Consider the following 72,089-nt stretch of genomic DNA (forward strand, 5'->3'; position numbering starts at 1 on the left):
CCTATACAGTTCCTGATCCTGCAGAGCTGGATGCTGATGTGTCTTCTACATCATCCTGAAATATATTGGAGAGGCGGGGGGGGGGGGGGGGGGGTTAAGTCTTTAAACACTGGTTTATAACTCTATCACTCATCATATGACACCTCCTACCTGTAGTGTAGTGCGTTTTGTTTTCGCCGCCTTTAACTATCTTTTAATGAGTGAATGACATACATTATATACATTCAATATGAAAATATATTCAGGTCAGTCTGGCTACAGTGAAACAAGTGATTTTAAGGATGCGAACGAAAAGTTTTGATAATGTTCAAGACTTACGGCACGGGAATGTTCTGCAGGAGAACTAGGCACCACCGTCGCCTAATTTGCTGCATGTTTTCCTTTGAAAAAGAAAATCACACAATCGGATGGGGATCCCAAAAAACATCCACTAGTGATGAGAATTTCATAATTTATACATACCTCAGTGAAATCACACTTTGCTTTGTTTGCAATGTACAGAGCGTACTGTACGTAAATAAAGAGTAGGTTGTTAAGTTTGATAGTTATAACAATAGTAAATAATAATAATACCCCCAGGAATATATTTCAGGATGTAGAAGACCCCCACTGTTTCTGTGAACACAGTGTATGTGAAAGTAAAGAAAAAGTACATTTCAACAGCTTTTAATACTCCAGCATGCATAACAGTTTTGAACACATTTGGAACTGAATTAGCCCAAGTATTTTTCACAACATGTATGGTTTTTGCTGGACCAGAACATTTATTTTCAACTGCAAACACACCATTTCTCACATCAATGCACTCACATGCCAAAAATCTTTCCTTGGACACTGTTTCTGTCACGATCGTCATATGGAATGGACCAAGGCGCAGCGTGGTATGCGTACATTCTCTTTTAATGAATGAACACTGAACAAAAACACCTAAATCAACAACCGAAACGTGAAGCTATACAAAATGGTGCAGACAGGCAACTAAACATAGTCAAGAGCCCACAAACACAAATGAGGAAATGGCTACCTAAATATGATCCCCAATCAGAGACAACGATAAACAGCTGCCTCTGATTGGGACCCATATCAGGCCACCATAGAAATACAAAACACCTAGATGACCCACCCAAGTCACTATCACGCCCCAACCAACACAGAGAATAAACAGCTTACTATGGTCAGGGCGTGACAGTTTCAAAGCAATGTGTATGCTCTCTTTGTAAATGTGTTTTGAAGTTGTTCTTATTTAACTTCAGTTTGCAGTGTGGACAAGTTACAACGACTTTTCTTGACTTGGGACCAGGTGATTTCATTATTGTATATACTGTGTAGACTTGCTATGTGTAACTAAGGGAATGGCATCAACAATACACATTTAGAGCCAGTCAAACACAACAAGGCATACATTGAAGAAATACAGAAAATCAACAATCAAATCGATTACATAACTGTAATGTACATGTAAACCTAGGCTTACTGCTCAAATAGGCAAATTTGTCCAAATAAGATTCCCTCATTGTGAGCAATTAGCTAGCTCACGTGCAAATGGGTGCTAATTAACGCTATGCTAACATCGGTGCGGTAGTTGGTCAAATAAGAATATACCACTGCACTGGTATAACATGAATATTACAAAGTACATTATGCATAATGACAGTCTCACTTACTTCCATGGTTTATATTTGTATCCATGTAGGTTAGGTTCGATGAAGATTCACTTTCGTTGACGTTGATACCTTCGATGTTTACCTCAACTTGGCTGACCTTGAAGGAGACGGGAAGGGTTCGGGTTAAACGCGTTTGACCCCGCCACACATTGAGCCCGGGCCCCGAACTGCACACTGCAGTCAGGGGCTTCTCCAGCGCCGAGCCACGCTTGTGCACATTTGTTGATGTTTGTGTATAAACGTGTAGGCTGCATTTCAAGCTGTCTTTGAAACGCCAGACAGGTAAAAAGTTTACGTCTTAATTGTTGTATTTTGAGACAGACTTGAATATGCACATAATCCATTGTCTAATTCTCTGTATGGTAATAATCTTTTTTATTTTGTTAAGTGGGTTCTTGCATCATAGAACAGTGCAATTTACCTATTTGGCCCGTGGCGTTACAGACCAAGTAAAAAACAATTAATGAATATCAAGCCCTTCATGCAATGTAGGCCTGCATATAGGCTACTTCATAGAAATCAAAAGCTATTTCCATGTGAAAATGTTATGGGATTTGCTCCAATGGTTTTGTTGGTAGGCCTACATTATGCTCAAATAGCCACATTAGCCTTTTGGCTACAGCGTCAGGGTACAGCCTCAGCGTTCACTGTAAACCCGTGCTGGAAGTTGCACAGGTTCAAGTTTACGCTCACAAGACCTCAAATTTTCTCAGTGCCCCCAGAAGTTTGATGGAACATTGGTCATAAGCCTGTGCAACTTGTTGATGGATCAGTCTGAGCCTTTGAATGAGGTTGAGAATGTACACAGATCCTTTAGGGTTATGGCTAAGGGGTTTTCCAACACATTCCTATAACACATTCCCACCTGGCTTTGATGAGTAATGGCATATTCTCTGGATAGGAGTAGTAGGGTTAGACTGCAGTTGAATATACGTACAGTAATCAACATTTTTTATTTTAGTTAATGGATGTATTTTTATGCAGTCTATATAGTTTAGCAATTGGACTATATACAATCAGAATGGCATTGGTTGGCTACCATCCAAATGGTCCAAATAAAAATGTAAATATACAAAACCCTTCAAAAAGTTGAAAGAAAATGTAAGCAATTGCAATTTACTGTAGGCCTACTTACCTATACCAAAATAGAATAGTGGGTACAGGATACTCACTAGACTAGGGCAAAGAAGTTTAGCTACTGCTGCCCTCTAGTGACTGATCATTACAAGCCTGATCACAAATCTGATAATAGAAACCCTGTTATTTGTCATTTCCTGCCAATGCTAATGTTGATAATAACATATTCACCAGAAAATGACTTTACTTGTACCTGAAGGCATTTCCTTCTTCATGCCTGCACGTCCTGTAACTTCTATCAAATTCAGCTGAGTGACTTTAGCTGTACCACTCAACACATTTCCCGACAGGGCTTTTACCCTAACCGTGCACTTAGTCTACAAGAATGGTGTTTATCTAATTTGGTTGATTATCTCTGGATTTACTCTGCCATCAACGCTCACGATTCTTGAATGGCTACCCCTGAACTGCACAGAACAGTTAGGCCGGTGTGCTATTAACATAACAGTTATTTATCAAGGAAATGAATGACAGAACTTGAATATAATATCGACTGTGGAATGCACATTTCCCTCATTTGGCTCCAAACACAGTGCTAATGTTTCCTATGTTTGTTCATGTTGCTTTCCTTTTTGAGGTATATGCCTACTGCTAGACATGTCCCACGTTTGTCTAATACATATGACACGCGAGAAGAAAGTTTTAACAATGCAGGTAATATTAAAAGATACATTACATTGAATAGCCGTCCTGTGTCGGCTTACTCTCCACCACAGATTGTTTGTGGACTGATAAGGAGGAGAGTGCGCTCCGGTCATGTCACATATCTATCCAGCACTGTGCAAGTGCTCAGTAATTCGAATGTTCTATTCTCACAGCTGCTGAGGGTGTTTTCCTAATATTTTTATTCGTTAAATGTTTGTGATATGACGTCTCGACATGTTGAAACGTATAATGGGTTGAGAGTACTGATTATAGAATAAGATAATGCAATTGGAGAAATTGCATTAAAGTTCAGTGGTAGGTGTTGGGCTTTTTACATAGGGTGTGTTGCGAAACGTTTTGCAACAGACAACACGTTTTGCAACGGAATCCGACTAATGAGCACACCCCTGTTCAGGTTGCTCATTTCATGTGAGCTTAGACTGGAGTGACATGTCCCAGGGCTCCCTCTAAAACTCAGCGGTGTGAGGAATTAGTGATACTCTGTCAAAGATATAGGCACTCTGCCTTAGAAGCCAGTTGTAGCTTTAGTGAATTGGCCATTTTGTTTGTTCTTTTTAAATGCTATGTTTGTATGCCAGTGTTCGTCAACATCTTGTAAGTATCCATGGATCCAGCTGACCTTCTGCTCCTGTAAATGAATAGCATCACGTTTCCATCTGACTCCTGATGCTCCAATGTGGTCTCAGAGCATTTCGTATTATTATGTACGGAAATCCAAGACACTCCATTTAGTGTGATATGTTAAGTGTCGTATGGTGTGTGTTCATTTGTGGATGTCCATTTCGTATGATATATTACAAATTACAATTTGTATGATATGTTACGAATTTGCTAAACATATGATATGTTAAGAATTTCAACGCTAGCTAGGTGGCTAGGTGAATAGCGCTAGCTCTAGGGGTCAGGGGTTAAGGTTAGGAGTTAGCTAAAAGGGTTAAGGTTAGGAGTTGGGTGAAGGTTAGGGTTAGCTAAAAGAGTTAAGATTAGGGATAGGGTTAGCTAACACACTAAGTACACTGAACCAAAATATAAATAACATGCAACAATTTCAAATAAGGAAATCAGTCAATTTAAATAAATAAGGCCTTAATCAATGGATTTCACATGACTGGGAATAGAGATATGCATCTGTTGGTCTAAGATACCTTAAACAAATGTAGGGGTGTGGATCAGAAAAACAGTCAGTATCTGGTGTGACCACCATTTGCCTCATGCAGCGCGACACATCTCCTTCACATAGAGTTTATCAGGCTGTTGATTGTGGTCTGTGGAATGCTGTCCCACACCTCTTCAATGGCTGTGTGAAGTGGCTGGATATTGGTGGGAACTGAAACACACTGTAGTACACGCTCAATGGGTGACATGTCTGGTGAGTATGCAGGCCTTGGAAGAACCTTCTATCTTTTTTTTAAATATCTTTTTTTTAAATAAATTTTATCCCCTTTTCTCCCCAATTTTCGTGGTATCCAATCGCTAGTAATTACTATCTTGTCTCATCGCTACAACTCCCGTACGGGCTCGGGAGAGACGAAGGTCGAAAGTCATGCGTCCTCCGAAGCACAACCCAACCAAGCCGCACTGCTTCTTAACACAGCGCGCCTCCAACCCGGAAGCCAGCCGCACCAATGTGTCGGAGGAAACACCGTGCACCCGCCCCCCTCGGTTAGCGCGCACTGCGCCCGGCCCGCCACAGGAGTCGCTGGAGCGCGATGAGACAAGGATATCCCTACCGGCTAAACCCTCCCTAACCCGGACGACGCTAAGCCAATTGTGCGTCGCCCCACGGACCTCCCGGTCGCGGCCGGCTGCGACAGAGCCTGGGCGCGAACCCAGACTCTGGTGGCGCAGCATAGCACTGCAATGACCACTGCGCCACCCGGGAGGCCCCAGTAACCTTCTTTTTATGTAATCATACCAAAAGTAATATATCATACTAATTTGAGAGTCCCCGGATTTACATTTACTATGTTACGTCTAGTCTATGAGACCAGTCTAGATGCTCACACCCCCTGACAAGACCATCTAGGGTCCACTATGTTACACGCACTTAATTAATCAATAAGGCCCGAGGAGGTGTGGTATATTTAAGCAATAAGGCACGGGGGGGTGTGGTATATGCCCAATATACCATGGCCAAGGGCTGTTCTTCCCACGACGCAACGCGGAGTGCCTGGATACAGCCCTTAGCCGTGGTATATTGCCACAATAAGCATTCAGGGCTCAAACCACCCAGTTTACAATAGTTTATAATGGCCATTATAAACTGCCTGGTTCGAGCCCAGAATGCTAATTGGCTGACAGCCATGGTACTGTATATCATACCGTGTACTATGAGTATGACAAAGCATTTTATTTTTACTGCTCAAATTACGTTGGTAACCAGTTTATAATAGCAATAAGGCACCTCAGGTGTTTGTGGTACATGGCCAATATACCACGGCTTAGGGCTGTATCCAGGCGCTCCGCGTTGTGCCTAAGAACAGCCCTTAGCCATGCTATATTGGCCATATACCACACCCCCTCTGGCCTTATTACTTAAATATATCACGGCTAAGGACTGTTTTTAGGCATGACGCAAAGCGTGTGCCTGGATACAACCCTTAAAGGTAAATCTCACCGTTGCTCTTTCATAGTATACAAAACATGACCAAAAGTATATGGACAGATGCTCGTTGAACATCTCATTCCAAAATCATGGGCAATAATATGAAGTTGGTCCCCCCTTTGCGGCAATAACAGCCTCCACTCTTCTGGAAAGGCTTTCCACTAGATGTTGGAACATTGCTGCAGGGACTTGCTTCCATTCAGCCACAAGAGCACTAGTGAGGTCGGGCACTGTTGTTGGCCGATTAGGCCTGGCTCGCAGTTGGCGTTTCAATTCATCCCAAAGGTATTCGATGGGGTTGAGGTCAGGGCTCTGTGCAGGCCAGTCAAGTTCTTCCACACCGATTATAATGCTGAAACAGGAAAGGTCCTTCCCCAAACTGTTGCCACAAAGTTTGAAGCACAGCATTGTCTAGAATGTCATTGTATGCTGTAGCGTTAAGATTTCCCTTCACTGGAACTAGAAGCCTGAACCATGAAAAACAGCCCCAGACCATTATTCCTCCTCCACCAAACTTTACAGTTGCCACTATGCATTGGGGAAGGTAGCGTTCTCCTGGCATCCGCCAAACCCAGATTCGTCTGTCGGACTGCCAGATGGTAAAGCATTATTCATCACTCCAGAGAACGCATTTCCACTCCCCCAGAGTGGCTGTTCAGCCATGGAAACCCATTTCATCAAATCATATTTTATTTGTAACATGCGCCGAATACAACCTATAGACCTTACAGTGAAATGCTTACTTACAAGCCCTTAACCAACAATGCAGTTTTAAGAAAATACCCAAAAAATGTAAACAAATAAAAGTAACAAATAATTAAAGAGCAGCAGTAAAATAACAATAGCGAGGCTATGCGCAGGGGGTAGGGGTACAGAGTCAATGTTCAGGGGCACCGGTTAGTCGAGGTAATTGAGGTAATATGTACATCAAACTTATCAATCAAATTGATTTATAAAAACCTTCTTACATCAGCTGATGTCACAAAGTGCTGTACAGAAACCCAGCCTTAAACCCCAAACAGCAAGCAATGCAGGTGTAGAAGCACGGTGGCTAGGAAAATCTCCCTCGAAAGGCCGGAACCTAGGAAGAAACCTAGAGAGGAACCAGGCTATGAGGGGTGGCCAGTCCTCTTCTGGCTGTGCCGGGTGGAGATTATAATAGTACATGGATACATGTTCTGTTATAACTACAAATACATAGGTGTCTGGTTAGACTGTAAACTCTCCTTCCAGACTCACCTCTCTAGGGTACGTGAAACGGTAGCGTCCCACCTCTTCAACAGCCAGTGAAACTGCAGGGCGCCAAATTCAAAACAACAGAAATCCCATAATTAAAATTCCTCAAACATACATGTATTTTACACCATTTTAAAGATACACTTGTTGTAAATCCAGCCACAGTGTCCGATTTCAAAAAGGCTTTACGACGAAAGCAAACCAAATGATTATGTTAGGTGAGTGCCTATTCACAGAATAACACAGCCATTTTTCCAAGAGAAGATTCACAAAAAGCAGAAATATAGATCAAATTAATCACTAACCTTTGAAGATCTTCATCAGATGACACTCATAGGACTTCATGTTACACAATACATGTATGTTTTGTTCGGTAAAGTTCATATTTATATCCAAAAATCTGAGTTTACATTGGCGCCTTACGTTCAGAAGTTCCAAAACATCCTTTGATTTTGCAGAGAGCCACATCAATTTACAGGAATACTCATAATAAATATTGCTAAAAGATACAACTGTTATGCATGGAATTTTAGATGCACTTCTCCTTAATGCAACTGCTGTGTCAGATTTCAAAAAAGCTTTACGGATAAAGCAAACCATGCAATAATCTGAGTCGGCGCTCAGAGCCCAATCAAGACACAAATATATCCGCCATATTATGCAGTCAACAGAAGTCAGAAATAACATTATAAACAGCGGGCAAGTCCAGCGGAATGTACGGACGAAAAGTTTAAAAAGTTATATTACAGTCCGTAAAAACATGACAAACTAAGTATTGAATCAATCTTTAGGATGTTTTTAACATAATTCTTCAATAATGTTCCAACCGGAGTATTCCTTTGTCTTCAGAAGTGCGATGGAACAGAGATCGCTTTCACGTGAACGTGCATGGTCAGAGCATGTTCAGGTCATGATAGACCTTACTCATTCCCCTCTCCTTCGGCCCCACTTCACAGTAGAAGCATCAGACAAGGTTCTAAAGACTGTTGACATCTAGTGGAAGCCTTAGGAAGTGCAACATTACCAACATCCCACTGTATCTTCAATAGGAGCTGAGTTGAAAATCGACCAACCTCAGATTTGCCACTTCCTGGTTGGATTTTTTCTCAGGTTTTTGCCTGCCATATGAGTTCTGTTATACTCACAGACATCATTCAAACAGTTTTAGAAACTTCAGAGTGTTTTCTATCCAATACTAATAATACTATGCATATATTAGCAACTATGACTGAGGAGCAGGCCGTTTACTCTGGGCACCTCTGTGCACCTTTCCTCCAAGCTACTCAATACTGCCCCTACAGCCACAAGAGATTAAGATCCACAACATTTATTCCACGGGACAAAACTAGGTCCAGGGTATGACTGTGGCAGTGAGTAGGTCTGGAGACATGTTGGACAAAACCCACTGAGTTGATGATGGCTCCGAAAGCTTTTTGGAGTGGGTCTATCAACTTTTCCATGTGAATATTAAAGTCACCAAAAATTTGAATATTATCTGTCATGACTACAAGATCCTATAGGAATTCAGGGAACTCGGTGAGGAACACTGTATAAGGCCCAAGAGGCCTGTAAACAGTAGCTATAAAAAATTATTGAGTATGATGCATAGATTTCATGACTGGAAGCTCAAAAGACGAAAACGCAGTCATTTTCTTTTTGTAAATTGAAATTTGCTATCGGAATTGTTAGCAACACCTCCGCCTTTGCGGGATGCGCGGGGGATATGGTCACTAGTGTAACCAGGAGGAGAGGCCTCATTTAACACAGTAAATTCATCAGGCTTAAGCTATATTTCAGTCAGGCCAATCACATCAAGATTATGATCAGTGATTAATTCATTGACTATAACTTCCTTGGAAGTGAGGGATCTAACATTAAGTAGCCCTATTTTGAGATGTGAGGTATCACAATCTCTTTCAATAATGACTGGAATGGAGGTCTTTATTCCAGTGAGATTGCTGAGGCGAACACCGCCACACCGAACCTAGATCGAGGCACAGACACGGTCTCAATGGAGATAGCTAAGCTGACTACACTGACTGCTAGTGGCAGACTCCACTAAGCTGGCAGGCTGGCTAACAGCCTGCTGCCTGGCCTGCACCTTATCTCATTGTGGAGGTAGGGGAGTTAGAGCCCTGTCTATGTTCGTAGATAAGATGAGAGCACCCATCCAGCTAGGATGGAGTCCGTCACTCCTCAGCAGGCCAGGCTTGGTCCTGTTTGTGGGTGAGTCCCAGAAAGAGGGCCAATTATCTACAAATTCTATCTTTTCTAAGAGGCAGAAAACAGTTTTCAACCAGCGATTGAGTTGTGAGACTGCTGTAGAGCTCATCACTCCCGCTAACTGGGAGGGGGCCAGAGACAATCACTCGATGAGGACACATCTTTCTCGCTGATTTTCACGCTGAAGCTATGTTGCGCTTGGTAACCTCTGACTGTTTCATCCTAACATCGTTGGTGCAAACGTGGATAACAATATCCCTATACTCTCTACACTCGCCAGTTTTAGCCTTAGCCAGCACCATCTTCAGATTAGCCTTAACGTCGGTAGCCCTGCCCCCTGGTAAACAGTGTATGATCGCAGGATGATTCGTTTTAAGTCTAATACTGCGGGCAATGGAGTCACCAATGACTAGGGTTTTCAATTTGTCAGAGCTAATGGTGGAAGTCTTCCGCATCTCAGACCCCGTAACGGGAGGAGAGAACAGAGAAGGCTCGGCCTCTGACTCCGACCCGATGCTTAATGATGAGAACCGGTTGAAAGTTTCTGTCGGCTGAATGAGCGACACCGGTTGAGTATTCCTACAGCATTTCCCTCCAGAAACCATGAGAAAGTTGTCCGGCTGTCCGACTACTATCTGTACTTATTGGTGGCACAGACGCCGTTTCATCCTTTCCTACACTTAAATTACCCTTGCCTAACGATTGCGTCTGAAGCTGGGCTTGCAGCACAGCTATCCTCGCCATAAGGCGATCGTTCTCCTGTATATTATGAGTACAGCGACTGCAATTAGAAGGCATAATGTTAATATTACTACTTAGCTTCGGCTGGTGGAGGTCCTGACGAACCACGTCCAGATAAAGCTTCCGGGGTAAAAAAGTTTCATGAAAAAAGTAGAGTAAGGGAAAAAATACAAATATAAAATGGTAATTAAAAAGTAAAAGCCGTAAAGTTGGCAGGTAGCAAAATAAGGTTATCAGCAAACCGCACAGCAGCACGTAAACAAGTCTACAAGTTGTGTAGGTAGAATTATTAAAGTGACGATGCATAGATAATAACAAAGAGTAGCAGCAGTGTAGGGGGGGGGCAATGCAAATAGTCTGAGTAGCCATTTGATTAGATGTTCAGGACTCTTATGGCTTGGGGGTAGAAGCTGTTTAGAAGTCTCTTGGACCTAGACTTGGCGCTCCGGTACCACTTGCCATTTGGTAGCAGAGAGAATAGTCTATTACTAGGATGGCTGGAGTCTTGGACAATTTTTAGGGCCTTCCTCCTTCCTCTAGTGGGTTCGATTCCCGGGACCACCCATACATAAAATGTATGCATTTAGCAGACGCTTTGCATAAAAGCATCTGCTAAATGGCATATTTGTTTATTTTATTTTTTGTGTTTAACTCCTAGCGCCATCACACAACCTCTCACCCACTCCCAAAGGTGAATTGGAGGGCATTTAAGTGAAAGAGAGAAGAAAATGTATTTTCAATTTGTCAAATAAAGTTAATTAATTGACACTTTCAGGTGGTGTTGTATCTGCTAACCCTAACCCTTTTTTTGTTTTCGTGCTGCATTATTGGCCGTATGTGCACTTGTTTGAGATACCCTGTGCACCAGGTAAGCAAAGTGTTCCCATTTTGAACCATTTAATTTGTGAGAAAATACAAAATCCGTCCATTCCATACCAGGCGGACAGGGAGATCTGTGGTTAAATCGAGTGCGTCTATACTTCGCTGGCTAATCGGATAGCTCAAATCACCGTACTTATAGAGCTTCCACGACCCCGGCCACATCAACATTTATTACTAGCCTACGTAACATGTAATAACTTTTAAAACCATGACCACAGAGAGACAGTCAAATTATACAGCAAAGAGCTGCTGTTTTTATGAAAAAATATTCAGCACTGTTACAAAATATAAAATGCGCTTCTCTACTACTTCCACTCTTCCACTCGCGCTGCAGCTGCAATGAATGAGTAGCCAAGTGTATTGATATCCTAGCGTTTGTATTATTATTAGCAGTTCGTCGTGTCTATTTTAATATCGAGGAATATTTCACTTTCTCTGGTCATAGGAACAACATCAATGTGTGCATGAGGCAGATGTGGTGCTACTCGAGTTTCGCAATCAGGTGAAAGACGTGTCCCCTCTCTCTAGTCAGTCTCACAAGGCAGCCCACAAGGAGGAAAGAAAGAGAGCTGTGAGAGGCGGACCCTCTGCATTTCTTTCCCTCCCTCCTCTGAGACTAATGCTGGGTTCTAAACAACTGTGAACTCGGAAATCTCAGACTTCCCGACTTCAGTGCGTTCACGACAACTGGGAACTCTGTAACAAAACGAAATCCGACTGGGGAAAATAATTTTGAAGAGTCACCCAACTCGGAATTCCAAGTCGGAAACTCTGGCTTCTTTCTAGACCTCTGACTTTCCGACCTGAAGATCACTGACATCATGATTTGATCTCGTTTTTTCTGAGTTCCCAGTTGTCTTGAAACCAGATGCAGGTACCATCAGTCCAATAAAATAAAAATAAACAAATTATTATGCAACACCAACTGATCTATTTTGTAATCAAAGCTCGAGTTTTGAAATATAATATTGTCTGAGAAAAACAATATTGGCAGGCCAGGCATATAGCCAATATGCTGTGATCATGTATTTGGCCTACTGCACAAAGCTCAATCTTACATAACTTATTTTTTTTAGGTTAATGTTACATTTTTTAAGTTATGTTTAAAAAGAATCTGAGCGGCAGATCTCGGCTTGCTTTTTGACTTGACTCAGAAAAGGTTGGTGACCCCTGAACTAAACTACACTGTATGTAAGACATATTCAACTTTGATTACATTACCCCTTTTTTCCTGTTTTTTTTATTTCATTACTCATCTGTCCATGTCATCATATATTGAATTTTATGGTATGAAAAGTTCTGCCCTTAGTTGAATTGTACAACTCTTTGCATTGATAATGATGGATCTATATTTCTACATACAGTACAGTTTTCTGGTCTTATTCTTATATGAAAATGTTAATTCCCACTTGCGCAAACTCAGTGAGACTGGGTGAATCCATCAAAGATCGAGGCCAGAGAGTTCTATGGTAAAGTCAGGCAAGCTGTGTCAACAAAAAGCATGGCTGGGTCAAAGTTCACTCACTTTTCTGGGCAAAACGGCTGTCATTCCTCAGTTTCTAATTTCTCACATGCTGGGGAAGGTAACGATTTCTTCAGCATTGTTGGAGACAAGGTTTACTTCATAATGAGCTGATGTGAATTATGGGAAATGGAATGCCTGGTGTCATTTTTATAATATGTTAGTGATGAATGAACGAGTATGCCTTAAATCTTAAGGAATTGTAATGTCAACTATTGACTCAGATCCTGAAAGACATTCCTGAAAGACATTCTCATGTCTGTTACATAGCAGCATATTGGGATTGTGAGTTACTTTGGTATTGAATCATTGCTGTTGTTATTGTTATTGTCTAAGGCCTTTTTTGTGTGAACCTTATACAGTATGTGACCTTATCTTTGACAGAGCCCATTCCTCACTTCTTTTCAAGGGGTTGTTCCATTAAGTTACACGGTTGACTGTGTTTTGCTCTACCATTATGACTTTATATCGATAAGTATGAACAATTCAATAATTAACTTTACATATAGCTTATTGAGAAGGGTCTTTGATCAGTTATTGTATAGAGTGGGATAAGAAAGCGATAAGAACATAGATCACTCCACAAATTTCATAATGTTGCAAACAGAACTGATATTGGGGTGTAGGTTGCTTGCTGAGTGTGCCCCAATAGGTGGGAGTTAATTTGTTCCAACTAACTGGAGCATGGGAAATCTCCTGAATGGTTGAACTGGATGTTTGCCTTGCAGTGACAGGGTAGACTACTCACTGCTGCTTTTGATGCTGGAAATCCAAGACTGAGAAATCTGTTTTCTGCAACATGAAATGAAGGCAACTTCCTGTACTTTACAAGTATGCCTGTACAGTCGTGGCCAAAATGTTTGAGAATGACACAAATATTAATTTTAACAGTCTGCTGCCTCAGTTTGTATGATGGCAATTTGCATATACTCCAGAATGTTATGAAGAGGGATCAGATGAACTGCAATTAATTGCAAAGTTCCTCTTTGCCATGCAAATTAACTGGATCCCCAAAAAACATTTCCATTGCATTTCAGCCCTGCTACAAAAGGACCAGCTGAAATCATGTTAGGGATTCTCTCGTTAACACAGGTGTGAGTGTTGACGAGGACAAGGCTGGAGATCACTCTGTCATGCTGATTGAGTTTGAATAACAGACTGGAAGCTTCAAAAGGAGGGTGGTGCTTGGAATCATTGTTCTTCCTCTGTCAACCATGGTTATCTGCAAGGAAACACGTGCCATCATCATTGCTTTGCACAAAAAGGGCTTCACAGGAAAGGATATTGCTGCCAGTAAGATTGCACCTAAATCAACCATTTATCGGATCATCAAGAACTTCAAGGAGAGCGGTTCAATTGTTGTGAAGAAGGCTTCAGGGCGCCCAAGAAAGTCCAGCAAGCGAGGTAAGCAAGCAAGGTACAAGCAAGCAAGGTACAGGGTTTGGACTGCTGAGGACTGGGGTAAAGTCATTTTCTCTGACGAATCCCCTTTTCGATTGTTTGGGGCATCCGGAAAAAAGCTTGTCCAGAGAAGACAAGGTGAGTGCTACCATCAGTCCTGTGTCATGCCAACAGTAAAGCATCCTGAGACCATTCATGTGTGGGGTTGCTTCTCAGCCAAGGGAGTGGGCTTACTCACAATTTTGCCTAACACAGCCATGAATAAAGAATGGTACCAACACATCCTCAGAGAGCAACTTCTCCCAACCATCCACGAACAGTTTGGTGACAAATAATGCCTTTTCCAGCATGCTGGAGCACCTTGCCATAAGGCAAAAGTGATAACTAAGTGGCTCAGGGAACAAAACATCGATCTTTTGGGTCCAAGGCCAGGAAACTCCCGAGACCTTAATCCCATTGAGAACTTGTGGTCAATCCTCAAGAGGCGGGTGGACAAACAAAAACCCACAAATTCTGACAAACTCCAAGCATTGATTATGCAAGAATGGGCTGCCATCAGTCAGCATGTGGGCCAGAAGTTAATTGACAGCATGCCAGGGCGGATTGCAGAGGTCTTGAAAAAGAAGGGTCAACACTGCAAATATTAACTCTTTGCATCAACTTCATGTAATTGTCAATAAAAGCCTTTGACACTTATGAAATGCTTGTAATTATACTTCAATATTCCATAGTAACATCTGACAAAAATATCTCAAGACACTGAAGCAGCAAACTTTGTGTCATTCTCAAAACTTTTGGCCACGTCTGTACTTACATACATATTCAGACCCTTTACTCTGTGGTTTGTTGAAGCAGCTTTGGCAGCGATTACAGCCTTGATTCTTCTTGGGTATGACGCTACAAGCTTGGCACACCTTTATTTGGGGAGTTTATCCCATCCTCTCAAGCTCTGTCAGGTTGGATGGAGGGCGTCGCTGCAGAGCTATTTTCAGGTCTCTCCAGAGATGTTCGATCAGGTTCAAGTCCGGGCTCTGGCTGGGCCACTCAAGGACATTCAGAGACTTGTCCCGAAGCTACTCCTGCATTGTCTTGTCTGTGTGCTTAGGTTCGTTGTCCGGTTGGAAGGTGAACCTTCGCCCCAGTCTGAGCGCCCTGGAGCAGGTTTTCATCAAGCATCTCTCTGTACATTGCTCCTTTTTCCTTTCCCTCGATCCTGACTAGTCTCCCAGTCCCTGCCATTGAAAAACATCCCCACAGCATGATGCTGCTACAAACATGCTTCATCGTAGGGATGGTGCCAAGTTTCTTCCAGATGTGACGCTTAGCATTCAGGCCACAGAGTTCGATCTTGATTTCATCAGACCAGAGGATCTTTTTTCTCATGGTCTGAGAGTCCTTTAGGTGCCTTTTGGCAAACTCAAAGCGGGCTGTCATATTTAATATATTTTAGAATAAGGCTGTAACGTAACAAAATTTGAAAGAAGTCAAGGGGTCTGAATACTTTCCGATTCTGGATTCTGATTTCTTTATTCTGCTGTCAGTGTTTCCCAAAGAGATTCTGAGTTGAGATTGCTGAGGAGAGTTTCCGCTCAACTCCTGAAACATGGCATCTCAACATGTCATAATAGATTATGCATCTAATGCGTCATGTTGCAATTAAATGTTGAATTTGAGTTAATTATCGTAATTTGTTGTTGTACGTTTATTTTCTCTAGATTTCTGAAAAATACATGCTTATTATTTTCCCTAGATGGTCTCTTCAGAGTCCACCCGTCAGTATTCCAGGCGTTGGCAGAATACAGGCCAGTGGCGGCGCTAGAGAGCACCATTATTACCCAAGGCATTCCCTACCCACACAGCGTGAGGTACAGTACAAGAGGCCACACAAACAAACATGTCCAAAAGAGAACCATTTTGTTTAACAAAGTTCCTGATGTAAAGGTGTTGTGCATGTTGTTTATGTCACAAAAAGAAATGTACCTTCAGTATTTTATGTACTATTTCATTGAGGTTATTTCTACCGGTATCCTTTGTTTATTCATAGTTAGTATTGGCAGTTGCTAAGTATCACATTTTTGCCTCATTCAGCACAGCCAAAGAGTTAGAGGCCATAGTAAGGGGGGAGCGTACATGTAGGGTTGTCCTCAGAAGAACTTGACTGCCTAGCCCAGAGTAAGACGTCGCTGAAAGTGTCCCGACGAGACCTGCCCTATGCCATCAGTAAGGTGATACACCTCTCCACCTGTCAAGGTTTGGACAAACAACTGAAAAGTCAGTCAATTTAGTTTTTTTCAGTTTGAATACCTTGCTTGCCGCACTGGTGTGCATGTGTGTGTGTTCCCCAAGGTCTCTGTGGTGGCACCACTGTATCAGGAACCATGATAGCAGCATACAGAGTTGGCAACCCTGTCTTTGTCAACTGACTCAAAATGGCTGTTATTTAGTCAGGATCATTTATAAGCTGATAATAAGACACTACGAGGAGTCTTAAATCTTACATTGTCATCAATCGTACAATGTATTACAACTGCTTCATAATGTATCATACCTGTCTCTTTCTCCTGACCTACAGCGGGTACTCTGTCCTTGGGTCTACAGAGCGACCTGCTATAAGCTGTGCCCGTCCCTGAGGAGCATGCAGCAGCCGGCCAACCGATTGAGGACGCTATACAGGCTGCACTGGCAGAGGCCAAGTAAGGAATGCATTAGGCTTAAAGGGATGTTCCACTCAAAATAGAACATAAAATGATTTTTCATGTTGCCTATAGCTGAATCGCCATGTTTTTTGGATATGTATTTGGCTTACTTAGGTATTTGATAGTGATATTGTGTTTTGTCAGTATCGCTATAGAGCCCCATTCACTGAGCACTTAGTCTTTTGGTTCTCATGGTCTGTCTGTGCTCATGTTGTTTTTCTGAACGGTTATTTCCTGATCTCTAGATAGCTGCTTGCATGGCTGACATCACAGGAAGTCTCCTTAGCAGAGTCTCTTTGTGGTTGCACTAACATGAGAACATTTTTTAAGTTTCAGTATTTCACCGTAGTGACACGATTATGTCTCTGTTTCCTTCTAATTTCCCCTCTAGTGCTAAAGGTATTAGAAGAAGAGATGTGACGTCCCCTTCATCCTTCAAAGGGTCAACGAATTGACCGGTGGGGGGGTGAAGAGAAGAGAAGAGAAGAGAGAGAGAGAGAGATTAGAAATTGTGAAAAAAGGTAATGATCTGACATATTGTTGTTCTAGAAAAATATATATATATTACTTTATACGTCTGAACTTTTGTGTCATCATTACATTGAGGTCCCTTAACCTCATATTCCCAAAGATATCGCTCTCATGCATAATAGCGCCAGGTTGGGCAGGCAGATAGCCTGTGCACTGTCTGAATGAATGCAGAAGAAGAGGACTGTTCCTGGTCTTCACGTAAAAGAGGAAGAGAAAGATTCTGACTGTCAAAAATTGTGAGTACTAGTCATATGTTCCTCATCAAATGCAGGTGAACCCCTCTTATCTTGTCTTATAGAGTGCACCATTTTTTCTCACTTTAGTTTTAGCATGATGGACAGTGTGTGACATGCTTGCTGTACAATACCACTGTGGCTTGTTTAAAAAAAAAATCATAGGTGGCGTGAACGTGGATTTTATTGCAATGGGGAAAACAGAATAGCTTGTGTGGTATGTTCACAGAAACTCACACAAGCTTCACATAGGCTTACATCAAACACACTGTACTGTATACTGTAGAACATTGAACATTCAGATTATGTTAATATAAGGGGTTTATTGATTGAGACATAACTACTTTTATATTTCACATTTGGACAGACGAATACTGGAATTGTTGGCCTTTGGTGGAGTAGGAAGGAACCTTGCTGGTTCGTTCTAATTTCACGATCTGCAAAACTTCAACTGTTTATGAGGATATGGTGTACAAATATTACATTGAGTTAAGGAAGTTTTAATGTTGAGTTCTTTTGGGATGTTTTTCCCAACAGACTCTCTGAACAGAATGGGACAAAGACCTCTGTTCATCTCAGCCATTGGAACTGACTCTCACAGTGATGCTGTACTGAACTACTCTCAGCACATGGTACATATGCAAAGAAGTTTAAGAGCGGAGCGGTGTTGTGTGCTCTTATTTCAACTCTAAAGCGGGCCCTTAATGAGTGGTAACAACTGTTTGTTATGACCAAATGCAAAGCAGAATGAATCCCTCTCCCATAGTATTCCGGCATGACATTAAATTGCTGCTTCTTCTTGTTTTACCTAAGTGCACCAGTGGCGTCGCCAGGCTTCAAGAGCAGAGGACCGCAACTTGTTGTGCTGTGATGACTGAGAACGGTGACCTGAGTCTCGGATTGGGCGACATGCACAACCGCCAGCGAATCACAGAACAGTATGTGAGTATTTCTGAAGCAGGTACGAGACATACGAGTCTACATATATCACGTTGTTGTTGATATATTATTTGTTGTTGTTGAGAATAGTACTGAAATAAGAACAACTTTGCCCAGGACTAAATTAGAAGGAATGTCAAAATATTTCTACAAACAGGTGTCCCAGTTTGAGGAAAACCTTTCATGGGTTTTCTCTCGTGTGTCTGTATGGCAACCACAATCGACAGTCGTCAATAGTGATCGATCACCATATTTTTTCACCATCAGTGTCACACCCTGATCTGTTTCACCTGTCTTTGTGCTGGTCTCCCCCACCAGGTGTCTCCTATCTCCCCTCATTATCCCCTGTGTATTAATACCTGTGTATTCTGTTTGTCTGTTGCCACTTCGGCGTGTCCCATCAAGTCCCACCAGCGTGTTCCCTGTGCTCTAGTCTTTGGTTGTCTTAGTCTTCACAGTTCTGACCTTTCTGCCTGTCCTGATCCTGCCCGCTGTCCTGTACCTGCCTGACTCTGATTTGGATTACAACCCTTTGCCTGCCCCTTGAACTATAATAAACTCTGAGACTCGTACTATCTGCCCCCTGTGTCTGCATCTAGGTCTTAGCCTGAGCCGTGGTAATCAGTGCATGTCTGTTTGATCAGGGTCCATTCACAAAGAATCTGAGTAGGAGTGCTGATCTAGGATCAGATCCCCTCCCTCTCTCCATATTATCTTATTCACTATGATTTAAAAGGCAAAACTGATCCTGTATCAACAGCACTCCATCTCTGAGATGCTTTCTACATACGGACCCTGATCTGATAAACTTGTGTTGCAGTGTGGTATGAGCCAACTAATTCTGACAAGGCATACAATCATCTCCTGTCACACAGCTGGAAGGCCCTGGCCTACACCTCCCCCAACCTGGCTGAGCTGTGTACCATGAAAAATACATTAGGCCTTCCAAAACCTTCAGGTAGCTGCAATACTTCAGCAAATGCTATACTTGGATCATTTCTAATGCCTGTATGTTTTTCATCAACATCCTCGGGGACCACCAACCACTTCACATATTTGAACTATTCCAACACTATCTGATTTATTAATCAGTCAACTAATCATCAAGCCCTTGATCATTTGAATCAGGTCTTCTAGTGTTGGAATTTAACAAAGATGTGGAAAGGCTGGGGGTCCCCATGGATTGGGTTGAGAAATACAGATTATTTAAGAGTGTGTGTATGTGATAAGCATATGATGAATGAGAATGTGGTCTTGTCTTATGGCGGCAGTGCTGACTAGCTCTGTGGAGGAGGTTCTGAGCTGTGCCATGGTTCCACATGCCCCCTATTGGACCACCCGCACTGTGTGGTGGTGACCCTGGGGGCCATGGCAGTGCTGCTGTGTGGTGGTGACCCTGGGAGCCATGGGAGTGTTACTGTGTGGAGAGACCTGCCGCCTAGGAGAGGAACAATGGTAAGGGTTGGGAATACCTATAGTATACCATGATGGGAATACCATGATAATGATGGTTTTTGTTTGTCCGAAGGGTCAGCTATGCGCCACCCACTACCCTGCTTTGGCTCAGACCACAGAGGAAACAGTGAATGTCTCAGGAGTAGGAGATTGGTATGAAGATATGTAGGGACAGGGAATAAACACATGAAATGAAAAAATACTTAATTGACTTCATAGGTGAAATTAGGTTTTTCCCACTCACCCCTCTTTCCCCTCTCCTTAGTCTTGCAGGTGGGATAACGGCTGGGATGTTCCCGGGCAGAGACGCTCAAAGCTGTGTTAAGATGGGGCTCCTGGCAACACGCCTGTTACTGCTCTCCCCACACCCCACTTGCCCAACTCTGACCACAGACTATGTTGAACCAAACAAGGTCCAACCTCCCCAACCCCAACCTTAACCCACCCTTATGTGGATGGAGAAATGAGGAACAAACTATCTTTATTATGTTGTTTGACCATCAAAATAACTTTTCAATGATTAGTTAAAACACCTCATCTACCACAGTGACAGACTGGTGATAATTTGCATACATTTTAAATAAAATACTTTTCAATTCTTCTATTTACTACATTATTTCAAATGCCTAGGCAAATATAACATGCATGTTTACAGTGACCTAGCCATAGCCTTGACCTGCCATAAGTGTTCTTCTTCTTCTGTGAGGTTTAATGGTGGTTGGCATCCAATATGTTGCATTAGCACCCCCAACTGAACTATTGTATAGGTCCATTACACTTTGTGATACAAAATGGGAAAGGGGAACCGAAAAACAATTATATACAGTACCAGTCAAAAGTTTGGACACACCTACTCATTCCAGGGTTTTTCTTTATTTTTACTCTTTTCTAGTAGAATAATAGTGAAGACATCAAAACTATGAAATAACACATATGGAATCATGTAGTAACCAAAAAAAGTGTTAGACAAATCAAAATATATATTTTGGATTCCTCAAAGTAGCCACCTTTTACCTTGATGACAGCGCTGCATACTCTTGGCATTCTCTCAACCAGCTTCATGAGGTAGTCACCTGGAATGCATTTCAATTAACAGGTGTGCCTTGTTAATTTGTGGAATTTCTTTCCTTCTTAATGCGTTTGAGCCAATCAGTTGTGTTGTGAATAGGTAGGGGTAGTATACAGAAGATAGCCCTATTTGGTCAAAGACAAAGTTAAGAACAGCTCAAATAAGAAAAGAGAAAATGACAGTCCATCATTACTATAAGACATGAAGGTCAGTCAATCTGGAAAATGTCAAGAACTTTGAAAGTTTCTTCAAGTGCAGTTGCAAAAACAATCAAGCACTATGATGAAACTGGCTCTCATGAGGACCGCCACAGGAAAGGAAGACACAGAGTTACATCTGCTGCAGAGGATAAGTTCATTAGAGTTACCCAGCCTCAGAAATTGCAGCCCAAATAAATGTTTCACAGAGTTCAAGTAACAGACACATCTCAACATCAACTGTTCAGATGAGACTGCGTGAATCAGGCCTTCATGGTCGAATTGCTGCAAAGAAACCACTACTAAAGGACAGCAATAATAAGAAGAGACTTGCTTGGGCCAAGAAACACGAGCAATGGACATTAGACCGGTGGAAATCTGTCTTTTGGTCTGATGAGTCCAAATGTGCGATTTTTGGTTCCAACCACCGTGTCTTTGTGAGACGCAGAGTAGGTGAACGGATGATCTCCACATGTGTGATTCCCACCGTGAAGCATGGAGGAGGAGGTATGATGGTGTGGGGGTGCTTTGCTGGTGGCATTGTCAGTGATTAATTTAGAATTCAAGGCACACTTAACCAGCATGGCTACCACAGCATTCTGCAGCGATATGCCATCCCATCTGATTTGCACTTAGTGGGACTATCATTTGTTTTTCAACAGAACAATGACCCAACACACCTCCAGGCTGTGAAAGGGCTATTTGACCAAGAAGGAGAGTGATGGAGTGTTGCATCAGATGACTTGCTGCTGCTTTTGCAACAGCTAATGGGGATCATAATAAAATACCAAATACCTGGCCTCCACAATCACCCGACCTCAACCCAATTGAGATGTTTTGGGATGAGTTGGACTGCAGAGTGAAGGAAAAGCAGTCAACAAGTGCTCAGCATATGTGGGAACTCCTTCAAGACTTTTGGAAAAGCTTTCCAGATGAAGCTGGTTGAGAAAATGTCAAGAGTGTGCAAAGCTGTCATCTAGGCAAATAGTGGCTACTTTGAAGAATCTAAAATTTGTTTAACACTTTTTTGGTTACTAAATGATTCCATATGTGTAATTTCATAGTTTTGATGTCTTCACTATTATTCTACAATGTAGAAAATAGTATAAAAATAAAAATAAAACTAGAATAAGTAAGTGTGTCCAAACTTTTGACTTGTACTGTATATACAGTTGAAGTCGGAAGTTTACATACACTTAAGTTGGAGTCATTAAAACTTGTTTTTCAACCACTCCACAAATGACTTACTAACAAACTATAGTTTTGGCAAGTCGGTTAGGACATCTACTTTCTGCATGACACAAGTAATTTTTGATTGTTTACATACTGATTGATTGTTTACATACTGATTATTTCACTTATTCCATAAAATGATGCCATGGCTTTAGAAGCTTCTGATAGGCTTATTGACATCCTTTGAGTCAGTTGGAGGTGTACCTGTAGATGTATTTCAAGGCCTACCTTGGATCTCAGTGCCTCTTTGCTTGACATAATGGGAAAATCAAAAGAAATTATCTAAGACCTCAGAAAAAAAATTGTAGACCTCCACAAGTCTGGTTCATCCTTGGGAGCAATTTCCAAATGCCTGAAGGTACCACATTCATTTGTACAAACAATAGTATGCAAGTATAAACACCATGGACCCACGCAGCCGTCATACCGCTCAGGAAGGAGACACGTTCTGTCTCCTAGAGATTAACGTAATTTGGTGCGAAAAGTGCTAATCAATCCCAGAACAACAGCAAAGGACCTTGTGAATATGCTGGAGGAAACAGGTTCAAAAGTATCTGTATCTACAGTAAAACGAGTCCTATATCGACATAACCTGAAAGGCCGCTCAGCAAGGAAGAAGCCACTGCTCCAAAACTGCCATAAAAAAGCCAGACTACGCTTTGCAACTGCACATGGGGACAAAGATCGTACTTTTTGGAGAAATGTCCTCTGGTCTGATGAAACAAAAATAGAACTGTTTGGCCATAATGACCATCGTTATGTTTGGAGGAAAAAGGGGGAAGCTTGCAACCCAAAGAACACCATCCCAATCGTAACGGGGGTGGCAGCATCCTGTTGTGGGGGAACTTTGCTGCAGGAGGGACTGCTGCACTCCACAAAATAGATGGCATCATGAGGGAGGAAAATGATGAGGTTATATTGAAGCAGCATCTCAAGACATCAGTCAGGAAGTTAAAGCTTGGTCGCAAATGGGTCTTCCAAATGGACAATGACCCCAAGCATACTTCCAAAGTTGTGGCAAAATGGCTGATGGACAACAAAGTTCAGGTATTGGAGTGGCCATCACAAATCCCTGACCTCAATCCCATAGAAAATGTGTGGGCAGAACTGAAAAAGCGTGTGCGAGCAAGGAGGCCTTACAAACCTGACTCAGTTTCACCAACTCTGTCAGGAGGAATGGGCCAAAATTCACCCAACTTATTGTGGGAAGCTTGTGGAAGGCTACCCAAAACGTTTGACCCAAGTTAAAAGATTTAAAGGCAAAGCTACCAAATACTAATTGAGTGTATGCAAACTTCTGACCCACTGGGAATGTGATGAAATAAATAAAATCTGAAATAAATCATTCTCTCTACTATTATTCGGACATTTCACATTCTTAAAATAAAGTGGTGATCCTAACTGACCTAAGACAGGGCATTTTTACTAGGATTAAATGTCAGGAATTGTGAAAAACTGAGTTTAAATGTATTTGGCTAAGGTGTATGTAAACTTCCGACTTCAACTGTATATATATATTTTTTATATAAGAAATGTAAATATAATAATAATTACCCTACCAACTAACCCTATACTCATTAAATCCCATCACCTTATTCCACTTTGACCCCAAATTACTTCCCTGCCGCTTTCACCACAACATCTATTTTCTGTGATATCCATTCCATTTCTGCAGTACAGTTGATAACCATTGCTACGAATACTAAGAACCCAACCTTACTGAAGCATAAATCACTCATTGGCCTATCCCTCTGTGCTGGCACCACTCTACTATTCACAGGGTTACTCTCAGAATCCCCTCGACCCATACTCCTCTACTTTCTTCACTGCCTTAGCATACCTTCTGCACTACTTTGACTCTAGCCACCTCAACCAGCCTCTTTCGCACCCAACACTTCCGATCCCCACCAACATGGGCACCCCTACAGCTGACACACAACTTTATCCACCGAAACTACACAATCCTCTACCCCATGCCATCCTGCACACTTCCCACATCTTGGAATCTCCCTCCTACACACTGCTGTGACATGACCATAAACGTTGCACCTGAAACAGTGCAGTGCATTCGCCACAAACGCTCTAACAAGATAACTGATATATCATAACATGACCTTGTTGACTGAAAACTCAAAAGGACTGACAGTGACTCTTCTGTTTCACCACGCTCACTACCGGGTCTGCGTCGCACTAAACAGTGGGCGTCACAAACACTGTGAATCTTCAACTTCAATTGCTCCCCCTTCACACTTAACGCTACCCCAGAAAGCACTCCTTTCAATGATGCCCTGTTCCTAAGAGCAAAGCAAGAAACTGATCTTCACCCAAGTTGCGTCGCACGGAGCGCCTGCTCCCTCTGATTTGAAGAAAGTCCACTTCGGGTTAAGTTCCTTGACTCAACAGCACCCACCATCTTTTCCACCCAACCTGAAACCACCCAAAAGAATCTCACTCCCACTGGACCGAATGTATCTTTATCATAACTATGTCCATCAATGCAACTTGACACCAATCTTCCTCGACATACCCTCTTTAACAGATTCAAACCCATCCTCTGCTTTTTCAACCTCCTCTCTCTTTCCCTCCAATCCTCCTCCCTTAACCAATTACCCGACTTCTTCTGAAAATATTCAACTTTTCCAAGCCAAAATCTATTTTTGGCTTCCTCGAGAGACATGCTAAGCCCTGTCTTGCAGACGGGTCACTAGGAGTAGGGGTGTTAACCCCATGTCCTGGCTAAATTCCCAATCTGGCCCTCATACCATCATGGCCACCTAAACATCCCCAGATTACAATTGGCTCATTCATCCCTGCTCATTCATCCCCCTTCCTCTCCCATGTAACTATTCGCCTGGTTGTTTCTGTAAATGAGTGTTCTCAGTCAAATTACCTGGTAAAATAAGGGTTAAATAAAATTATAAATAAAGCACCCCCTCTAATTCAAACACACTACCAGGCCCATTCCCAGAAGAGCCGGGATTTTGTTTACCAACCACCCAATTTGAAATTTGCCCGTCATAAGTATCCAGACTAAAAGTATAATTAACTACATTTCACACAATGCATTGTTGATAGCCTCCCACGCAGCCTCAGTGCGTACTGAGCGCTTGCCCCATTCCCTCCTCCCTATTTTAACGCTAGTTAAGATGGTGGTTAGAGCGTAAAGTGTCTCTACAGATAAGAAAGAAAAGGGCAAAACATCTATCAAGCCTTTTGAATTATAGCGAAATAATAAACCTAACATAATCTAAAGTGTCTATCTATACAAATCTGGACAGTTCAGAGACATTAGCAATCCCCGCCCAATTTGGTGTGACTGTCCATTTGGAGTGGAATCCCTGTAATACGGACAGGGTAAGTGGCTAGCAAGCTAGCCCAAACTATTATTGCAACTGTCTGCTACTGATTTCGTGGCAAAATAGCATTAGCTCCATGGTTGCATAAACGAATTGATACATTTTCTGTGTCAATGCCATCCTTTGCATCGTTGTCTATTTGTGGATTTAATGAACTGTCAATGGTTTACTGTGTCGGCGTCTGTTAGCCAGTAAACTAACGTTAGTAGGCCGCAGCCGCTAGCTAGCCAAGTTAGCTAACTGCGAATGCCAGCCTAGATTCTGAAGTTAGCTTGTAGGCTAATGTTAGCCTATTAGCACTTTCGTTGGTTAGCAAGCTGTCACTTTGTATTCACAAGACTCCATGTCTTGTGAACTTTGGTTAACTATTTATTCAACCCAACATTAAGTGCTTGTCCTTTTACTCATCGACTTGAGTCTTATTTTATATTAGCACCTGAACGGCTTTGACTAGCTAATACATAATGTCATGCCGTGAACTAACATTAGAGAATCATTGCAAACCATTAGCAACATGCTAACGTTAGTTAGCTATCAAGCTGGTTGGCATAACTAGTAACTATCAGTCAGCTGACGTTTGCTGCTTGTTTGTACAGCTGCATCAGAGAGAGGATAGGGGCGCGAAGCCCTTCGTATTTAGGCTGTAGTTTAGCAACGGATTTTGAATTGCAATTCAACCAACTAGTGTTACCCTTGTAGCTAACGTTAGCTGGCATGTAGCTAGCTAGTTTGACGATAGATTTAGCCTACTTGCAATCAATAACTAGCTCTGTTTCAGTAACATCCCATTTGCAATTTACATCCCAGACAAGCGCAACCTCAACAAACCCCAGGATTCGATAGGCCTGTTTATTTGATCAACCTGTGATGTAATACAGTTGACAGCTACACGATAGAACGCCCTCCTACTGTCAAAACACCACCTCATTTGTTTGTGACTTCCACAAGCCACTACTTTGTAACAACTGCTAACACAGGCAGAAGATATTGATGGGCCTCATACCATTTAGCTTAGGCTACATGATAATAGGACATCCCGCTTTACCAGTACTACTAACTAAGTGAACAGGTCCGGTTTAGGCCTACATTTTGCATTGACGGTAGTGTGTACTTATTATGTTCTCCATTATTCACAATTTATATACTTCAGGAATACTCCAAATAGAGTTTCTGAGTAGCAATTGTGTCCATCTCAACTTTCTATCCTCTCATCCCTTACTACGCTCCTCCCTCCCAGCCCTTGACCAGCCGTGACATCTGCTCCCCCTCGCCGTGCCATAGGATGTCCCACAGCCCCGAGATAAAGGACGACTCCATGGAGTGCCCTCTGTGCATGGAGCCGCTGGAGATTGACGACGTGAACTTCTTTCCCTGCACCTGCGGCTACCAGATCTGCCGCTTCTGTTGGCACCGCATCCGCACAGATGAGAACGGCCTCTGCCCTGCCTGCAGAAAGGTACATAACCTATCTTACCCCTAACCCTGGCCCTTACCTTACCCTTCCGCTGGCACTGCCTCCACACAGACAAGAACAGCCTCTGCCCAAAAGTGAGGCTGGTGGTGCTGTCAATAAACATAGGTGTTATGCAAATGTGACATACAATCTAGTAGAATATTATTCTGTTCTGCTCCCAATTCTCCTCAGAAGGATATACAGTGCATTTGGAAAGTATTCAGACCCCTTGACTTTTTCCACATTTTGTTACGTTACAGCCTTATTCTAAAATTGATCAAATATGTTTTTCCCCTCATCAATCTACACACAAAATACCCCATTGTGAAAAAGCAACGCTCTTTTTAAAAATTGTTTACAAATGTATTAAAAATGAACAACGGATACCTTATTTACATAAGTATTCAGTCTAGAGGTTGGCCGATTAATCGGAATGGCCAATTAATTAGGGCCGATTTCAAGTTTTCATAACAATCTGTAATCTGCATTTTTGGACACCAACCATATTGCACTCCACGAGGAGACTGCGTGGCAGGCTGACTACCTGTTATGCCGAGTGCAGCAAGGAGCCAAGGTAAGGTGCTAGCTAGCATTAAACGTATCTTATAAAAAACAATCAAGCTGAACTTAATCACTAGTTAACTACACATGGTTGATGATATTACTAGTTTATCTAGCTTGTCCTGCGTTGCATATAATCGATGCGGTGCCTGTTAATTTATCATTGAATCATAGCCTACTTCGCCAAACAGTTATTTAACAAGCGCATTTGCAAAAAAAGCACTGTCGTTGCACCAATGTGTACCTAACCATAAACATCAACGCCTTTCTTAAAATCGATACACAAGTATATATTTTTAAACCTGCATATTTAGTTAATATTGCCTGCTAACATGACTTTCTTTTAACTATGGAAATTGTGTCGCTTCTCTTGCGTTCTGTGCAACAGTTTCAGGCTATATGCAGCAGTTTGGGCCGCCTGGCTCGTTGCGAACTGTGTGAAGACCAACTTCGCCAAACCGGGGATGACTTAACAAAAGCGCATTTGCGAAAAAAGCACAATCGTTGCACGAATGTACCTAACCATAAACATCAATGCCTTTCTTAAAATCAATACACATAGGTATATTTTATTAAACCTGCATATTTAGTTAAAAGAAATCCAGGTTAGCAGGCAATATTAAACCAGGGAAATTGTGTCACTTCTCTTGCGTTAATTGCATGCAGAGTCAGGGTATATGCAACAGTTTGGGCCGCCTGGCTCGTTCCGAACTAATTTGCCAAAATTTTAAGTAATTATGACATAACATTGAAGGTTGTGCAATGTAACAGGAATATTTAGACTTATGGATGAAATATATAAATAAAATACGGAACAGTTCCGTTTTTCACTGAAAGAATAACCATTTTGTTTTCGAAATGATAGTTTCCGGATTTGACCATATTAATGACATAAGGCTCATATTTCTGTGTGTTATTATGTTATAATTAAGTATATTATTTGATAGAGCAGTCTGACTGGCTCGTAAGTATTTATTCAAACAGCACTTTCGTGTGTTTGCCAGCAGCTCTTCCCTGTGCTTCAAGCATTGAGCTTTTTATGACTTCAAGCCTATCAACTACCGAGATTAGGCTGGTGTAACCGATGTGAAATGGCTAGCTAGTTAGCGGGCTGCGCTCTAATAGTGTTTCAATCGGTGACATAACTCGCTCTGAGACCTTGAAGTAGTTGTTCCCCTTGCTCTGCAAGGGCCGTGGCTTTTGTGGAGCGATGGGTAACAATGCTTCGAGGGTGGCTGTTGTCGATGTGTTCCTGGTTCGAGCCCAGGAAGGGGCGAGGAGAGGGACGGAAGCTATACTGTTACACTGACAATACTAAAGTGCCTATAAGAACATCCAATAGTCAAAGGTATATGAAATAAAAATGGTATAGAGAGAAATAGTCCAATAATAACTACAACCTAAGACTTCTTACCTGGGAATATTGAAGACTCATGTTAAAAGAAACCACCAGCTTTCATATGTTCTCATGTTCTGAGCAAGGAACTTTACGTTAGCTTTTTTACATAGCACATATTAAACTTTTACGTTCTTCTCCAACACTTTGTTTTTGCATTATTTAAACCAAATTGAACATGTTTATTTATTTGAGGCTAAATTGATTTTATTGATGTATTATACACTGCTCAAAAAAATTAAGGGAACACTAAAATAACACATCCTAGATCTGAATGAATGAAATATTCTTAAATACTTTTTTCTTTACATAGTTGAATGTGCTGACAACAAAATCACACAAATTATTAATGGAAATCAAATTTATCAACCCATGGAGGTCTGGATTTGGAGTCACACTCAGAATTAAAGTGGTAAACCACACTACAGGCTGATCCAACTTTGATGTAATGTCCTTAAAACAGGTCAAAATGAGGCTCAGTAGTGTGTGTGGCCTCCACGTGCCTGTATGACCTCCCTACAACGCCTGGGCATGCTCCTGATGAGGGGGCGGATGGTCTCCTGAGGGATCTCCCAGACCTGGACTAAAGCATCCGCCAACTCCTGGACAGTCTGTGGTGCAATGTGGCGTTGGTGGATGGAGCGAGACATGATGTCCCAGATGTGCTCAATTGGATTCAGGTCTGGGGAACGGGCGGGCCAGTCCATAGCATCAATGCCTTCCTCTTGCAGGAACTACTGACACACTCCAGCCACATGAGTTCTAGCATTGTCTTGCATTAGGAGGAACCCAGGGCCAACCGCACCAGCATATGGTCTCACAAGGGGTCTGAGGATCTCATCTCGGTACCTAATGGCAGTCAGGCTACCTCTGGCGAGCACATGGAGGGCTGTGCGGCCCCCCCAAAGAAATGCCACCCCACACCATGACTGACCCACCGCCAAACCGGTCATGCTGGAGGATGTTGCAGGCAGCAGAACGTTCTCCACGGCGTCTCCAGACTCTGTCACGTCTGTCACATGTGCTCAGTGTGAACCTGCTTTCATCTGTGAAGAGCACAGGGCGCCAGTGGCGAATTTGCCAATCTTGGTGTTCTCTGGCAAGTGCCAAACGTCCTGCACGGTGTTGGGCTGTAAGCACAACCCCCACCTGTGGATGTCGGGCCCTCATACCACCCTCATGGAGTCTGTTTCTGACCGTTTGAGCAGACACATGCACATTTGTGGCCTGCTGGAGGTCATTTTGCAGGGCTCTAGCAGTGCTCCTCCTGGCTGCTGGGTTGTTGCCCTCCTACGGCCTCTTCCACGTCTCCTGATGTACTGGCCTGTCTCCTGGTAGCGCCTCCATGCTCTGGACACTACGCTGACAGACACAGCAAACCTTCTTGCCACAGCTCGCATTGATGTGCCATCCTGGATGAGCTGCACTACCTGAGCCACTTGTGTGGGTTTCAGACTCCGTCTCATGCTACCACTAGAGTGAAAGCACCGCCAGCATTCAAAAGTGACCAAAACATCAGCCAGGAAGCATAGGAACTGAGATGTGGTCTGTGGTCACCACCTGCAGAACCACTCCTTTATTGGGGGTGTCTTGCTAATTGCCTATAATTTCCACCTGTTGTCTATTCCATTTGCACAACAGCATGTGAAATTTATTGTCAATCAGTGTTGCTTCCTAAGTGGGCAGTTTGATTTCACAGAAGTGTGATTGACTTGGAGTTACATTGTGTTTAAGTGTTCCTTTATTTTTTTGAGCAGTGTATTAAGTTAAAATAAGTGTTCATTCAGTATTGTTGTAATTGTCATTATTACAAATAGATAAATAAATCGGCCGATTAATCGGTGTCGGCTTTATTTTGGTCCTCCAATAATCTGTATCGGTTTCGGCGTTGAGAAATCATAATTGGTCGACCTCTAATTCAGACCCTTTGCTATGAGACTCAAAATTGAGCTCAGGTGCATCCTGTTTCCATTGGTCATCCTTGAGATGGACTCCAATCAAGTTGTAGAAACATCTATGGTAAATTCAATTGATTGGGTATGATTTGGAATGGCACACACCTGTCTATGTAAGGTCCCACAGTTGACAGTGCATGTCAGAGAAAAAACCAAGACATGAAGTCAAAGGAATTGTCCTAGACCTCCACCAATCAGGCCTTTACGGTAGAGTGGCCAGGCGGAAGCCACTCCTCCATAAATGGCACATGACATCTCGCTTGGAGTTTGCCAAAAGGCACCTAAAGGACTCTGACCATGAGAAACAAGATTTTCTGGTCTGATGAAACCAAGATGGAACTATTTGACCTGAATTTTTTATTTTTATTTTATTTTTTTATTTTTTTATTTCACCTTTATTTAACCAGGTAGGCTAGTTGAGAACAAGTTCTCATTTGCAACTGCGACCTGGCCAAGATAAAGCATAGCAGTGTGAACAGACAACACAGAGTTACACATGGAGTAAACAATAAACAAGTCAATAACATGGTAGAAAAAAAAGAGAATCTATATACAATGTGTGCAAAAGGCAAGAGGTAGGCAATAAATCGAATAATTACAATTTAGCAGATTAACACTGGAGTGATAAATCATCAGATGATCATGTGCAAGAAGAGATACTGGTGTGCAAAAGAGCAGAAAAGTAAATAAATAAAAGCAGTATGGGGGATGAGGTAGGTAAATTGGGTGGGTAGTTTACAGATGGACTATGTACAGCTGCAGCGATCGGTTAGCTGCTCGGATAGCAGATTTTTAAAGTTGAGGGAGATAAAAGTCTCCAACTTCAGAGATTTTTGCAATTCGTTCCAGTCGCAGGCAGCAGAGAACTGGAAGGAAAGGCGTCCAAATGAGGTTTTGGCTTTAGGGATGATCAGTGAGACACACCTGCTGGAGCGCGTGTTGCGGGTGGGTGTAGCCATCGTGACCAGTGAACTGAGATAAGGCGGCACTTTACCTAGCATAGCCTTGTAGATGACCTGGAGCCAGTGGGTCTGACGACGAACATGTAGCGAGGGCCAGCCGACTAGGGCATACAGGTCGCAGTGGTGGGTCGTATAAGGTGCTTTAGTAACAAAACGAATGGCACTGTGATAAACTGCATCCAGTTTGCTGAGTAGAGTATTGGAAGCTATTTTGTAGATGACATCGCCGAAGTCGAGGATCGGTAGGATAGTCAGTTTTACTAGGGTAAGTTTGGCGGCGTGAGTGAAGGAGGCTTTGTTGCGGAATAGAAAGCCGATTCTTGCTTTGATTTTGGATTGGAGATGTTTGATATGAGTCTGGAAGGAGAGTTTGCAGTCTAGCCAGACACCTAGGTACTTATAGATGTCCACATATTCTAGGTCGGAACCGTCCAGGGTGGTGATGCTAGTCGGGCGTGCGGGTGCAGGCAGCGAACGGTTGAAAAGCATGCATTTGGTTTTACTAGCGTTTAAGAGCAGTTGGAGGCCACGGAAGGAGTGTTGTATGGCATTGAAGCTCGTTTGGAGGTTAGATAGCACAGTGTCCAAGGAAGGGCCGGAATTATATAGAATGGTGTCGTCTGCGTAGAGGTGGATCAGGGAATCGCCCGCAGCAAGAGCAACATCATTGATGTATACAGAGAAAAGAGTCGGCCCGAGAATTGAACCCTGTGGAACCCCCATAGAGACTGCCAGGGGACCGGACAACATGCCCTCCGATTTGACACACTGAACTCTGTTTGCAAAGTAGTTGGTGAACCAGGCAAGGCAGTCATTAGAAAAACCGAGGCTACTGAGTCTGCCGATAAGAATATGGTGATTGACAGAGTCGAAAGCCTTGGCCAGGTCGATGAAGACGGCTGCACAGTAATGTCTTTTATCGATGGCGGTTATGATATCGTTTAGTACCTTGAGCGTGGCTGAGGTGCACCCATGACCGGCTCGGAAACCGGATTGCACAGCGGAGAAGGTACGGTGGGATTCGAGATGGTCAGTGATCTGTTTGTTGACTTGGCTTTCGAAGACCTTAGATAGGCAGGGCAGGATGGATATAGGTCTGTAACAGTTTGGGTCCAGGGTGTCTCCCCCTTTGAAGAGGGGGATGACCGCGGCAGCTTTCCAATCCTTGGGGATCTCAGATGATACGAAGGAGAGGTTGAACAGGCTGGTGATAGGGGGTGCGACAATGGCGGCGGACAGTTTCAGAAATAGGGGGTCCAGATTGTCAAGCCCAGCTGATTTGTATGGGTCCAGGTTTTCCAGCTCTTTCAGAACATCTGCTATCTGGATTTGGGTAAAGGAGAAGCTGGGGAGGCTTGGGCGAGTAGCAGCGGGGGGGGCGGGGCTGTTGGCCAAGGTTGGAGTCGCCAGGAGGAAGGCATGGCCAGCCATTGAGAAATGCTTGTTGAAGTCTTCGATTATCACGGATTTATCGGTGGTGACCGTGTTACCTAGCCTCAGTGCAGTGGGCAGCTGGGAGGAGGTGCTCTTGTTCTCCATGGACTTTACAGTATCCCAGAACTTTTTGGAGTTAGAGCTACAGGATGCAAATTTCTGCTTGAAAAAGCTGGCCTTTGCTTTCCTGACTGACTGCGTGTATTGGTTCCTGACTTCCCTGAACAGTTGCATATCGCGGGGGCTCTTCGATGCTATTGCAGTTCGCCACAGGATGTTTTTGTGCTGGTCGAGGGCAGTCAGGTCTGGAGTGAACCAAGGGCTATATCTGTTCTTGGTTCTGCATTTTTTGAACGGAGCATGCTTGTCTAATATGGTGAGGAAGTAACATTTAAAGAATGACCAGGCATCCTCAACTGACGGGATGAGGTCAATATCCTTCCAGGGTACCCGGGCCAGGTCGATTAGAAAGGCCTGCTCGCAGAAGTGTTTTAGGGAGCGTTTGACAGTGATGAGGGGTGGTCGTTTGACCGCGGACCCGTGGCGGATACAGGCAATGAGGCAGTGATCTTGATTGAAGACAGCAGAGGTGTATTTGGAGGGCAGGTTGGTCAGGATAATGTCTATTAGGGTGCCCATGTTTACGGATTTAGGGTTGTACCTGGTGGGTTCCTTGATGATTTGTGTGAGATTGAGGGCATCAAGCTTGGATTGTAGGACTGCCGGGGTGTTAAGCATAAGTCCCTGCCAAGTGTCACGTCTGGAGGAATGCTGGCACCATCCCTATGGTGAAGCAGGGTGGTGGCAGCATCATATGGTGTGGATGTTTTTCCGTGGCAGGGACTGGGAAACAAGTCAGGATCGAGGGAAAGATGAACAGAGCAAAGTATAAAGAGATCCTTGATGAAAACCTGCTCCAGAGTGTTCAGGACCACAGACTGGGGCGACGGTTCACCTTCCAACAGGACAACGGCCCTAAGCACACAGCCAAGACAACGCAGGAGTGGCTTCAGCACAAGTCTCTGAATGTCCTTGAGTGGCTCAGCCAGAGCTCGGACTTGAACCTGATTTAACATCTCTGGAGAGACCTGAAAATGGCTGTGTAGCGACTCTCCCCATCCACCCTGACAGAGCTTGAGAGGATCTGCAGAGAAGAATGTGAGAAACTCCCAAAATACAGGTGTGACAAGCTTGTAGTGTCATACCCAAGGAGACTCTTGGCTGTAATCGCTGCAAAATGTGCTTCAAGAAAGTACTGAGTGAAGGGTCTGAATACTACTTACTTATTTAATACATTTGTAAAAATTTCTAAACATGTTTTTGCTTTGTCATTATGGGGTGTTGTGTGTAGATTGATGGGGTGGGGGGCAATTGAATACATTTTAGAATAAGGCTGTAACAACAATGTGGGAAAAAAATAAATGGGTCAGAATACTTTATGAATACACTGTACCTACGGACAGGTGAGCTTACCTGTCTTTCTATCTCTGCCCCCTACTATCCAGCCGTACCCGGAGGACCCTGCGGTGTACAAGCCTCTGTCACAGGAGGAGATTCAGAGGATAAAGAACGAGAAGAAGCAGAAGCAGAACGAGAAGAAACAGAAGGTGACAGAGAATCGGAAACACCTGGCCAGCGTCAGGGTGGTGCAGAGAAACCTGGTGTTTGTTGTCGGGCTCTCTCAAAGGCTCGCAGACCCAGAGGTGAGACAGGACACGTACACACACACACACAGGGTCAGGGTGGTGCAGAGAAACCTGGTGTTTGTTGTCGGGCTCTCTCAAAGGCTCGCAGACCCAGAGGTGAGACAGGACACGTACACACACACACACAGGGTCAGGGTGGTGCAGAGAAACCTGGTGTTTGATTCTACAATATAAGCCTACTACATAAATATAGACACGTGTGTGTGTGTGTGTGAGTGAATCGGGGGTTGAATCGTGTTTTTTTTAACCCTCTCTTTTATAAAATGACTAACCGGTTTCTAGTTTTTCTTTTATGCAAATCTTGAGGCCCCCTCACGCCCAAAGGAAACGCTGGCATACCGAAAATGAAGATATTTAGTGAATTTCCTACCTAAAATGTCAAGACTGCTGCCACTTACATAGGCATACATTTTATGTCTATGCTATGGGCTGACTGTGGCTATCCCAAGGCTGGATATGAGAAACACGGCTCTTTGCCTAGGGGTAAATATGTGGTCCTCTGTAAGCTCATTTGGTAGAGCATGGCACTTGTAACGCCAGGATAGTGGTTTAGATTCCCGGGACCACCTGTACGTGAAGTGAATGCATGGCATGACTTTAAGTCTCTTTGGATAAAAGCATCTCAAATGGCATGTATTATTATTATTATTAGTTGTTACGGTGGCAAAATTCCAAGAACATTTTCCAAAATTCTCAGGTTTTCCAGAAATTGGGAAGCTTCCAACTAGGATTTCTGGAATACTTGTGTGTTATTTTCCCACATCCGTTTTAAGCTAAATGCCATAGGTTTCTTGTTCTATATGAAGTACATTCCATGTGATCTACTATCCCATTCCCTTTACAGTTAACCCATGCATGCTTGTTTGCCTGGGCAATGTGTTTTGCTGCTTCAATGAGCTGTTGCACATAGAGTACATAGTTTTATCGTAGATTACTTGACATCCACAGATGTGGGTGAAGATCAAAATAATTTAGAACATTGTTCTATCACACACACACATGCTAAATCTAAGTCCCCAGCTGTGCTTCAGCCATAACCTAGTTAGTGTGAGCGATATAGTATTTCATCTCACTATTCTCTTACTTGATCATATTTCTGGTCTACTGACCAAGGTATATTTGTCTTCCCTCCCAACTGTATTTATACAATTCTGTTTGTGAACAATTTCCCATAATGCTAGAGCATAGCACAACCATCCCTCTATTTGTCTCTGTTTCTCCACAGGTTCTAAAGAGGCCAGAGTATTTTGGGAAGTTTGGGAAAATACACAAGGTGGTCATCAACAACAGCACATCATATGCAGGTTCACAGGTAAGAGCGGGTTCCATGTGGCTCAGTTGGTAAAAGGCACGGACGGTCGTGGGTTCAATTCCCGCAGAGATGCCATACAAAAAAATATTTACACTGACTGTACTGTAAATCACTTTGGATAAAAGCACCTGCTAAGTGGCACATCATATGATGTGGGATTATTGAAACGTTGGTACTCTTTCGGTACCAGTACATGAAAAACGGTTCGGCGTTAGAATGTGTTACTTCTGATGTTTCTGTCAAACGTCTCACGTCGTCTACTGATTGGGAGAGGGGAGCTAACACGATGCCGGGCTGCAACATGCTAGCTCGTCTCTCATGCTGCACAGAAGTTAACACATTTGAATAATGCAACACGGCATGTAGAAATGTTGCAACTGCAAATAACTGTTCACAAAACATGGTCCATTACAGGCGAGAACACTTTACAATACAAGAAGATACCGGTAGCTTCCAACTTTGTAGGCTAGCTTTCCTTGCTAGCTTACAGCTGAAGTTAACATCAGTTCACTACCCTAGTACTTTGTTTGCGATATTATACAAACATAATGCGAAAAAAATATGCTGATTTTCAAAGCTAATTCTCACCTAAAACCATAGTCGTTGCCAAAAACGCCTCGTTTCCTCGGTGTCACATCTCTCCAGTCTCTCTCACTGTGTGTGAATGACGTCATTAGTCTTAGTACGAGCTTTTATAGAAGAGGTTGTTTCTTCTATGCAAATGTTGATCAGTACAATAAAATCATTCCCAAATGGAAGGGAATCGTTAGCCCCATGATATCATCCAAAACATGCGCAATAATTCAATGCAACACACACACACTCCTATTGAATATGTATTCACCTGTATTGTGAATAGGCCTAGGCATTGGCCTATTTTTTTATTTGCCCAGTTTATCAATAGAGATTTACCATTCAAATAAATTATTTGCATTATGTTATGTAGTTTGTTTTTACCAAAGTCAAATTGATTGTGTAATTGATTCGTTAATGCACACATGGCTGTCTCTGAAAAATCCACCACATTTCTAATGATATTGAACTCGAAACATCTGTCTGGTTCAAATGCCATCCTGTGACTTTGGCTAATATACGTGGGATTGAATTCAACAGCAGGTGATTTCCTCTCAAATGTAAATATGGAGAAGGGGACATGAACTACCTATTTTTTTTTACATTTTCACTGTTTTCTGATCCACAGGGTCCCAGTGCCAGTGCCTACGTCACTTACATCCGCTCTGAAGACGCCCTCAGAGCAATACAATGTGTGAACAATGTGGTGGTGGACGGTAGAACACTCAAGGTGTGAGACTTAACACACAGGAACAGACATTCAGGGCCAGTTTCCCCAGACACGGATTAAACCAAATCCTGGATTAAAAAAATCTCAATTGGAAAAATTCCATTGAAGGTGCATTTTAGTCCAGGACTAGGTGAAATCTGTGTCTGGGTAAACTGGTCCTAGAAGTATTTGTTGACTTTTTGTAAGGGATGCTATCAAATACTATATGACTTCTGACTTCGATAAGAGAGTATTATGCAATAGATTAGAGGGAACCTCAGCTGAAGAGAACATTCAACAGAATGTCATCACAAGTACATTTTCACTGAGCTTTCTGTGTGTTTTTTTTGTATTGCAGGCTTCTTTAGGCACAACAAAATACTGCAGTTACTTCCTCAAAAGCATGCAGTGTCCCAAACCAGACTGTATGTATCTACATGAGCTGGGGGACGAGGCGGCTAGCTTTACGAAAGAGGAGATGCAGGTGAACAAACATTTATTCTTCCTGTCTGTGTGTTTTGTTGGTGGGCGTATAGAGATGGTAGATAACTTGACGTCATGTAATTGTACTTGCCTGGGTGTCAGTAGGCCAGGGCATATGTGTCCTATGATGGTGACCAATCCAGTTTCCTCTCTTGGATCAATAAAGTTAATTCATTCAGATGTAAGGGGATAGGCTTGGCTGTTTTTTATATATTCTTCCCTTTAGAGATTTTTTTTGCGTCTGCCACAATTTTGTATCGTATGCTTACTTCAAATTACTTCAGACCTCCGCATGAGTGTTTCTTGAATCTAACCCGGGTCCCAGATCTGTTTGTTGTGTAGCCAACTCCTATAGTCGCTGCCATACAGTTGAATTGAGTTGGGTGCACAGTGGGAGCATTGTGTTATTGTTCACTGCTACAATGACTTAATGTAATGTTTGTGTCCTTAGGCTGGGAAACACCAAGAATACGAGCAGAAACTACTCCAGGACCTCTACAAAATGAACCCCAGCTTTCTACAAACACCAACGTGTTCAGGGGAAAAGTCCAAAAGCAAATCTTCAAATTCTACACAAAGGTACATTTTTAGTATTTTGGTTCTCCCCTTCTATCTTTTTCTTCCACACAGCATCCCTTGATTTGATGACATTGACCTTATTTGTCCGATAAATTAGGTTTCTGATTTAATTGGCGGTTGTTGTGTAGACCAGGGTTTCCCGACCTCTGTCCCGCGCCCCCCCCCCGGGTGCACTCGGTCCTGCCCCTCTTTCTTTCTTGCAGGTTGGGAAACCCTGGTCTACACCATGTATTTGCATATTTCTTTATTGCAGTTTGTGTTGTGTGCTTTTATTGTGAGACCTTGGGTGAGTAAGATCCATTGATGCATGTAATGAATACATTATTTGAATGGCAAATAAACTTGATATGTGAAACTTCTCGCCGCACACCCAAAGAGCAAATATTTGCGCTGAAGGCTGTGGCACCTACAGCTAGAACACCGCTGGCCACAGTTCTCTCTCCAAGTCTTCCACACGACATCTCTCTCTTCCATGCTGACCTCTTGTTTTTGTCAATTTCTCAACACAGACCCAGCAACGGCAAGGACGGGTGGCCAACACTATCGGGGTATGGTGGCAAACTGGCCAATGGGCTGTCAGAGGACAGGAAATCTCCTCCGTTGCTAGACTGCTGTCTGGACCCAGAGGTCATGACCTCAGACGGGTTAGGACTTGGCCTGGGGCTGGACACAGGGATGGGGTCTGGCCAGGGGACTGCCCTGTCCCCCTTCTCTTCTAATTGTGACAGCAACGGGTAATCTATAGTAATATAGTAGTACATTAGTGGGAAATGGGGATACCTAGTCAGTTGTACAACTGAAATGTCTTCCGCATTTAACCCAACACCTCTGAATCAGAGAGGTGCGGAGGGCTGCCCTAATCGACGTCCACGTCTTCAGTGGGTTAACTGCCTTGCTCAGGGGCAGAACTACAGATTTGTACCTTGTCAGCTCGGGGATTGGATCTAGCAACCTTTCGGTTACTGACCCATCGCTCCTACCCTCCAGTCTTATATTAGTGAGGCTGGGCTTTGGGCTGGACACAGGGATGGGCTCTGTCCCCCTTCTACTCCAATTGTGACAGTGATCCCGTTATTACCGTGACAGACATACAGGCCGGCTTGGAGTCGAGCTGAACAAAGCTGTACCGAGAAGACAAGGTTACACATTCACTATAGTTGCTGAAAAGGGCAATGTGAACAATGGAGTGAACTGAAAAGGGTATAACTCACGGGCCAAACTGGCCACCTTTTTTGGTCCCTTTTGTTAGGCCATGAACCACACAGCTGCGTAGTCTGATGCTGGTCTGTTTCTCTTTCCCTCTAGTCCCAGCGACAAACCTCCGGAATCAATAGGTATGGTGAATGGAGAGACTTTACAACAGGTAAGAAGACTTTTGCTACCTTTTTTTAGGTATTTTAACATGTAGAAGTAAAGTATGTTTTAATCATTTGAATGTCTTTTCAAGATTCTTCTGAATGTGTAGGTCATTACTTTATTACATGTTGTACATAGGGATGGTATTAGAGAAATGATTGTCATATCTATCCAGACTAGACTGTTTCTTCTCTGAGCCATTTTTAAAGGCCCAGTGCAGTCCAAAATGGGATTTTCCTGCTTTTTATATATATTTCCACACTGAGGTTAGAATAATACAGTGACAATTATGATAATGCTTTTTTTAGTGTAAGAGCTGTTTGAAAACACCGGCTGATATTTCAACATGTTTTGGTGGGATGGAGTTTTGGCCTGCCTGGTGACGTCACCAGGCGGTAAATTAGTTATAGACCAATAAGAGTTGTTTTCCGCTCCTCAATCAGTCCTAGCAAAATTCTTGATTGGGAAATTGCTCTTTGCTAAGAAGCATTTTTTAAATTTATTTTGGACCATTTTAATTGAAAACAATCACAGTAAGGTTCTTAATTGTTACCAAGAAATTATTTGATATTGACATAAAAAAAACGGCTGCATTGGTTGATTTCATTATGAATTATTATTGTTTACAAATGTTAGACATTAACGGTATCCCCACACTAATTTTGTCCCCTTATTCCTATTTCCCCTTCCAGATGCCTAACCGCGAGTCCCCTTCCCCTCCCCCGGGGCTGACTAAGCCCACCAGCAGTCTGGTGGTTCCCATCACTGTAGCAGACCTCACCGCCCGCTCGCCCTTCGAGGGGGCTGCTGCAGAGTCCCAGTCCCTGTTCTCAGACAACAGTAACTTCAGACACCCCAACCCCATCCCGTCCGGCCTGCCCCCTTTCGCCAGCTCGCCTAGAGGGGGATCCGACTGGCCCATGACCCCCGAACCACAGAGCCTCTTCGCATCAGGTGGGTTGTGTGGGGCAGAATCTCGCAGATGCACGAGCTCACACACTCCGTCACGGTTAAGAAACAATGCTTCCATTTAACAATGCCATTTCTGCTCCACTGTTTGAACCTTGTGCCAATGAAAACAATAGTTACACACTTGTCTCTCCTTGCTGTGGATTCATTTGACTAACGTTTCAGCTAAAGAGCCTTCATCAGGTTTCAAACCAATAACCACTTGCTAACTCTTCCATCCTGCTCTCTTCAGACACAATACCGGTCTCCTCCTCCACAGACTGGCAGGCAGCCTTCGGCTTCGGCTCCTCTACTAAACAGCAGCAGGACGACGACCTGGGCTTCGACCCCTTTGACGTGACACGGAAGGCCCTGGCTGACCTCATTGAGAAGGAGCTGTCAGTCCAGGACCAGCACAGTCCCCTGGGGTCCCCCAGCCCCTTCGGCCTCCACCACCCCGGGTCCCACCACGGCCTCCACATGCCCCTCTCCAACCCCAACCATTTCCCCAGCAGCATTGGACCTCCACCCCGCCTCTCTCAGCTTCACCACAGGCACATTTCTAGCTCCTTTAGTTTCCCTGGTTCCCAGAGTCAGAGCAGTCATCATGGTGGAAGTCCGGCTGCCCAGGCCGCTGCAGCTCGGCATACCTGGATGGGCATGCCTCCCTCGGCACGCAGCAATAACCACCTCCTCTCACACTTGAACCACTCGGCCAATGCTGGAGGAGGACATAGCAACTTCCTGGACTTGAGCATGCCTCCTCAGCACCACAGTCACAATACAGGGTTGGGAGGGATCCCCATGTCAGGTAGGATACCCTGGGGTCTGTTTTCTGGGAGTATTGGGGTCAGTTATGTCCTGTGTTAAATGGAATTGACCCTAGTTGAGTCGGGTTTAGCACAATCTCTTCAGTATGAACGTACAAGCATTGAATGTCAAAACCTATGTAATCGTTTTGCCTGTTTTGATCATGTCATATTGACCTTGCGAGAAACATATTACATGCAGATGCATTTCTGTGTTTTGGCCTGTGAAGACAAATCTATATTAAATGTCTTATCTACCGTTTATCTTTTTACAGAAGCAAAGCAGCACTCATTATGTTCTCACTTATCTCTAATGAAATGTCTTTTTTTCTCTCTGCAGAAAACAGCAGTTCTATAGACGGCCTCAATGTGAAAGAATGGCAGGACGGTTTGAGAGCTCTCCTCCCCAACATCAACATCAACTTCGGGGGTCTCCCCAACTCCTCCTCCTCTTCCTCTTCCTCCTCTTCCTCCAGTATGAACCACATGGGGGGTCCTGGGGGGCTAAACGGGCCAGGGGGACTCTCACACAGTCTCAGCTGGGACGGTACGGCCAGCTGGATGGACCCAGCTATCATCACAGGTAGTGAGTAACTTTACATTTGTTTATTATAAACAAAAGTTTTGTTTTTTGCCCTAGCACTACACAGCTGATTCAAATTGTCTGTAGATTCTGGTTGGTAGTGAGATCATCTACTCTCTCCATTCACCTCTTTCTCTCCTCAGGCATCCCAGCCTCAGCAGGTAGCAGTTTAGACTGTCTCCAGGAGGACCAGAACCCTCCCCACTGGCTCAAATCCCTCCAGGCCCTGACTGAGATGGACGGCCCTGCACTGCCATCACTCCCCCAGCAGCCCCAGAACCAGCAGCACCAGTCCCTCCACCACAGCCACCACCATGGCCTCCTAGACCAGGCCTCCTCACACCCACACCTCCACCACAGAGCAGGCTCTGGTTGGGCCCCCTACCTGCCCGGCCTGACCCAGCCCACACACACCAACCCCAGCCAATTCCACAGCCCTCCCCCAGGCTTCCAGACAGCCTTCAGACCCCCAGGCCAAAGCGCCACAGAGTTGCTACAGAGCGCCGCCGCCGGGGACCGCCACTAAACTAAAGACAGATTACAGCAGACTACCCCCGACCCATGTCGTAATCCCGATCCCCAATGCAATACAGATACAGTACACACACTAATCTGCAGATTATCAGATTATGAAAATGATTAACAAAATAACAAGCCTTTCTTTTTCTTTCTCCCTCCTTTTTTTCTATTCTAAAGCCCTATTTGTTTTGGTTTTCGTGGCACATGACATGAATGACCTGTTAACCCTTTTTGTCTGCTACTGACCGACCCCACTGAGCTCCAGTAGTCAGGCTCGTCTTCAGTAGGATGCACCGTAGTCAAACGTTTTCAAACGGAAAGGAGCGTTTCTTATTGGGCAGATAAGTCCATGTAAGTCCCTCGCGGTTTTCTTTTGTTTGGTGCATAATGAACACGACCCAGGTGAATTGTTTGGGATCAGACCGGTGCTGACTACTCTGAGCTTCACGTGGAGTCTGTCCGTGTGATCTAGACGAGCACAGAGAATAGGAGCAGTGATACATTTTGTGACACCCAAGACGATAACTCCAAATGTACAGGAATCAAGATTAGCTTAACGGGAGTCATTTTTAAGAAGTACATTTATGATTAAATATGAAACCTGTAGGTAAATCGGCGTGAAAAAAATTACTCTTTTGAGAATGAAGCAACAAACTGAATAGTGAATCTGCTCTTAAAGCTTTGCCCCAAGGGCCCTCATCCTCCCCACTTTGATTAAAACAGGAGACTGAATGAAACGGTTAACACTCACGCGATGCAGAGAAGCTTTAAGGCGAACTTTAACTTTAAGGCAAAAATTATACCAAATGCCTTAGTCTGATTAAGAGGAGGTGGGATTGAGAATCTTTAGAGAAAAGCATGGGTAAAAATGACTTCAGGCTTGTTTTAATTGTTTCAGATGACAGAAAATGATGCAGACAGAGATGGGTCACAGATGGATATAATGTTAGGATGTGGGAGTTGAGGGCACAGCCAAGCCAATCTGCTTCGGGTTCCCTGTTAGGCAGGGTCACAATGGTCACGTTCCAGGCTGACAATATTGCAGTCACGCTGCACTCACGCAGAAACCAATGGTCATCGACTTTGCTGACCGGTGTCAGTCTGCTATATCATATGCGGTTAACTGGTATAACTGATTAGCTATACCTGATTAACTAGTTAGCTGATACACCGCCTTGTGAGATACAGGCATTGTGAGATCTGGCAGGCAACTGCAATGTAGTCTGCCTGGAATGCACCCCAATGGCCTGTCTTGTACAGGTCATTAAAACCCACTTTCCCTTTGGGGTCAGGGGTCATGGTGCCCCATCCTGTAGTAGAGGCAAGATTCAGTTCGACCTCTGTATCAGAGGATGGAGCACTGCCTAACTGGGGGACTGACTGCCGGGGTCGGAAGAATAATAATTAGTCTCACGACTATTCTCAGATTGGAAGACGAATAGGCCTAGCTAGTCTCAAGATACCAGACCTCAGCACGTTACATGCTAGTTTTGGGGAAACTAAGAATGGCTGGAGTGGAGGCCAAAAAAATGAAGAACCATATTTAAAGGAAAAGACCCCAAAATGATATTTTGATATCATTTCAGTAGTCGATTGTTGAAGTCCCAAAAATGTTTTGCATGGCAGCAATCACGTTTTTAAGATTAACTTTCAAAATACATAAATACAGCTGTTATGATGCTTTTTTTTATTATCATAAGATGAAGCAAAATGCATCATACCGGCTGTTTTTCTGTATTTTGAAAGTTTGGGACTGTATCAGCAGTGGACTGAATGTTTTGGGGTGGGATTTTACTTTAAAGACTGTTGTAGGGAAGATGTAGGCTAATAATGGGACGTCCTAAGATGTAAGGTTTGGTCTGATACGCACAGTGCCACTGTGTGGCAACTACAGTAGCTAAACCCTTATCGGGAAAGTCACAAGAAGACCCAGCAGGTAAATGATGAAAGGCTTCCTACATGTCACGATATCCTGACGTGCACCTGTAGAAAAAGAGTGAGAATTTAAATAATGTAATGCGATATCGGAGATAGTGTGAAAGGAACGTGCTAGAAGACAACGACAAACGACGGTTAGCAATTTAATCCAAGGAGCGCTCTGCCTTTCTCTGGGCCTTGAGAATGAGTAACCTCCCTTCACGGCCTTTTATTTTTAAGTGTTAACTCCATAATATCTACATCTTTATCTCTCTCTTTCTGACTCGCTCTCTTTCTCTCTCCTGCTATCCCCTATTAAAACAGTATTCACGATAAACATGAACTGATCCAGGATGAAACCAACAATCAGTCATACTACTGTGGTTTTTTTTAACATGATGCTGAGATATAAAACACATTGAGGAGCTTAAAGGAATTGAACTGTCCACTGCCCGTCTGGAAAAACAAACATTAAATAAAATGAAAAACCCAGTGCTCGAGTTGGCTCTTTTTTGTTGTTTCAGAGATTCACCCTATCTCACGTTTTCAATGTTTTTTTCCCACGTTTTGTTTTCTTCATTCGAGTTCAAGTATTACACAGGCTGTTCTAAACTGTCATAACTTGTAACACTGGCTATATCAACAATTCCCAGGGTCTTGTTAGTTTTCTGGACACAGATTAAGCCTAGTCTTGGACTAAAAAAATGTATGTCAATGGAGAATTTCCATTGAGCAATCTTTCTAGTCCAGGATTAGACTTGATCTGCACCCGGGAAACCGGCTCCCGTTTCTGACGTAACATATGCTTGATCTCCACAGCATGAAGACCAGCGTTTTAAGACCAGTAGAACATGTGAATGACCTTAACAAATGTTGACACCACAAACTAAGTCAATAAATAAATAATTTCTTCGGGCTTTCTCTCCACTAGGGGCCAGTCTGTCTTTACTCAGTGCTCCGGCTCTGCAGTCCAAACACTTGGACGTCCCAAATGGCACCCTATTCCCTATTTAGTGCACTACTTTTTTTTACTAGGGCCCTGGACAAAAGTAGTACACTATAAATAGGGAATAGGGTGCCATTTGGGATGATACCTCTGTCTACCCAGACAAGGTTACAGAGAGCTTGGTGGGATGTTGACGCTGAATGTTGTCTTCATTGATTCTCCCCTGTAAAACGAATTGTTTCATTCTGTCCCAACTGATAATATTGACATTGTCCTAAATTGATTTATTGACTTTTAGAAAGATGGCAGGAGTATGTAGCTAAGAAGATATCTGCCTTTTTTGTTTGTGTATATATGTATATGTGTGTGTGTGAGAGAGAGAGAGGGGGATGTAGTTTGTGTATTAGGTATTCCATATATGCAGTCCTCAACCTCCCCTTATGCGGTGCAGCCAGACCGCCTATGTTGTATACTGTAGGTACCTGCAGCAGAATAGCAGTTTGCTCTGTAGCTACCTGCAGCAGAATAGTAGTGGGCTCTGTGTCCTCTAGGACCTCTGAGAGATTAAAGGTAACGACGGGGACATTAATTCTGTGACATCACTATTGTCAGTTTTGTACTGTGGTGACAGAAATCTGTTGTGATTTCAACACCTCACCCTGGGAGAACAATGTTAACCTTACTGTTAGTGAATGTCTTCCTATTTAAATCTGAAAAAAGGTTATGCTAATGCATCATGACGGTATGAATCCACCCGTCCTTGTCCATAATGTTACCGCTGCTGTTCCCTGTGTGACTTACACATCCCGCGCAGCTAGGATGTTCTGTTTATCTCCTTGCCTGAATAGGAGTTGAATGAACTAATTCGGTCAAATGGAAAGACATTCAATCTAAAGCAAGGTTATTATATTGCATCATGACCGTATGGGAACTCGACCATGTTCATATGTTACCTTTGTTCTTCCCAGTCTGTGACTTACTTGCCTCACCCCATGTTGCCAGAATGATTACCCTCTTTCCTAGAGCGGTAAATGAACGTCCTATTTTAAATACGAGGTTTCATCCTGAGACAAGGTTATGCTATGAATCCAACGTCGTCCATAATGTTACCTCTGGTCTTCCCACTGGGACTTCAACACCCCACCTGCCAGAGTTGAGCTGTTACCTATATTTATCATTTTCACTGAGGCAAAGCGCTCATTGTTCTCTTCTATTTACCTCTGGTCTGCCTGGTCAGTGTGACTGTTAAACTCCTAGAAATAAATGTGCTAAGTAGCTCCATGTAGAGTTATTTGGTTTGTCCCCATAGGGGAATGCTTTTTGGTTGCTAGGTAGAACACTTTTCTGGGGGTTCTACCTAGAACCTTCTAATTAGGGTTCGTCATAGAACCCTCTAGTCTAAATGGTTCTATCTAGAACCCTCTGTAAATGGTTCCTACAAGAACCCTTTTATCATCTAAAGGATCTTCCTAGAATCCTCTGAGTGGTTCCACCAGCCTTTAATTAGTTATTCAAATTAAACTCTATGACCACACATTACATACACTGAGTGTACAAAACATAAGGAATACCTTCCTAATATTGGGTTGCACCCCCTCTTGCCCTCAGAACAGCCTCAAGTCGTTGAGGCATGGACTACAAGGCGTCGAAGGCATTCCACAGGGATGCTGGCCTGTGTTGATTCCAATACTTCCCAAAGTTGTGTCAAGTTGGCTGGATGTCCTTTAGGTGGTGGACTATTCTTGATACATGGGAAATTGTTGAGCGTGAAAAACCCAGCAGTGTTGCAGTTCTTGACACACTCAAACCGGTGCGCCTGGTACCTACTACCATACCCTGTTCAAAGGGACTTAAATATATATTTTTTTTCATCCTCTGAATGGCACACACACACAATCCATGTCCGTCTCCTCCCCTTGATCTACACTGAATTGTGTATGTGAAGTGGATTTAACATGTGACATCAATAAGGATCATAGTTATCAACTAGATATGCTAACTCTTCTTGAAGTGCTCTGTTGGTTAAGGGATTGTAAGTAAGCATTTCACAGTAAAGTCTACACTTGTTGTATTCGGCACGTGACAAATAATGTTTGATTTGATAGTATATGTCATTGAAAAAACATGTTTTGTAGACTCAGTGTATATCATAAAGCCTTTTTGAGGGCGTAGTCATACCCTAAGAAACACCTGGTTTACAGGCCACATTATGCTGGTGTGCAAAGTGATGCTTACTTCCTATTGCAATCCAGCCAGAGGATTTAACAATGTGAACTTTTACTCCCCTTCAACCTGCGTTCAGAATGACTGCCATGGTAGGAAAGGTTTATAATCGAGATTCCTGTAGATCTTTCTATCGTGTTATTGTGTTTGTTTTTGTCGCACTGCTTTGCTTTATCTTGGCCAGGTCGCAGTTGTAAATGAGAACTTGTTCTCAACTAGCCTACCTGGTTAAATAAAGGTGAAATTAAAATAAAATAAAATAACCATGTAAACTGGATTAGCCATCTCAGTAACGAGTGCAATATGTCCGACTACTAACAGATTAGATTAGTTTGGGAAATGTATTATAAACAATTCTAAAAATCAACCTGCTATAGAGCATGCTGGGAAATGTGACAATTAGTGTGTTTTACCTTACATAAAGTAAATTGGCCAGTGATACCAAGTGTTGGTTTTTCAGTGTAACAAAGAGGTAAATTAACACTCAGTGGTGTAAAAAAAAAAAACTATGTTGGTGAACTATGACACATTCACCTCTAGTTCACCAACACTGTTTTTTTTACACCACTGAGTGTTAATTTACCTCTTTGTTACACTGAAAAACCAACACTTGGTATCACTGGCCAATTTGCTGGGCAGAAATATTCTCATATAGGTACAGTTTAAAACATTCTTAAACCTATCTTTTTAAACTCTCGAGGGTTCAAGTTTAAACACTGAGGTAAACACTCATGCTCAAAGCACTATTTAAAAGAAAGGGAAAAAATATAAAGTTTATTCCGATTCAGAAGGGTTCTATATAGAACCATTCTTTTTTTACATTTTATTTCACCTTTATTTAACCAGGTAGGCCAGTTGAGGACAAGTTCTCATTTACAACTGCGACCTGACCAAGATAAAGCAAAGCAGTGCAACATAAACAACAACATAGAGTTACACATGGAATAAACAAACGTACAGTCAATAACACAATAGGAAAAAATCTATATACAGTGTGTGCAAATGAGTTAAGATTAGGGAGGTACGGTAATAAATAGGCCATAGTGGCGAAGTATTTACAATTGAACAATTAAACACTGGAGTGATAGATGTTCAGAAGATGAATGTGCAAGTAGAGATACTGGGGTGCAAAGGAGCAAAAAAGTATAATATGGGGATGAGGTAGTTGGATGGGCTATTTACAGATGGGCTATGTACATGTGCAATGATCTGTGAGCTGCTCTGACAGCGGATGCTTAAAGTTAGTGAGGGAGATATGAGTCTGCAGCTTCAGTGATTTTTGCAATTTGTTCCAGTCATTGGTATCAGAGAACTGGAAGGAAAGGCGGCCAAAGTGGGAATAGGCTTTGGGTGTGACCAGTGAAATATAGTAGTAGTATTACAGGTAGTATTACATTTCATTTCATTACAGTACAACAGTTTGATTTGTTTGATCTTAGCTGGCTACATAGCCGTCTCTGTATCCAAGATAATTGTGTAGTCTAGAGTAATTGTCGAGGTTACCTAGCCAGCTACACTTTCAAACAAAGTCAACAACGCAGCCACTGCTAGCTAGCCTATTTCACCAGCCAGCAGTACTATATCATTTTAGTCAATAAGATTTTTTGCAACGTAAGCTTAACTTTCTGAACATTCGAGACGTGTAGTCCACTTGTCATTCCAATCTCCTTTGCATTAGCGTAGCCTCTTCTGTAGCCTGTCAACTATGTGTCTGTCTATCCCTGTTCTCTCCTCTCTGCACAGACCATACAAACGCTTCACATCGCGTGGCCGCTGCTACTCTAACCTGGTGGTCCCAGCGCGCACGACCCACGTGGAGTTCCAGGTCTCAGGCAGCCTCTGGAACTGCCGATCTGCGGCCAACAAGGCAGAGTTCATCTCAGCCTATGCTTCCCTCCAGTCCCTCGACTTCTTGGCACTGACGGAAACATGGATTACCACTGATAACACTGCTACTCCTACTGCTCTCTCCTCGTCTGCCCACGTGTTCTCGCACACCCCGAGAGCTTCTGGTCAGCGGGGTGGTGGCACTGGGATCCTCATCTCTCCCAAGTGGACATTCTCTCTTTCTCCCCTGACCCATCTGTCTATCGCCTCCTTTGAATTCCATGCTGTCACAGTTACCAGCCCTTTCAAGCTTAACATCCTTATCATTTATCGCCCTCCAGGTTCCCTTGGAGAGTTCATCAATGAGCTTGACGCCCTGATAAGTTCCTTTCCTGAGGATGGCTCACCTCTCACAGTTCTGGGTGACTTTAACCTCCCCACGTCTACCTTTGACTCATTCCTCTCTGCCTCCTTCTTTCCACTCCTCTCCTCTTTTGACCTCACCCTCTCACCTTCCCCCCCTACTCACAAGGCAGGCAATACGCTTGACCTCATCTTTACTAGATGCTGTTCTTCCACTAATCTCATTGCAACTCCCCTCCAAGTCTCCGACCACTACCTTGTATCCTTTTCCCTCTCGCTCTCATCCAACACTTCCCACACTGCCCCTACTCGGATGGTATCGCGCCGTCCCAACCTTCGCTCTCTCTCCCCCGCTACTCTCTCCTCTTCCATCCTATCATCTCTTCCCTCTGCTCAAACCTTCTCCAACCTATCTCCTGATTCTGCCTCCTCAACCCTCCTCTCCTCCCTTTCTGCATCCTTTGACTCTCTATGTCCCCTATCCTCCAGGCCGGCTCGGTCCTCCCCTCCTGCTCCGTGGCTCGACGACTCATTGCGAGCTCACAGAACAGGGCTCCGGGCAGCCGAGCGGAAATGGAGGAAAACTCGCCTCCCTGCGGACCTGGCATCCTTTCACTCCCTCCTCTCTACATTCTCCTCTTCTGTCTCTGCTGCTAAAGCCAATTTCTACCACTCTAAATTCCAAGCATCTGCCTCTAACCCTAGGAAGCTCTTTGCCACCTTCTCCTCCCTCCTGAATCCTCCTTCCCCTCCCTCCCCCTCCCCCCTCTCTGCTGATGACTTCGTCAACCATTTTGAAAAGAAGGTCGACGACATCCGATCCTCGTTTGCTAAGTCAAACGACACCGCTGGTTCTGCTCACACTGCCCTACCCTGTGCTTTGACCTCTTTCTCCCCTCTCTCTCCAGATGAAATCTCGCGTCTTGTGACGGCCGGCCGCCCAACAACCTGCCCGCTTGACCCTATCCCCTCCTCTCTTCTCCAGACCATTTCCGGAGACCTTCTCCCTTACCTCACCTCGCTCATCAACTCATCCTTGACCGCTGGCTACGTCCCTTCCGTCTTCAAGAGAGCGAGAGTTGCACCCCTTCTGAAAAAACCTACACTCGATCCCTCCGATGTCAACAACTACAGACCAGTATCCCTTCTTTCTTTTCTCTCCAAAACTCTTGAACGTGCCGTCCTTGGCCAGCTCTCCTGCTATCTCTCTCAGAATGACCTTCTTGATCCAAATCAGTCAGGTTTCAAGACTAGTCATTCAACTGAGACTGCTCTTCTCTGTGTCACGGAGGCGCTCCGCACTGCTAAAGCTAACTCTCTCTCCTCTGCTCTCATCCTTCTAGACCTATCGGCTGCCTTTGATACTGTGAACCATCAGATCCTCCTCTCCACCCTCTCCGAGCTGGGCATCTCCGGCGCGGCCCACGCTTGGATTGCGTCCTACCTGACAGGTCGCTCCTACCAGGTGGCGTGGCGAGAATCTGTCTCCGCACCACGTGCTCTCACCACTGGTGTCCCCCAGGGCTCTGTTCTAGGCCCTCTCCTATTCTCGCTATACACCAAGTCACTTGGCTCTGTCATATCCTCACATGGTCTCTCCTATCATTGCTATGCAGACGACACACAATTAATCTTCTCCTTTCCCCCCTCTGATAACCAGGTGGTGAATCGCATCTCTGCATGTCTGGCAGACATATCAGTGTGGATGACGGATCACCACCTCAAGCTGAACCTCGGCAAGACGGAGCTGCTCTTCCTCCCGGGGAAGGACTGCCCGTTCCATGATCTCGCCATCACGGTTGACAACTCCATTGTGTCCTCCTCCCAGAGTGCTAAGAACCTTGGCGTGATCCTGGACAACACCCTGTCGTTCTCAACTAACATCAAGGCGGTGACCCGTTCCTGTAGGTTCATGCTCTACAACATTCGCAGAGTACGACCCTGCCTCACGCAGGAAGCGGCGCAGGTCCTAATCCAGGCACTTGTCATCTCCCGTCTGGATTACTGCAACTCGCTGTTGGCTGGGCTCCCTGCCTGTGCCATTAAACCCCTACAACTCATCCAGAACGCCGCAGCCCGTCTGGTGTTCAACTTTCCCAAGTTCTCTCACGTCACCCCGCTCCTCCGCTCTCTCCACTGGCTTCCAGTTGAAGCTCGCATCCGCTACAAGACCATGGTGCTTGCCTACGGAGCTGTGAGGGGAACGGCACCTCCGTACCTTCAGGCTCTGATCAGGCCCTACACCCAAACAAGGGCACTGCGTTCATCCACCTCTGGCCTGCTCGCCTCCCTACCTCTGAGGAAGTACAGTTCCCGCTCAGCCCAGTCAAAACTGTTCGCTGCTCTGGCACCCCAATGGTGGAACAAACTCCCTCACGACGCCAGGTCAGCGGAGTCAATCACCACCTTCCGGAGACACCTGAAACCCCACCTCTTTAAGGAATACCTAGGATAGGATAAAGTAATCCTTCTAGCCCCCCCCCCCCCTTAAAAGAGTTAGATGCACTATTGTAAAGTGGTTGTTCCACTGGATATCATAAGGTGAATGCACCAATTTGTAAGTCGCTCTGGATAAGAGCGTCTGCTAAATGACTTAAATGTAAATGTAAATGTAAATATACCTGCTGGAGCGCGTGCTACGGGTGGGTGCTGTTATGGTGACCAGTGAGCTGAGATAAGGTGTTGTTTTACTGAGCAAAGAAGGTGAGGCTTTACCTTGCCTTCCAAAGAATCCTTCTTGCCTTCCAAAGTCATCAAAGAACCCTTTCTTCCAAAAACTGTTCTTATGATGAAAAGGGTTTTAGGTAGAATTTGCCGTACAAAGAACCCTCGTCGTCCAAAAAGGTTGGGGTGACTGGAGGCTGAAGCCGACCTCTGAGACTTGCCCCCACTGCCCTACAGCTGGCCCAGTGTGAGGCGGGACACTCTACAATATAAAAATTATGTTTATTGTAGATCCATAATTTAAACATAATCTGACGTTTTATCAGAGACGTGACCCAGCCCTCTGAGTCCGGTCGCTCCTGCATTGCCTTTTGAGTTCATCCCAGCCCAGGCCCCAGTCCCCCTGGGCCAGCACAGCCCCCACGGCCAAGCAGCCCCATGGCCGTCCAGGTGCTGAGGAGGCACTAACAGCTAACAGAGGATGTGAATAATGCAGTCAGCCAGCATATTCTGGGGCAGTGACAATGAGTCAGCAACACAGAGGCAGTAGAGGGGGAGGCACTGCTCTCTCTCTCTCTCTCTGCTCAGTGTTCCTGGTTGGACACACACACACACACACACACACACACACACACACACACACACACACACACACACACACACACACACACACACACACACACACACACACACACACACACACACACACACAGGAGAGCAGAGTGCTTTCACACAACAAGCACCTCACACATTCACAGCTGAAGTGATTTTGCACAATTGAGGCCTGATATGTATTTTGGAATAATAAATCGTTTTATATATATAATTTTTTGTAAGAAATTCTTTGTAGAGATCAAGTATAGCCTGAAGTTTGGTATCTGTAGTGGAAAAGAGAACATATAGGCTGTGGGCTACATGACTGGGAAAGTCACTGTAGGAAATCCAATACTGTTTTTTAATAGCTTGTGTGCGTGAGTGGGCTGGGTTGGCCAGTCAGATTCCTCTGGTTAGCTCTGTCTTTGGCAGGGCCAGGAAAGAAATCTCAAACAAATAAAGAAAATGATTGATTAACTTATTGATTGCCTTATTTTTGCTGCAATGGTGTATTCATGCTAGTTACTGTAGTGCTTATTGCTATGTGAGAACAGGGAGACAGTAATGGACATGGTGATGAGTCATACTCTGTAGTAATGCGCTCATTTGTACTGTTTTTGCTGCAGCTTCTGCTCTGGGAGTTGAGTAGCAGTCACACACACACACACACACACACACACAACCACAGAGCAGTCACTTACAGGTCTGACATCCAGGTTTTCCTGCCTCCTAGAGGGACTGCTTGCTGCAGAAAGTGTAGGGTATTCTCTCTAGCTGCTGTGCCTTATGTCTGTGCTGTCCTTGAATGCTCCTCTGTACCTGGGGGAGGGTACCATAATCCATCACAGGAACACACCGACAGAACATTGCACGCACACCAACACACATGCATACAGTACATACACACAATCCATCTCAGAATCCCACACACACAGGTTAACCCCTAGAGTCGATGTCCGCCCCTTGCGGAAATCCAATTAGCATAATACAAAAATCCCCATAACAATCTGTCAATTTAAGCTAGAGATATCTGCAATGGATGCGTCTCAATCCACCGCATCCGCCGATGTCACACTTCCGCATCTGCGGGGAAAGGTGACAGAGCTAGAGCGGTGTTTGTCAGACCATGAGACATTCCAGAAAATCGGTCTTCTCACAAAATCGTCTGTAGCGTCCGAACGTTTTGGCCTACAAACTAGCATATATTACTGTATATACCTACACGATGGTGTGCTCCGCTTTGCTCTACGACCCCCACAAGCGTCTTGGGACTCGTCTGAAGTAGGTACAGCTGCCAACTTCTGTCTGTAGAGTCCGAACAGTTTGGGCTGCACACTAATATGACGCTTCTGTGGAAAGGTGAGACTCTCGTAAATATCATAGCCCCAAGACATGCTCACCTCTCACCATTACAAGAACAGGGAAGGTCAGCATTTTTGGGGGATATGATATTTGTGCGTCTGTCACTTTCTCACTCATTATTTTCACGATTCATTCAGGATCATCCGGCATCATGGTAGCATTCACATTAATGTAGAAGTGTTAAGAAACATATTATAATATTATAATAAAAGTGACTCCAAAATGACACAATACATGATTTACCATTTATTTCTATTGGGCACAAAATCAACCAACACAAACAGCAAATGCATCCAACAAATTTGTAGTCACCATTTTGAAGTAGTCATTGCTTGCTATGAATATGGGACCAAATACTTTTTTTCTTTCTACTTGAATACACATTATAAATGAATTTGTCCCAATACTTTTGGTCCCCTAAAATAAGGGGACTATGTACAAAAAGTGCTGTTTCACCCGATATGGATGAAAATACTCTCAAATTAAAACCGACAGTCTGCACTTTGACCTCATAGTCAGTCATTCTATCATTTCAAATCCAAAGTGCTGGAGTATAGAGCCAAAACAACAACAAAATCTTGTCACTGTCCCAATACTGTACAGTATATGCCATTTAGCAGTTGCTTTTTCCCTAAGCAACTTACAGTCATGCATACATTTTATGTATGGGTGGAATCAAACCCACTATCTTGGTGTTGCAAGCACCATGCTCTACCAACTGAGCTACAGAGGACCACTGTGGTCGGAACTGAAATCTAGACACTGGCTGTAGGTCTATAACTTCTCTCATAGCCTAATATAATATTAACTCCTGCAGAATTAAGCATTTCTTGCAGTAAAATGATACACAAAATGTAGGCTACATTTTGACCCGGGAACAGGAGTGGAGAAATAGGATTTCTTTCTTTCAGCATCACGAGAGAACGAATGCGCGTGTTAGGGATAGTCTGTAAAGGTGCTATCTTCATCAGCGTCATAAAAGCTGATAGTGGAAAAAAGACCTAGGATCAAATAAACATCCAAGCCAAAATGAAATCAAAAACATGTTGGGTCGTTTTTAACAGTTTTAAATTGTCTTAAAACGGTCTAAATCTTTCCCGTTCTTTTAGAGTTGTAGCATTTTCTCCCCGGTCCCTAAACGTCTTCGCTGCACGAGAAAAGCAGAGATGAAAGAGGAAAGAGGAAAACAGACTTTACCGATGTCAACTAGATTGAAGCATTCGTTCTATCGATGTATGCCATTATTCTGGTAAGCAAGGATGTATTTAGTCTAATTATAGACAAGCTGACTAACAAATAGCATAGCAAAATGTCAGACATTATACGCAGACACATAGGGTTTTGAAAGAAAATAAAAAATCACCATCTCTGACACTACAGCGCACATTCTATATTTGGTGCAGAGTCGGGTGCAGGCCTCAGATTTTCCACTTTATCACATTCAGTCAGGCGGTTGCAGATGGATTATTTCAATTGCTGGCGGGTGCAGGTGAACAAACAGCTGACCCGCGCATCGCCAACACACAATCCATCTCAGGATCATATGATGACGGCCAGATTACAATTACCTGGTGCAGGGTGCTAGGTGGCAAAACCTGTTGGGACAGACAGCTCTCTCTCTCAGCATCTCAGCAAAAAAAAGCACTCTTCCCATTTCTCAGCCCTGACAGACTATTTCCCAAATAGTACCCTATTCACTTAGTGCATGACTTTTGACCAGAGAAAGAGAGAGGTTAGTCCTCTGTTGCTGCAAACTCACAGCTCATAATCCTGTGGAAGGGGTTTACTGTAAATGTGCGTTGCAGTCATGCAGCTCCCGTTGGCCCACAGCCCCACTGGCAGCATATATCCATTGTGTAATAATGAGTCTATCGGTCTGTTTGTGACGCACGATGGGAAGTTGTTTATGTTTAACCGCACTTTACTCAGTGCCCTGTCCTACAGTTCCTGGTAACAGAGAGGGAATCATATCCGGTTTCCCTGAATTTGCTATTTTCTCCTGGGTTTTCCTGTATAAGGTGAGTCCTACTGTATTGCCAATCTTGGACATCACAACATCCGACCCTCGCATCACGTTTGGCCGATTACAACTAACATTCATCCCTATTTATCTCCCATAACACCAGAGTTGTGGTATAACAACAAAGATATTCCCAGAGAGAATATTCCCATCGAGATACAAGATAATGTGTTATATTTAATTCTGTGGCTATCCCTCTGAGAGGTCAAGACCAAGGACTCTGGGAAAAAGTCGCCCAATGCGGAGGTTTTCCACAGAAGTATGTGAAGCGATACAAAATCAATAGAGGGGGAGAGGAGACCTTAGATGAATGACTTTCACACTGCGGTCCAGACAGATAGAGAGCAAGCCGTGCTGATGGGACTGCCTGCTATGTGATCTATGGGTGAGGAGTGAGAAGGGGGGGGGGGGGGTATGGGGAGGGGTTGAGGAGGGTGAGAGGAAGAGTGGTGGGAGGAGGAGCAGAGGGTGGATGGGGCGGAGACGGAGATGGGGTAAGGAGGGGAGTGAGAAGGTCTTGTGGATAATGAGCCTTTTCTCCAGTGATTTATCCAAAGTACTAGACTTAGCCATACAATCAAGAACTGTGGGCCTTGTCTAGATGTGCCTTGACCAATTAGAGGGATTGTAATGGGTTTGCAAAGCTTTCTACTGTACTGTACATCTATGGTATGGCTGCACACATTGTACAGCCTACATCAGCATTCATTTGTGCACTCAAACTGTCTTTTCATTTACATTTACATTTAAGTCATTTAGCAGACGCTCTTATCCAGAGCGACTTACAAATTGGTGCATTCACCTTATGATATCCAGTGGAACAACCACTTTACAATAGTGCATCTAACTCTTTTAAGGGGGGGGGGGTTAGAAGGATTACTTTATCCTATCCTAGGTATTCCTTAAAGAGGTGGGGTTTCAGGTGTCTCCGGAAGGTGGTGATTGACTCCGCTGACCTGGCGTCGTGAGGGAGTTTGTTCCACCATTGGGGTGCCAGAGCAGCGAACAGTTTTGACTGGGCTGAGCGGGAACTGTACTTCCTCAGAGGTAGGGAGGCGAGCAGGCCAGAGGTGGATGAACGCAGTGCCCTTGTTTGGGTGTAGGGCCTGATCAGAGCCTGAAGGTACGGAGGTGCCGTTCCCCTCACAGCTCCGTAGGCAAGCACCATGGTCTTGTAGCGGATGCGAGCTTCAACTGGAAGCCAGTGGAGAGAGCGGAGGAGCGGGGTGACGTGAGAGAACTTGGGAAAGTTGAACACCAGACGGGCTGCGGCGTTCTGGATGAGTTGTAGGGGTTTAATGGCACAGGCAGGGAGCCCAGCCAACAGCGAGTTGCAGTAATCCAGACGGGAGATGACAAGTGCCTGGATTAGGACCTGCGCCGCTTCCTGCGTGAGGCAGGGTCGTACTCTGCGAATGTTGTAGAGCATGAACCTACAGGAACGGGTCACCGCCTTGATGTTAGTTGAGAACGACAGGGTGTTGTCCAGGATCACGCCAAGGTTCTTAGCACTCTGGGAGGAGGACACAATGGAGTTGTCAACCGTGATGGCGAGATCATGGAACGGGCAGTCCTTCCCCGGGAGGAAGAGCAGCTCCGTCTTGCCGAGGTTCAGCTTGAGGTGGTGATCCGTCATCCACACTGATATGTCTGCCAGACATGCAGAGATGCGATTCACCACCTGGTTATCAGAGGGGGGAAAGGAGAAGATTAATTGTGTGTCGTCTGCATAGCAATGATAGGAGAGACCATGTGAGGATATGACAGAGCCAAGTGACTTGGTGTATAGCGAGAATAGGAGAGGGCCTAGAACAGAGCCCTGGGGGACACCAGTGGTGAGAGCACGTGGTGCGGAGACAGATTCTCGCCACGCCACCTGGTAGGAGCGACCTGTCAGGTAGGACGCAATCCAAGCGTGGGCCGCGCCGGAGATGCCCAGCTCGGAGAGGGTGGAGAGGAGGATCTGATGGTTCACAGTATCAAAGGCAGCCGATAGGTCTAGAAGGATGAGAGCAGAGGAGAGAGAGTTAGCTTTAGCAGTGCGGAGCGCCTCCGTGACACAGAGAAGAGCAGTCTCAGTTGAATGACTAGTCTTGAAACCTGACTGATTTGGATCAAGAAGGTCATTCTGAGAGAGATAGCAGGAGAGCTGGCCAAGGACGGCACGTTCAAGAGTTTTGGAGAGAAAAGAAAGAAGGGATACTGGTCTGTAGTTGTTGACATCGGAGGGATCGAGTGTAGGTTTTTTCAGAAGGGGTGCAACTCTCGCTCTCTTGAAGACGGAAGGGACGTAGCCAGCGGTCAAGGATGAGTTGATGAGCGAGGTGAGGTAAGGGAGAAGGTCTCCGGAAATGGTCTGGAGAAGAGAGGAGGGGATAGGGTCAAGCGGGCAGGTTGTTGGGCGGCCGGCCATCACAAGACGCGAGATTTCATCTGGAGAGAGAGGGGAGAAAGAGGACAAAGCACAGGGTAGGGCAGTGTGAGCAGAACCAGCGGTGTCGTTTGACTTAGCAAACGAGGATCGGATGTCGTCGACCTTCTTTTTTCCTCTGTGGTTTCTATTGACTAACCCCTTATGTGCTGCTGTGGTGCAGTGTGTTATGTGCAGCGATGCTGTAATCCAATCGGTTAATTCATATAAATGCCTGGGTTGGATGATGCTAACTTTCAGCTTTTCTCCCCCAGACAGGCCTGCTGACACTGCATGATGTATAGAGGGACTGTAAGATGAGATCTTCCTCCTGGGTTGGTATCGACAAGAACACATTCTAGACTGGTTTGCTGACCCAACAAGAACAGACTGGACTAGACTGGACTGGATCTAGCTTTAAGAACCGGCAAGATAATGCAGAGGAACAGAAGGACTTTTACTGTAGGTGAGTGGAAGATTTACACCTTAGATGGCCGCTGTCCACTGTCATGTCGTGCTGAACCTTAGAATTATGATTCAGTCACTGTTTGCTTCAATGGTGCTGAATCGTAGATGGCCGCTGTTACAGATGGTTTGTTTACTTTAGCAGCGTTTGACCTTTTACGTATGTCGTCACATATGGATGAATGAATGAATGAATTGATGTGGTTCTAGGCCACTCCGCGCCTAGTATTCTATCCATCATCTTGCTTTCCTTTTCTCCCTGGTCTGTCCTGAATCTCCCATCTATTCCTCATTTATTTCTTTGCTGTATTACTGCCGGGATGTAGAGCTGTCAGTGGCGTGAGGTAAAGAGCAGGCACATTTAACCGCCCTGTCTGACTTCCAACAAAAACCATTTTGGACTGCTGCGTCTCAAATGCCACCCTATTCATTATATAGTGCACTACTTTTGACCACGGCTCATTGGCCCAAATGTGCCAGCCTGACAGCTCTACAAAGTAGTGCACTATATAGGAAATATGGTGCAATTTGGGACAGGGCCGTCGATTTCCACAAGGACAAAGTAGGGGAAATATGTCCTTAATAATTAAGCAAGTGTGTCAGCAGCACAGCAACTGCAGGCTGCCTCTCCTCTCTCTTTGATGGAGGTAATGCAGCGAGGAAGTGGGCCACAGTAGAAATGAATGTGGGGGGAGGGGTGGGGGTGTTACATACACATAAACAAAGGTATGTACACATGCACACACACATACACACACACACGCATACACACAAAGACACTCACACACACAGACACACACATCCTTCCTTCGGGGTTGGGTGGGGTAAAGGCCTAAGAGTGAGCGGGGTGGGATTAGGGCCATACACTATTCTACAGGAAGTGGAGGTACTACAGTAGCAGATTTTGTACATGTAAACACTTGATTGGACTGTTAGAGATATGCAAGAGGGGTTACGTGCACTAATTATATATAATATAAACATTTTTGAATGCAGAAAACAAATCAAGCTAGCGAAGTCTGTCTGTGTCTATGAATTTCTATAAACCTCACAAATATTTCTGTGGTTTCATAAATACTGGCCACCACAAAATGCAGCTTCAGAAACTTTTGGGATTATGTAAGTGGGAATAACATAGGGTGAGTGCCTGTCTTTACTGAAATCGATCTGGAATAGCAAGTAAGCCAGAAGCCTGACTCAGGAAAAACAGCAGGCCTGTGTGTGTGTGTGTGTGTGTGTGTGTGTGTGTGTGTGTGTGTGTGTGTGTGTGTGTGTGTGTGTGTGTGTGTGTGTGTGTGTGTCTGCGTGTGTGTCTGCGTGTTAAAAACAGATACACTACTACATGGCTAAAAGTATGTGGACACCCCTTCAAATTAGTGGATTCGGCTATTTCAGCCACACCCGTTGCTGACAGGTGTATAAAATCGAGCGCACAGCCATGCAATCTCCATAGACAAACATTGGCAGTAGAATGGCCTGGACTGAAGAGCTCAGTGATGCCACCTTTCCAACAAGTCAGTCTGTCAAATGTCTGCCCTGCTAGAGCTGCCCCGGTCAACTGTAAGTGCTGTTATTGTGAAGGGGAAACATCTAGGAGCTAAAACAGCTCAGCCACAAAGTGGTAGACCACACAAGTTCACAGAACGGGACTGCTGAGTGCTGAAGAGCGTAGCGAGTAAAATTGTCTATCCTCAGTTGCAACACTCACTACCGAGTTCCAAACTGCCTCTGTAAGCAACGTCAGCACAAGAACTGTTCGTCGGGAGCTTCATGAAATGGGTTTCCATGGCCGAGCAGCCGCACACAAGCCTAAGATCACCATGCGCAATGCCAAGTGTCGGCTGGAATGGTGTAAAGCTCGCCGCCATTGGACTCTGGAGCAGTGGAATTTTCCAGTGAAGGGAAATATTAACTCTACAGCATACAATGACATTCTAGACGATTCTGTGCTTCCAACTTCAAATCAAATCAAATTTTATTTGTCACGTACACGTGTTTAGCAGATGTTATTGCAGGTGTAGCGAAATGCTTGTGTTTCTAGCTCCAACAGTGCAGTAAATCTAACAAGTAATATCTAACAATACACACAATCTAAAGTAAAGGAATGGAATTAAAAATGCATAAATATTTGGACAAGCAATGTCAGAGCAGCATAGACTTAGATACAGTAGAGTAGGACTGAATACAGTATATACATTTGAGATGAGTAATGCAAAATATGTAAACATTATTAAATTGACTAGTGTTCCAGTTATTAATGTCTATGTATAGGGCAGCAGCCTCTAATGTGCTAGTGATGCCTCTTTAACAGTCTGATGGTCTTACTCACGTTGGCCACGGAGAAGGAGAGCCCACAGTCCTTTGTAGCAGGCCGCATCGGCAAGCCATCGGTGTCCGCGACGTGGCTGGTTTTCTCTTTGTAGTCCTTGATTGTCTGTAGACCCTGCCACATACGTCTCGTGTCTGAGCCGTTGAATTGCAACTCCACTTTGTCTCTATACTGACGTTTAGCCTGTTTGATTGCCTTACGGAGGGAATAACTACACTGTTTGTATTTGGTCATATTCCCAGTCACTTGCCATGGTTAAATGCGATGGTTCGCACTTTCAGTTTTGTGCAAATGCTGCCATCTATCCACGGTTTTTGGTTAGGGTAGGTTTTAATAGTCACGGTGGATACAACATCTCCTATACACTTCCTGATAAACTCAGTCACCGTATCAGTATATTTGTCTATGTTGTTCTTGGAGGCTACCCGGAACATATCCCTGTCCACGTGATCAAAACGATCTTGAAGCGCATATTCCGATTGGTCAGACCAGCTTTAATAGTCCTTAGCACGGGTACTTCCTTTTTGAGTTTCTGACTATAGGAATGGAGGAGCAAAATTGTGTCGTGATCAGATTTTCCCGAAGGGAGGGCGGGGGAGGGCCTTGTAGGCATCCCGGAAGTTAGAGTAGCAGTAGTCTAGTGTTTTAGCAGAGTGAGTACTACAGTCAATGTGTTGATAAAACTTCGGTAACGTTTTCCTCAAATTTGCTTTGTTAAAATGCCTAGCTACAATAAATATGGATATGGTGGTTTCCTGTTTGCATAAAGTCCAGTGAAGTTCTTTGAGGGGTGTTGTGGTATAGGCTTGAGGGGGAATATACACGGCTGTGACTATAACCGAAGAGAGGGAGGTAATACAGTCTGCATTTGATTGTGAGGTATTCTAGGTCGGGTGAACAAAAGGACTTGAGTTCCTGTATGTTATCACAATCACACCATGAGTAGTTAGTCATGAAACATACACCCCCAGCCTTCTTCTTCCCAGAGAGATATTTATTCCTGTCTGCACGATGAACTGAGAACCCAGCTGGCTGAAAGAACTCAAACAGTATATCCCGAGAGAGCTATGTTTCCGTGAAACAGAGTATGTTACAATCCCTGATGTCTCTCTGGAAGGAAATCCTTGCCCTGAGCTCGTCAACTTTATTGTCCAGAAACTGTACATTAGTGAGTAATATACTCGGAAGCGGTGGGTGGTGTGCGCGCCTCCTGAGTCGGACTAAAAGTCAGCTCGGAGTGCCTCTTTTCCGCCAGCAACACTTTGTGGCAACAGTTTGGGGAAGGCCCTTTCCTGTTTCAGCAGACAATGCCCCCGTGCACAAAGCGAGGTCCATACAGAAATGGTTTGTGGAGATCAGTGTGAAAGAACTTGACTTGTCTGCACAGAGCCCTGACCTCAACCCCATCTACCCCTTTGGGATCAATTGGAACACTGACTGCGAGCCAGGACTAATTTCCCATTTAGTGTATGACCAACAGTCAGTTTTCATACAACTGTTCATATCATACCATTAAAGATATTAACATGAGGGAGGGATGAGATGGACACTGGGGGAGGTTTGATTGTTGTACCACTGACTTGACCGATAGTTCCTCAATTGCTGCAGCAGACAGACAGAGATAGAGACAAGACAGTGATTTCCACCACAGTTTCAATTAAATGTTCCTCTCGCAGGCTCGCATGGATACTGCGGATAACAGTGATCCCAAATACCAGGTACAGTATCTCCATGGAATTAGTGTCTCTTTACAACCTCCGGTTTGGACAAACTGTACACTAAACACACACACAAACACAACACAGGGATGACACAGCCCTCTCTCACACAGCTACATGGTGTGAGACAGTTGTTTTGTGTGTATGTGTGGCTGGCTGTGGTGAAAAGTGCTTGTGCAAAAATACTTTAAAGTAGTACTTTTTTGTAGTATCTGTACTTTACTTTACTTAACTATTTACAGTTCCAGTCAAAAATTTGGACACACCAACTAATTCAAGGGTTTTTCTTTATTTAGACTTTTTTCTACATTGTAGAATAATAGTGAAGACATCAAAACACACATGGAATCGTGTAGTAAGCAAAAAGTGTTAAACAAATCCAAATATATTTTACATTTGAGATTCTTCAAAGTAACCACCCTCTGCCTTGATGACAGCTTTGCACACTCTTGGCATTCTCTCAACCAGTTTCATGAGGTAGTCACCTGGAAGGCATTTCAGGTGTGCCTTGATAAAAGTCAATATGTGGAATTTCTTTCCTTCTTAATGATTTTGAGCCAATCAGTTGTGTTGTGACAAGTTAGGGGTGGTATACAGAAGATAGCCCAATTTCCCTATTTGGTAAAAGACCAAGTCCATATTATGACAAGAACAGCTCAAATAAGAAAAGAGAAATGACAGTCCATCATTACTTTAAGACATGAAGGTCAGTCAATGCGGAACGTTGCAAGAATTTTTAACGTTCCTTCAAGTGCAGTTGCAAAAACCATCAAGCGCTATGATGAAACTGGCTCTCATAAGGACCGCCACAGGAAAGGAAGACTCAGAGTTACCTCTGCTGCAGAGGTTCTTTAGAGTTACCAGCCCAAATAAGTGCATCGCAGAGTTCAAGTAACAGACACATCTCAACATCAAATGTTCAGAGGAGACTGGGTGAATCAGGTTTTCATGGTCGAATTGCTGCAAAGAAACCTCTACTAAAGGACACCAATATGAAGAAGAGACTTGCTTGAGCCAAGAAACACGAGCAATGGACATTAGACCGGTGGATATCTGTCCTTTGGTATGATGAGTCCAAATTTGAGATTTTTGGTTCCAACCGCCATGTCTTTGTGAGACGCAGAGTAGGTGAACGGATGATCTCCGCATGTGTGGTTCCCACCGTGAAGCATGGAGGTGGATGGTGTAGGGGTGCTTTGCTGCTGAGACCCTGTACCGATACGCCATCCCATCTGGTTTGCGCTTAGTGGGACTATCATTTGTTTTTCAACAGGACAATGACCCAACACACCTCCAGGCTGTGTAATGCTATTTGGCTGAGAAGGAGAGTGATGGAGTGCTGCATCAGATGACCTGGCCTCCAAAAACACCCGACCTCAACCCAATTGAGATGGTTTGGGATGAGTTGGACCGCAGAGTGAGGGAAAAGCAGCCAACAAGTGCTCCTCGTGTGTGGGATCTCATTCAAGACTGTTGGAAAAGCATTCCAGGTGAAGCTGGTTGAGAGAATTCCAAGAGTGTGCAAAGCTGTCATCAAAGCACAGGGTGGCTACTTTGAAGAATCACAAATATGAAATATATTTTGATTCATTTAACACTTTTTTGGTTACGACATGATTCCATATGTGTTTTTTCATAGTTTTGATGTCTTTACTATTATTCTACAATGTAGAAACTTATCCAAATAAAGAAAAACCCTTGAATGAGTAGGTGTGTCCAAACTTGTCACTTTACTGTATATTTTTGCCTACTTTAACTTCACTACATCCCGATAGAAAATAGCGTACTTTTTACTCCATACATTTTCCCTGACACCCAAAAGTACTCGTTACATTTTGAATGCTTAGCAGGACAGGAAAATGGTCAAGAGAAGAAGAGAACAATCATGGTCATCCCTACTGCTTCTGACCTGGCAGATTCACTAAACACAAATGCTTGGTTTGTAAATTATGTCTTGAGTGTTTGAGTGTTCCCCTGGCTATCGATAAATAAAATAAATAAACAAATTGTGCCTTCTGGTTTGCTTGATATAAGTAATTTCGAAATTATTTATACTTTTACTTTTGATACTTAAGTATATTTTAGCAATTCCATTTACTTTTGATACTTAAGTATATTTAAAACCAAATACTGTTAAGACTTTTACTCAAGTAATACTTCACTGGGTGGCTTTCACTTTTACTTGAGTCATTTTCTGTTAAGGTTTCTTTACATTTACTCAAGTATGACAATTAGGCTTTTTCCGCCATTGCCGGCTGGTGCTGTAGCAGTGTAGCATAGAGCCGAGGTCTGTATACTGTGCTCTGTGCTACAGTACAGCAGAGCTTTGGTACCGGTCAAACCTTTTGCAATGGGACAGGAGACAGCTTACCCCACCCCTGCTGCTATACTGCTGCCGGCAGAGAGAGAGAAGTGCTGCATTTCCTGAGGGCAATGCAGAGGACAAGAGAAAGGGAACTACACAGGGTCGCAATATCCCAAACACCCGGGGCAGAGAGAGAGAGAGAGAGAGAGAGAGAGAGAGAGAGAGAGAGAGAGAGAGAGAGAGAGAGAGAGAGAGAGAGAGAGAGAGAGAGAGAGAGAGAGAGAGAGAGAGAGAGAGAGAGAGAGAGAGAGAGAGAGAGAGAGAGAGAGAGAGAGAGAGAGAGAGAGAGAGAGAGAGAGAGAGAGAGAGAGAGAGAGAGAGAGAGAGAGAGAGAGAGAGAGAGAGAGATGTAGCATTTACTATGATGACTCTGCAGCACCAAGCCTACTAGCAGTAACAAAGCTCTGCAGCACAGGCACAGCAGCAGGGGACAGTCAGAGTGGGGATGAATCATTTTGATTCCCCTAAATTCGCACAGACACAACGCATCTCACTCTCACACAGGCTGGGTTGTTTGGGACTCTAGAATTATTAAATATGCTGAGAAATGCACCATGAGTGTTGTTTACTTTGATTTAAACAGAACACAACACTCCTTGTCAACTATTTGCAATGCTATTTGTCATTGCTATGTCTGGATTGTAATACGGCTGTTGGGCTTTTGGGGGTGGTAATTTACTAGTGGTTTTATATTAGCAGTTCTCCCAGTGGTGGCAGAAGTGGGATTTGCACTCTTCAGACCCCGGAATGGAGTAATGACATGTGAAGTATGATGAGAATGAGAGAGGTCATCTCCTGAATATGGGGATTAGTGTAAAGGAACATCTTTAAATTGGCTCCCCTCTCTGTAACATTCCCGTTGGGGAGAAAAAATAACATATGGATTTGAAGTGTGTAGCACAATGGTAGCTACATAGATAGCTGAGCTTTAGAGTAAGAGGGCTCAATTCCTGCAGCCCTGTGAACTCACAGTTCCATTCTCCTATGTCACATACAGTAATGCTGTTCTCAGACGTCGCGTGCTTTGTGCAACATAACAACCACAGTGTGAGCAACAGGTAGGCAAGAGGTGACATGGACTGTAGCCAGGTTCTTAATTAAGGCAGTGCCTGAATGCAGGGTGGGTCGTTTTCAATCCAAATTAATTAATACAGGTGTTTATCGATATTGAAGTACTAAGATGTTTGTAATTGATCGAGACTCCCCTGAATGTAATGTGAGAGTAACGGTGCAAACTGGTCCACTGACTGTGTCATTGGGAAAGGTCACCGTTGAGGTTGGATAGAAGCCGAATGGGAAACTGGAACCCTTAATGGCTCACAAGTACACCGTCAGCCAGTATAGACTTGACTAGACAGCCAAACCTCCTTTTATACCAAGTAACAAATGAAAATACACAATGAGATCCTTAAATTTTTTATTGTATTTGATGTACGATGAAATCATGAAGTGTGACATAAGTAAGAAAAGAAATACCCTTGCATAGATCACAGACGATGCCTTTGTCAGACGTCTGACAAACTGAACGTATCGTAGCATAATCCTCGTAAAACAAAACATGAACAGTGACGAACAAACATAAAAGAACACATTTGCAATGTTCAGTAGGCAAATGGACTACTTATAATAAAAAAAAGAGCAGGAGTTTATTCAGCGACGTGAAACCTTGAGAATGTTGCAGTTAGACATGTGACGGGTATAGCTGACATGACTCACTGTTCTACATGACAGATGGTCGTATCTCATCTACACAATACATTTCTATCTGAATGTCTTGTAACGTTGCACCCTCCCGAACAGACCCCAGGAGTCAACAGTCCCTCGTGCCTCTGAGCTGCTCGTTCCAAAGCAAGCCAGCTTCCCTAAATACAATGCACTTGGTCACATTTCCATAGGTTCTTCAAGGTTTTCTATAGGATGTCATTCCTATATACATGTAGGTGCACAATGGTTGTATCCAAAATCACACCCTATTGCCTATTTAGTACACTACTTTTGTAGTCAAAGGTAATGCACTATATAAGTAATAGGGTGTCATTTGGGATGCGAACCATGTCTGATGGATGGACAGGACGACAAACTCGTAGTAATCACACGTCTACCATCATATCACTCCCTGTCATCAAACAAAAACGAGTCACCTCTCATCACCATTCTAACTAAAGTGAGGTTTGAACGTACAGCCCGGTCACAGATCTGTTTGTGGTGTGCAGCCAACTCCTATGATCGTTGTCATTGGTAATTGCCAAACATGTTTGGCCTGACAACGACCATATAGTTGGCAAGACAGCGCAAACAGACCTGAGACCAGGCTAGTTTGAACATGGTGGGATGTCAATAGTCGGAACGTACGCCTGATCCACGATGAAAACCAGAAGGTACGCCTGATCCGAGATAGAAGTGTTTGTCAATATCTTACGCAAACGATCATGTTTTTCAATAAAAAGAAAAGCAGAAATGTATAATAAAGGAGGGTATTTCATATTTTTTAAAAAGGCCTTTGGTGTAGATGAAAGCAAGGGTTTTCTTTTAAGTGATGCAAACTGTTATTATATCTGATCCACCGTTTTGAAAAGCTCATGCAGTCTTCTGTTGACCATGCAGTTTTTGTGATCAGTAGGTTGCCGTTGAGATATGTGTACATGATCTATACATTATCAGTTGGTTTTTAGTAATGGGCATTTGGAAACGCTCTTAAATGGTGTGGTTTGTTAGGATGAATTTTCCAGTATCTCTTGAAATAAAATGAGAAGACGATCCATATATCCTGATGCTAATATAGTGGATTGTAGTCCATATCATTCAAATGTAGGCCTACAATAAATTGATAATAGTAGGCTACTTCAGTTGAATTATCATGGCTTGCCAGAGGAACACATTATTATAGAGTAATTGATATTTCAGTATATTATGGCATGTTCTTCCTCAAAACAATCAGACAATCGTAATATAGTGCCACAGGAAAAAATAGAAAAAAAGACACACAATGAAAAGATAGTCATCATTGGTTTAGGCCTTTTGCAATATATATGTTCTTGCTATACTCTATTTTTACTATAGCTAAATGATTTCTTACTACATTCTTAGATAGGTACGGTTTACTTATATTTTTGTTTTTGTGTTGTCATTTCTCTGAATTACATTTTTTTTTTTAAAAGACCTTCTCACACACGTCTTCCTTTTGAAGAACATACATCTCTGAAAGCATTTCAAATGAATGCAAAAAAAAAAAAGGGGAAAAAAAGAACAATAGACCCATTTGGGACCCATTTTGGGCACCTTCTCTGACTCTCCGTCACACTAAGTTCACACTAAACACACAGCCATTCCATCCAGCAGTGGGTGGATGCTTGCTGTAAGTGCATTGCATTTCAGGCTATTAATTCCCTCCGGGAGGCTGCTACTGGCTACTTTGCCCCATTTATCAACATAGGGTCCTAACTAGAAACGACTCCAGATCAACCTATGAGTTTGATGAGGATTGGATGGTCGCTGTAAAAATACACTACCGTTCAAAAGTTTGGGGTCACTTAGAAATGTCCTTGTTTTTGAAAGAAAAGCTCATTTATTGTCCATTAAAATAACATCAAATTGATCAGAAATACAGTGTAGACATTGTTAATGTTGGAAATGACTATTGTAGCTCGAAATGGCAGATTTTTTATGGAATATCTACATGGGCGTACAGAGGACACTCCTGTGTTCCAATGGCACGTTGTGTTAGCTAATTCAAGTTATAATTTTAAAAAGCTAATTGATCATACGAAAAACCTTTTGCAATTATGTTAGCACAGCTGAAAACTGTTGTCCTGCTTAAAGAAGCAATAAAACTGGCCATCTTTAGACTAGTTGAGAATCTGGAGCATCAGCATTTGTGGGTTCGATTACAGGCTCAAAATGACCAGAAACAAAGGACTTTCTTCTGAAACTCGTCAGTCTATACATTAGTCTGAGAAATTAAGGCTATTCCATGCGAGAAATTGCCAAGAAACTGATGATCTCGTACAACGCTGTGTACTACTCCCTTCACAGAACGTAGCAAACTGGCTCTAACCAGAATAGAAAGAACAGTGGGAGGCCCCGGTGCACAACTGAGCAAGAGGACAAGTACATTTGAGTGTCTTGTTTGAGAAACAGGCGCCTCACAAGTCCTCAACTGGCAGCTTCATTAAATAGTACCCGCAAAACACCAGTCTCAACGTCAACAGTGAAGAGGCAACTCCGGGATGCTGGCCTTCTAGGCAGAGTTGCAAAGAAAAAGCCATATCTCAGATCGGCCAATAAAAAGAAAAGATTAATATGGGCAAAAGAACACAGACACTGGACAGAGGAACTCTGTCTAGAAGGCCAGCATCCCGGAGTCACCTCTTCACTGTTGACGTTGAGACTGGTGTTTGCGGGTACTATATAATGAAGCTGTCAGTTGAGGACTTGTCTGTTTCTTCATAGGGGCTATCTGTTTAATGTAAGAACAGGGTCGTGTTCATTAGGTTCATTAGGCACCAAATAGAATAAAACACTCAGAAATTGAATACATTTCTTGTCCAATTTCTTGTCCAGTAAGAAATGCTTGTTTGTGTTTTCTGTTGCAAAGCATGTTAAATAATATTGCTATGGTTTGCCCTGATGAACACTTTGACCTTTGACCCCAACTGTCCTTAACAACTAAATCAAAGAATTAACAGCATAGACAGCCCTGTTGTAAATGTCTTGTCAAGAGATCGTCTTTTTCCTCAACATCTTTTTTAAACAGATTCATTCAACTCCTATTTTACAAAAGTTTCTAAGAAACAGGTAACTGCAATTCTATTACTATAAGAATGCATTTTTAGTTTTTTTTGTAGAATAATTGAATGCATAGCACCATACATAGATTGCCCTCACAGCAAGAGCAATGGATGCACTGGTATCGTGACATGAGGGGTTTTGCATGTGTTCCCTCAACCTCACTCTGAACTGTTGCATCATGGGTATTTGGTGGAATAGGACCTGTTTTATCCAACCACACTTCTGGGCCATAAGAGAAACCACATATGGTAAAAATATATAATTTACCTGTTTGTCAGCTAGCTACTGTACATGGTATAGATAAGGTTGCTGTGGATAATCACTTTTTATTTGTTGTATTTTGGGGTATTCTATATGTCTGTTCTTAAGACCTGATTACATTCTCTTGGTTAGAAACCTTAAAAATCCCTGACACAGAAGTATTTTTTTTTTTTTTGCACTCATATGTCAACTCCACTGACATATTCACCTCATAATGTCAAATGAACTGACATCTAGGAAGGCTCTCGCATAGACAGACACCAGACCTGTTGCAGACAGACACATTCTAAGTCCCCCAGCAATACACTAGAACGGCCATGAGCAAATAAAGAGAACATAGCCGATAACATATAGCGCAAAACGACCAGCAACTCGATTCACAGAATCAAAAAAGGCCTCGTCCATAACCAATGTGCACATAGAGGCTTTCTGATAGTCCGCAAAAGGTGGAGCCTTTGCACAAACTGATGAAAGCAAATGCTTCACTAGCTGAGACATTTTAGTTGAGGGGGTATACATACAGTAAAGGCCAAATGGAAAAAGAGAAAGGAAACATGGTACAGTACTTTACACCAAATGACACACCATCATGAAGGCCTTTGAATCTTTAGCGATGTTTAAGTGTGGTCTCATAACATCTGTCTTGTGTATCACCCCTCAACTTCAGTGTCACCAACATTGTGTCGCTACCATAACAACATATGTCTTGTCTT

The 72,089-nt window shown here is 43.6% G+C and overlaps 2 protein-coding genes across 3 annotated transcripts; both read left to right on the forward strand.

Annotated features, from left to right (window-relative positions):
- The first annotated feature begins 9,966 nt into the window (after positions 1-9,966).
- LOC139539352 (uncharacterized) lies at positions 9,967-20,532 on the forward strand. The gene is given in 9 exon segments (XM_071342163.1): positions 9,967-10,077; positions 16,650-16,770; positions 18,075-18,169; positions 18,351-18,498; positions 19,297-19,434; positions 19,748-19,783; positions 19,786-19,937; positions 20,011-20,084; positions 20,197-20,532. Coding segments are annotated over 9 exon segments (1,050 nt in total). The 3' UTR covers positions 20,372-20,532.
- A 5,014-nt stretch (positions 20,533-25,546) lies between these two features.
- On the forward strand, positions 25,547-45,533 carry LOC139540361 (CCR4-NOT transcription complex subunit 4-like). Of its 2 annotated transcripts, none has more exons than XM_071344143.1 (13): positions 25,547-25,784; positions 27,024-27,242; positions 35,053-35,250; positions 36,479-36,565; positions 37,767-37,868; positions 38,206-38,331; positions 38,782-38,909; positions 39,419-39,643; positions 40,215-40,272; positions 40,958-41,219; positions 41,467-42,024; positions 42,363-42,608; positions 42,749-45,533. In XM_071344143.1, the coding sequence occupies exons 2-13, from the start codon at positions 27,069-27,071 to the stop codon at positions 43,129-43,131; spliced, it is 2,547 nt and encodes an 848-aa protein (XP_071200244.1). In that variant the 5' UTR covers positions 25,547-25,784; positions 27,024-27,068; the 3' UTR covers positions 43,132-45,533. The 2 variants fall into 2 exon arrangements, with proteins under 2 accessions (XP_071200244.1, XP_071200245.1); XM_071344144.1 differs by having other exon boundaries at positions 42,363-42,605.
- The last annotated feature ends 26,556 nt before the right edge of the window (positions 45,534-72,089 follow it).

Source organism: Salvelinus alpinus, chromosome 15 (assembly GCF_045679555.1).
Source record: "Salvelinus alpinus chromosome 15, SLU_Salpinus.1, whole genome shotgun sequence".
NCBI lineage: Eukaryota > Metazoa > Chordata > Actinopteri > Salmoniformes > Salmonidae > Salvelinus > Salvelinus alpinus.

Bases quoted from the DNA above. Each gene is read 5' to 3' on its own strand.
- LOC139540361 (XM_071344143.1), top strand. From the start codon at position 27,069: ATGTCCCACAGCCCCGAGATAAAGGACGACTCCATGGAGTGCCCTCTG. The intron at 37,869-38,205 runs GTGTGAGACTTA...TTTGTATTGCAG, and splicing joins TGGACGGTAGAACACTCAAG to GCTTCTTTAGGCACAACAAA. The intron at 39,644-40,214 runs GTAATCTATAGT...CTTTCCCTCTAG, and splicing joins TCTAATTGTGACAGCAACGG to TCCCAGCGACAAACCTCCGG.